The sequence below is a fragment of the Macaca mulatta genome, chromosome 1, assembly GCF_049350105.2.
Source record: "Macaca mulatta isolate MMU2019108-1 chromosome 1, T2T-MMU8v2.0, whole genome shotgun sequence".
In the NCBI taxonomy this organism is placed as follows: Eukaryota; Metazoa; Chordata; class Mammalia; order Primates; family Cercopithecidae; genus Macaca; species Macaca mulatta.
Window position 1 is genome coordinate 67,505,700 of NC_133406.1, and position 70,591 is coordinate 67,576,290.

The 70,591-nt window shown below is 45.1% G+C and overlaps 3 protein-coding genes across 24 annotated transcripts; 1 reads left to right on the plus strand and 2 right to left on the minus strand.

Moving 5' to 3' along the window:
- The first annotated feature begins 4,758 nt into the window (after nt 1-4,758).
- On the plus strand, nt 4,759-31,474 carry TRAF3IP3 (TRAF3 interacting protein 3). Of its 21 annotated transcripts, none has more exons than XR_003727679.2 (17): nt 4,789-5,036; nt 5,353-5,548; nt 9,310-9,712; nt 11,853-12,000; nt 12,151-12,208; nt 12,401-12,425; nt 12,696-12,725; nt 12,825-12,920; nt 22,134-22,205; nt 24,528-24,668; nt 24,777-24,914; nt 26,529-26,664; nt 27,267-27,329; nt 28,463-28,522; nt 29,615-29,751; nt 30,487-30,838; nt 31,200-31,452. XR_003727679.2 is itself a non-coding variant. In XM_077992983.1 (17 exons), exons 2-17 carry the CDS (start codon nt 5,463-5,465, stop codon nt 31,290-31,292), a joined length of 1,800 nt encoding a protein of 599 aa, XP_077849109.1. In that variant the 5' UTR covers nt 4,789-5,036; nt 5,353-5,462; the 3' UTR covers nt 31,293-31,452.
- C1H1orf74 (chromosome 1 C1orf74 homolog) lies at nt 31,458-33,729 on the minus strand. Its single transcript, XM_001110409.4, has 2 exons — nt 33,548-33,729; nt 31,458-32,855 (listed from the first exon to the last, which is right to left on the minus strand). Exon 2 carries the CDS (start codon nt 32,778-32,780, stop codon nt 31,968-31,970), a length of 813 nt encoding a protein of 270 aa, XP_001110409.2. The 5' UTR covers nt 32,781-32,855; nt 33,548-33,729; the 3' UTR covers nt 31,458-31,967.
- A 1,135-nt stretch (nt 33,730-34,864) lies between these two features.
- Nucleotides 34,865-55,576, minus strand: IRF6 (interferon regulatory factor 6). 2 transcript variants are annotated; one of them, XM_077993173.1, is made up of 9 exons: nt 55,324-55,576; nt 51,344-51,415; nt 50,613-50,798; nt 45,765-45,969; nt 44,709-44,837; nt 41,401-41,559; nt 39,619-40,011; nt 38,791-38,909; nt 34,865-37,784 (listed from the first exon to the last, which is right to left on the minus strand). In XM_077993173.1, exons 3-9 carry the CDS (start codon nt 50,784-50,786, stop codon nt 37,560-37,562), a joined length of 1,404 nt encoding a protein of 467 aa, XP_077849299.1. In that variant the 5' UTR covers nt 50,787-50,798; nt 51,344-51,415; nt 55,324-55,576; the 3' UTR covers nt 34,865-37,559.
- Between the last annotated feature and the right edge of the window lie 15,015 nt (nt 55,577-70,591).

Sequence of the window (70,591 nt, forward strand, 5' to 3'; positions counted from 1 at the left end):
AGCCAGCATGGTGGCATGTGCCTGTAATCCCAGCTACTCAGGAGGCTGAGGTGGGAGAATCACTTGAACCTGGGAGGCGGAGGTTGCAGTGAGCCAAAATCGTGCCACTGCACTCTAGCCTGGGCAGCAGAGCAAGACTTCATCTCAAAAAAGAATGTGATTTTTTAGTCACGAACTAGGAGTCCTATTTATTGGAAAACTCACACATACACTGGGGAGAGGAGGTTTTTGCTTCGGCTGAGCTCTAAAAAGCAGTAATTTTTCATTTAGAAAAGGGCATTGTATGAGCAGAAGACAAGTCATTATGATATTGAACTCAGGAACAGCCTATTTCATGTTCTGGCAGGACTCAGGGGGACAGAAACTGAAATGAAGGATAAAGGAGAGGAATGAAAGCTCTCGGAAGATTAACTTGTGGTTTGTCCTTTCCATCCAAATAGAGATGGGTGCCTGGGAGGCCCCCCTTTTTCTGTTCTACATTACTCTCTCCTTTCCTGTTTCCTAATATACATACACTCCTACCTCTATACCTACCCCACCTTCACCCCCAAGCCTGAGGCTGCAGCCTGTCAAGGCTCTTCAGTGTCACAGCCAGTGAGACCACCTTTCTTATGAGCCCACGACAAAAAGTAACTCGTCCCTTGCTGAATGCTGGACCCACAAGAATGGATCAACAGTTATTTGTACCTTATGGTTAGGCTTTTCAGATTCTTAGAATCTAAACAACAGATAAATCTCTTGCTAATATTGAACGTCTCTTACAGCATAAATTTGAGGTTTCATTACGTGAAAAGGCTCTCCACCAACAATGACGATACAAAGCAAGCAAAGGTAAGAGGAGGACTTAGAACTGTGTCCTGCCACAAACGTACAGTCAGAACTCTACAACAGAGCAGCAACCTTGCAAACGTAGGAGTCAAGGAAATATTTATCTTCCTCCTGGTGAGTTTAGACTGTATCATCTCTGAGAATGAATATTTGTCCTTGGAATGTTTGTGTGGACATGAGTAAACATTTACCAGCTAGACACTTGGGAGACTAAGGAGGACAGTCTGCAAGTCACCTGATAAGGAGAACTTGAACTGAATGGGAACAGACTCAAGTATGCCTACCCTGAGCTGCTCTGCAAAACTTGGAGTGCCAAGGCCACTGTGGACTATCCTAGTAAGAGTGTCTGTGGCATTATTCTAGAATGAATAACCTAGACTTGAGGAATGTGGTGCTGAAGAAACATTGTCAAGAGTGTAGGAAAGGATTCTAAGGCAAGAACAACTCTTATGAGTGAGGTTAATGTTTCCCAGAAGATATGAGGAGTCACCCAGTACAGTGGAAAGAGAAGTGGGATTAGAACTGGTAACACCCATGAGGGGACCCCCATAAAGTGTTTAACTTTGTGGTGGCTCACGCCTGTAATCCCAGTACTTTGGGAGGCCAAGGCAGGTGGATCACTTAAGGTCAGAAGTTCGAGACCAATCAGGCCAACATTGCAAAACCCGGTCTCTACTAAAAATACAAAAAATTAGCCAGACATGGTGGCACATGCCTATAATCCCAGCTATTCAGGAGGCTGAGACACCGGGGAGGCAGAGGTTGCAGTGAGCTGAGATTATGCCACTGCACTCCAGCTTGGGCAACAGAGTGAGACTCCATCTCAAGAAAAAAAAAATTTTTAAACTCCTTAGTGCTGTCTCTTGGAGTATGGGAGAAGTCATATTAGCATGTAGTTTGGTTATTACCCCAACTGTATAATAAAATCTGATAATCTTACACATGCCTGTGTGGTCTTGTGAAGCAACCAGGCTATAAAGGAAAGGGGAGCTTACCCCATACTCATCGCCTCATGGGGGCCTACCCAGGGCCCAGCATCTATCAAGGAAACTGTTTCAGAATATGACCATCAAAAAAGGGAGCCGTTGTTCCCATTGAACCTGGAAATGATGAGGAGAAGCACAGGATACTGGCCACTAAAAGCTAGCTGCCCAGCTCAAGAGCAGCCTGAACTAAAACCTCCATTGGAGGCCAGCTGATGATCACACTACAAATCTCTACTTGAGCCTAATTTGGTAAATTCGTTTTCTTAAGTCCATTTTATCTATATTTTAAAAATCATTCACATAGTTACACAAATGACTCTCTACAATCATTTTAATTTCCACTGTATTGTGGCTACTTTCCATGTATCATTCCTAAACTTTTATAATGGCTTTTCTCTTTTTTAAATTGATTTGGCTCATTGATAGTTTATTTTATTGATTTGTTTTCTATTTGTATGTCTACCCTTCCTCCCCTTGCCAGATGCACACACAAAAACTGATTTTTTTAATCAATTTTAAACAGGATTCTAACTTATTACATATTCTCCTTTTATCATTTCAAAATTCTCACCTCCTTTTTTTCTGATCATTTTTTAGCAATTTGTTTGAAAATAAATGAATAGGAAATTTATTTTTAATCTTCTTCACTTAAGTAATGAAAATGTTTAAAGCTAAGGATTTTCCTTGAGTTCTGCTTGGCCATACCTCACAGATTTTGCTCATAAGGTTGCCACTACACCATTTTTCAATCCATTCTTAATTGCAGATTTGAAATTCCCTCTATATTTCAAAGTAAATGGGAAGAATTTTTTCCCAAGAAGTTAAAATATTTTTCTTCCATCTTTTGTTATTTATTTCAATTGTATTGTACTATGGTCAGAAAATTCTGCTATAATAGATCAACTTTTCAAAAGATGTACTGAGGCTTGCTTTTTTATCAATATGGTCAATTTTTTAAATATTTCATTGGCATTGAAAATAAGGTATATTTTCTATTCTCAAAGTTCTGTGTGTGTGTGTGTGTGTGTGTGTGTGTGTGTGTGTGTGTCAATATAGATAGATAGGTATGACAACCTTATTAATTGTTTTGTTCTCAGAACACAATGTTAAGAGCTCAAGCCTGCTGTCAAGTAAACCTGGGTCCAACACTTTCTGTAGCATATCATTGACTGCTCTAAATGCCAGTTATCATGGGGGTAGTATCCCAATGACTGCAGAGCTTTGTACACATTTCTTTCTGGTGTTTAATGGAGTCCAAATAGTAGGTCTCTATAGGAATTCCTATTAAAATCTCCTGTCTTCCTTTACACTCTAATCCCCTGAACTCCCAGAATCTTCTCACTCTTCTATGCCAATAAAAATTCTCTGGCCAGTCGCGGTGGCTCATGCCTGTAATCCCAGCACTTTGGGAGGCCAAGGCAGGTTGATCACTTCAGGTCAGGAGTTTGAGACCAGCCTGACTAACATGGTGAAACCCCATCTCTACTAAATACAAAAAATTATCCAGGCATGGTGGCATGTGCCTGTAATCCCAGCTACTCGGGAGGCTGAGGCAGGAGAATTGCTTGAACCTGGGAGGCGGAGGTTGCAGTGAGCCGAGTTCATGCAATTGCACTACAGCGTAAGCCACAAGAGCAAAACTCTGTCTCACTCTGTCGCCCAGGCTGGAGTGTAGTGGCACGTTCTTGGCTCATTGCAACCTCTGCCTCCTGGGTTCGAGCGATTCTCGTGCGTCAGCCTCCCGAGTAGCTGGGTTTACAGGCACATGCCACCACACCTGGCTAATTTTTTATATTTTTGGTAGCGATGGGGTTTCACCATGTTGGCCAGGCTAGTCTTGAACTCCTGACCTCAAGTGATCCACCCACCTGGGCCTCCCAAAGTGCTGGGATTACAGGCGTGAGCCACTGTGCCCAGCCAAAATTCTCTTATTCTGACATCTTGGACTCCCCAAACCCTCTGTCCTCTACTCATTCCCATCTGTATGTGTCAAGCTCCAGACATAGGGCCTTGAGCTGTTGTCTCTCATCCTGAGTAAATGCCATTTATCTTCAGCCCTACTGCTTGAGAATCCATCCTCTGCTTTTCCCTGCTGATTCCTCGTCCTTTTTCTCCTCAAAGAACAGAGAAAGAAGCAGTAGCAGAGAAAATGGTGACAAACTCTCCACATGTTAATAAACGTGATCACAGCTATGTTTAAGTCTCATTACCTGCCTCACGTGTGTCAAAACTTAGAATTCCAAAGAGCCACGTACATCATCCAACCACCACAGTGAGTAGCATCCAGACAAGGTGAATTTTACAAGGTTACAAAGCTGCTGGGTTAACTTGTCCCAATCCAGTTTCCCCTCCACTATTTTAGCTTGAACTTCTTGGGAATTTCCTGACTGCATCATTTGTGATGGCTTCATCTTAATGCACACAAATTCGTTCCCTTTAGTTTTTCCCTAAATTTCCTAGTCTGGTTGACTGGATAAAAAATGTGTAGAAGATTCTGCCTTCTATTCCTTCCTTCATCCCCCAGCTACCCACCTTTATACCCCCTCCTCATTGCTCTAGAAAGGAGCAAATGCAGAATTGGCCTCATTCCAGAATCTGAGAAAGACACCAGCTACTTCAGAAAAGCAGAAACTCTTTACAATACCAGGATTGGGAAGAGGTGGCTAAAGAAAAAGGAAAATCTTTGCACAAAGAACTACCTGATACACATGAAAGCCTACACTGAGAACATCTCATCTAGGTCTTACCATCAAAAAGGAATTTTCTTTCCCTTCATAGAAACCACAAAGGTCTGAATCTGACCCAGAGGACTATCCTTGTCTAATCGTGGAAAGGAATCTTGACTTGAAACTGTCCAAGAGCTTCGACCAATCCAGTAGCAAGAGAAAGGGTGGCCAGGGTGCCTACTGATGGGAGGAGCTCCTGAGCCCAGCCCTGGAGGCCTCAGAGTTCAGAGGCTCACTCAGATGATGCCAGAGAGTAAGAGAGAGGAACCGGGGTTTGCAAACCTTGTGGCTTTGTCTGTTTCCTGTTTCAGCAAGGCTGCTGTGCAAAAAGAAAGACAGTACCAAGAAGGGACGTGTTAATGGGGCCCAGACCTATGGATTGAAAGCGTGTGCTTTACCCATCTGCTGTCTTGCTCCATCTGAGACCAGAGCCAAGATCTGCCCAGGAGCTGGAATGCTTTCCTGAGTGCCTTGAGTCGGAGCCTGGGACTCGGAGGTAACTGAGAAGGAGGATGCTTTTGTGTCCTGGTTTGGGAACTCCAACTTTGGGGTGGGGCAGAAGATGCTCTACCATCCCAGCTCTCCTGGGTGAAGAAAGAGCAGGTGGCATAGTTTAAGGGTGTTGGGGGTTTGGGTAACCAAGAAAGTATCCTGTGTTGGTTTCCCGTGGCGCTAGCCTTGGCACAGGGTACAGCTTGCACCACTCCTCTGTTCCAGTAGATTAGATTAGATTACATTAGATTAGGAGTAAGTCAAATGACTTAGTTCAGGCTACCCAGTGATATGGGCATGAATTAAATGACCTTTTATAGTTTTCTTCAAAGCGGGGATCCCTGAACACAAGACTGCCTTCCCAGCAGCTCAAGCGTAGGCCCCTCTCCCCTCAGTTCCCACTGAGAGCTCTGGGCCAGGAAGGCCACCCATGCAGGAAGCCATTCATTGCGTCTGTTGCACACACGGCCAGGAAGTAAAAGTGAGACTCGGAAAGGCATGTCAAGCCACAGTCAGGTGAGGAGCCATGCCCTGTTCTCTCTCTGCAGCCTGAGAGACCAGACTGAGCCTTCCAAGCCAGTAACCCTTCCTCCAAGCTCTAAGTGAGCCCAGTCATGCTGCCAGGTGGGAATGTCAGAGATGCCAGAAAGCCTGGGCAGTGACCCAGTGATCTTTCTTTGAACTCTACAGGGACCAGTTCCCTTTTCTTTAGCAGCCTATCCCTGTCAGCCATCCTGCATACCTTCCTGTTTTTAAGCAAGTCAGTAGGGTCCAGATATCCCAGAAACCGGGGTAGGGTTCTATGCAGCATGCTGCACCACATCCTAGCAGTTGTGGTAGCCAAGGCATCTGGGAACACTCCCGTCTCTAAGAAGCCATTTCCACTGCAGCTCCTTTCTTGGGTAAGAAGACTCAATGTCTGCCCCGAGGAAGCAGTGAGCAGAGCAGCTGTGTGTTTCAGTGGATGAAGGTGGGTGGCCTAGGTGGAAAGCCCAGAGAGACCTCATCTCAGGCCCTGTGTTCTCCCCCATAGCCCTTTCCTCTTCATGGCAAGAAGGTAGGAGGATTCTCAATGTTCTGCCTCCACTACAAAACCTGGCGGGAAGCTGGAGCCAAACAGGGAGGGAACCTCACAACTTATGTGTGACACAGGCAGACCCCATCTCTTCCTTACCTTTCTGCTTGGTGTAATTGGGATGGTGATTATGTCCAGATCACAGAGAAGCCCTTTCTCCTTATAGCCCAAACCCGGGGTCAGAAGAAACAGAGAAGTAAATGTGACTCCAACCTTGGTCCAGCATCCCCTCAATCTGATAAACAATATACTCTGTCAAAGAGAGAGGGTTGAGAGGATGAGAGAAGGCATTCTTGGTCTTAAGAGTGCTCATTTAGCTTGGAGCCTTTGTCTTATAGCACCAAGTCCTCAATATCCAACATCAGCATAACAAGGATAATATTTGGTTTTTGCCATTACTTTTAATGGCAAAAATGTCATTTAATCCTTATAACCTACAAGGCAGGTTCTAGCCCTATTTTATTTTATTTATTTTATTTTATTTTATTTTATTTTTGAGACGGAGTCTTGCTTGTCGCCCAGGCCGGAGTGCTGCAGTGCAATGGCACGATCTCGGCTCACTGCAAGCTCCGCCTCCCGGGTTCACGCCATTCTCCTGCCTCAGCCTCCCGAGTAGCTGGGACTACAGGAGGCCGCCACTATGCCTGGCTAATTTTTTGTATTTTTTAGTATAGACCGGGTTTCACTGTGTTAGCCAGGATGGTCTCGATCTCCTGACCTCATGATCCACCCGCCTCAGCCTCGCAGAGTGCTGGGATTGCAGGCGTGAGCCACCGCGCCCAGCCAATCTAGCCCCATTTTATAAATGAAGAGACTGGGGCTTAGAGATGTTTAATAGCTTACCTAAAACCACACACAGGTAGTAGGTGACAGAGCCAGGATATGAGTCCACACAGTGTGACTCCAAGAGCCAGGGTTCTCCACTGCAATCCATGGCAGAATAGCCAGGGGCTGTGACTCAGGGATGCTGTGAGTGTAGGTTCCAGAGATGGAGTTCACATGCACATAATCCTGGGTCTCTTCCATTCAGTCATTTATAACAACAGACATGGGTCTGTCAGACCCTTTTTTTTTTTTTTTTTTTTTTGAGACGGAGTCTTGCTCTGTCACCCAGGCTGGAGTGCAGTGGCCGGATCTCAGCTCACTGCAAGCTCCTCCTCTCGGGTTCACGCCATTCTCCTGCCTCAGCCTCCCGACTAGCTGGGACTACAGGCACCCGCCACTTCGCCCGGCTAGTTTTTTTTCTGTATTTTTTAGTAGACATGGGGTTTCACCATGTTAGCCAGGATGGTCTCGATCTCCTGACCTCGTGATCCGCCCGTCTCGGCCTCCCAAAGTGCTGGGATTACAGGCTTGAGCCACCGCGCCTGGCCCAGACCCTTTTTTTTAAGTCTCTAAATAAAGAAAGTGGCAGGGAGAAAGTCAAGGGACCATCCCCTATGCCCACTCCCACCCTTATCCAAGAAGGAGTAAGTAGAAACACCTAAAGAAAGAAGAGAGCCATTCAGAATGGGTATGTAGGGGACAAACATTAACAACCTCACATTTCTGTTTGGAATCAATGCTGCCTGACACCAGAGTACGCTCCTCCAACCCTCAAGAGTCAGGCATTTGAGTGTTCAGGGCTTGACCACCCAAAACTCCTCTCAGGGAAGAAGACTGTACCACCCATGACCCTGGGGAATGAGTGGTAGGATCAGAGAGAAAACAAGAATCCTGCAGAGAATTCCAGACTGAGCCAGGATAGCGAAGTCCCAGTATAGGGGCAGAGACTCTGCTACCTGTTGAGTCTGTTTGGCCTATAAATAAACCCCGAGGGGTTACAGCTAGCAAACGCCTGCTGGTTGGTGAAGCTGAGATACCCTCCTCCCAGGGTGGTGGGTAATGAGGTCGTGGGAGGAAGAGAAGCAGCAGCAGCTGTGAGGGGGAGTCCCTCTTCCTTCATCAGTCCCTGGTCTGACTCCAGTGATCAGAGGAGGCAGGACACAGAATTTCCAACGCTCAGGATCCAGCTAATCCAAGTCCAGCCCAACTCAGCAAAGTGACCAGAGGGTTCTAGTAGGATAAACTGCAGAAGGTAGGTGGGGAAGAGTAGGAAAGAGAAAGGCACAGAGAAGGAAAAGGGGATTTGGGTCTGAGTGCTATGTGAATACCAGGTAAAGCCATGCAGAGGGACATCCTGTGGCCCCTACACCAAGCCTGGCTCCCTGGAAACTTCTGATTACTATTTTTGTTTTGTTTCTTTTCTGTTTGCAGCAGCCTTATTAAGGTCTAATTCATGTGCTTGTGGGTTTGGATGGCACAATCTGTGTCTTGGCAAAGGAAAGCAGACTTGGCACCAGAATTAGCCCTGACAAGAAGGTGATCCTAAAGAAATGGAACCCTCATCTCCAAGAGTATTGGAGCCAGATGCTCTGAAATGGGTTTAGGCCAGCACTAGGCATGTGGCAGATGCTCAGTCAATACTGATTGAACTTGATCTGCACCTGAGAGACACGGCCGAGTCCTGAGCTTGGAGTGGGGGGCCCATGGACCATTGTCAGCACAGCAGGTTGGAGGAATTAGGGTAGGGTTTCCTCCTAAACCATGCCAGGTCCAGACTCATAAGTTAGTTGCTAAAAGTCAAGAAGAGAGCAGCGGGTGCTGGTCACAGGACTGGTCACCACCTGAGTGGGGTGTGGTTAGCCCTCCAGATCTTGAGAAGTGTCACTCAACTATGTTAGTAACAGCTTGGACCAAGACAGCAGTAAAGATACTGACTTTCTTTTTCAGCTGGGGGATAAGAGGGCAGAGGGGCTCACTAGGCTGTTTCTCTAGAAGTCTGGAAAATGAACACACACCTGCCATCCAAGAGGCTATAAGCTCATTATTATTTTAATCAATTATTTATCATGTTCCCCTGACTTAGAGGCATGGTAAGATGTTCAGTCAAGGAGTAAGTGGCAGCCATAGAGACCGTTTTACTTTACAAAGGGGAAACATCAGCTAGAGAAGAGCAGGAAATCGCTGTTACAAGGTTGTATTCATTCATTAGAGACTGAGCCCAAGAGTCCTGACTCCCAGTTTGATACCACCATGTCCTCAGTTTTCAACCCACATGGATGGAACTCTGTGCTATTTCTGCCCCGTGGTCTAGGGAGATAGTCATTTTTCTGCCCATCTTCTGACCCCTCCCCTTCTCCTCCCTCTTGGCATTTGGCAGATCCAGGCATCTATTCCAGGAACGGGAAGCCAAGCGCAACAGGTGCTTGGAGGTCATCATGATCAGCCCAGACCCCAGGCCCTCCCCTGGCTTGGCCCGGTGGGCTGAGAGCTATGAGGCCAAGTGTGAGCGCAGGCAAGAGACCCGTGAAAGCCGCCGCTGCCGTCCCAATGTGACCACTTGCCGCCAGGTGGGGAAGACGCTGAGGATCCAGCAGAGAGAGCAGCTCCAGAGAGCTCGACTGCAGCAGTTCTTCAGGAGGAGGAACCTGGAGCTAGAGGAGAAAGGCAAGGCGCACCGTCCCCAGGCCAGGGAGCAAGGGCCCTCCAGGCGGCCAGGCCAGGTGACTGTCCTCAAGGAACCTTTGTCTTGTGCCAGCAGGATCTCTTCTCCCAGAGAGCAGGTGGGCCATGTCAAGGGACATACTGCTCTGTGCTCCGGGACCCTCTCTGGACAAGGAGGGTGGGTGGGCTCAAGGTCGCTAAAAGTGATCTAAATTAAGTCCTTCTTCCTCAGTCATATAGTAAAGTTGCTAAGAGCTTCTTATAGTAAAGTTGCCAACAGCTACTTATTCAGAGATTTTTGCTGTTGTGTTTTTGTTTGTTTAGCTCTTTTTGTTCTGCACTTGACTTGTAAGAGAGAGAAAAATAATTTTTAAAAACAATTCCAGGCTGGGCATGTTGGCTCATACCTGTAATCCCAGCACTTTGGAAGGCCAAGACAGGAGGATCACTTGAGGCCAGGAGTTCGAGACCAGTTTTTTGATAGAGACAAGTCCCTGTCTCTATCAAAAACTTTACAAACTAGCCAGGCATGGTGGTGCACACCTGTAGTCCTAACTAATCAGGAGGCAAAGATGGGAGGATTACTTGAACACAGGAGTTTAAAGCGGCAATAAGCTATGATCACACCATTGTACTCCAGCCTGGGCAACAAAGGGAGACCCTATCTCTAAAAAACTTAAAATAAAACAAATAAAAATAATTCCAAAGCTAACACCTATATCAGTTCAAACTTAGGCAATATACACATATCTTCTACAGCTATCTTATAGCATTCATTCATCCATCAGTCACCAAATATTTACTGAAAGTTTATTATATGCCAAGTACACAGGCCAATCCTTTTGACACACACACAGACATATCTGTCCTCTCTTCTTCTGCAAGGCTGTTGTGCCCACTCTTCTCTCTTTCTCTGGTGTTATTCCAATTCTATTAAATCACTCGGCTACAGCCTCATCTGGTCCAGGAAGCCTTCCCTGGCTTCTCCAGGCCACCTCTGCTGTCTACGGGCCTTGTGAGGTTAAAATCTTCCAAGATTGTGTAACCCTTAGAGGGCCCATTAGTCTGGCCTGGAAAGGAACAGTGTTGGCAAAAACCAGGGTATGCTGAGATGACGTTGGCCAGCAAACCATCTGTGTCTTCCTACTGAGGTTGTGAGCATGTTGACAGCAGGGATGTGTCCACTATGTTCCGTGGAAATGCTTGGCATTGTGTCCTACCCAGAGTGGGTACTCCATTAGGGCTTCTTAACTAGTGGATCTGTTATGCTCAATAGGAGATACTGCTCAGAGCAATGATCCCAGAGCCCAGTTGCAAAAGAAAACAAACTGTTTACTAAAGCAAAAAACCTCCCCACAACTCCCCACTTTACCTAGTCTTCACACAAAACCTCAATGATTTTCTAGCTGTTACTAAGAGAAAGGAAGTTTTCCTTCGAATATGGAAGGAATCTTATAGATTATTCCAAACTCCTCACTACACAGACAGAAGACTGAGACCTAGAAAAGATGGGATCTGAACCCAGATCCCCTTAGTGGCCACTCAGACCAGTTCTCTTTCCATATCACCATGCTGGCTATCTAAGTGGCCAAAACCAAACAAGGTAGAGAGAGAGAGGGGGAAAAAACAACAACCACAACTAGAGATTCTAGAGAGAAAAACTGGAGAAAAGTACAGCTCCACATATGCCTGGCCTGAGGAGGACCATGCCTGCCAGTCAGGACAAGGATGTCAGGAGCAGGAGAAGCCCGTGTGGCTCTGAAAGCTTGAGTGGGCTACTTTCATTTTGTGGACCTGAAACATTGTCCTTGTCCTGTAATGAATTACCACAGACTGGGTGGCTTAAATAACAGAAATTTATTTATTACAATTCTGGAGTCTGGAGGTCTAAGACCACGGATCCTGCAGATCTGGTGTCTGATGAGAGCACTCTTCCCACTGTGCAGATGGTCTTCTTCTCATTGTGTCCTCACAAGGCAGAGACCAGAGACAGAAAGCAAGCTCTCATGTCTCTTCTTATAACAGCACGAATCCCACTCATGAGGGCTCCCTGCTCTGAGTTAATTATTTCTCCAAGACTCCACTTCCCAATACTATCACATTGGGAGTTAGGATTTCAACACACAAATTTGGGTGGGGGGACAATAAACATTCAGTCCGTAACAGACATGATGGTTGGTTCTTCCTTCTGAAATCATCAAGAGAATCTTTCAAGAGGCTCCAGGCAGTGGTTTTCAGCATTCCCCACTTGCCTTCCAGGTGGCAGGCACCAGCTCTGAGGTCCTTCCAGCCCAGCATCCTCCTCCCTCAGGCATCTGCAGGGATCTGACTGACCACCTCTCCTCACAGGCTGGGGGCCTTCCTCCACAGGACCCTCCCATCAAGAAGCCACCCAAACACCACCGTGGTAAGAGCAGAGCCTCCCTCACTCCACAGGGCCTGCAGAGAATCCTGAGACAGCTGTCCCAGCTCACTGGCAATGGAGAGTCCCTGCCCCTTCCCACTTCCCTCATTTCCTTCCCATAAGTTCTAAATCAACTTATCCTCTATCTCTCAGGTACTCAGACAAAGGCAGAAGGACCAACAATTAAGAATGATGCCAGTCAGCAAACCAAGTGAGTTCCTGACCCTAACCCTCTCACATCCCATTCATTCCTCTCTAGAGAGAACACAATGAATTTTCATGTCCACCTTAATTAAGAAAGAGGAAGCCCTTCCCCACCCTACTGGCTCTTCAGAAGGGATTTCTGCCTCCTGACTTGATTCTTTGGTCCATTATCATTATTTTTAATTTCTTCTCTTTCCAGTTACGGAGTTGCAGTTCTGGATAAGGTAAGCACATATTCACTTTGAAGGGGTCGAATCAGAAAGTATTAAGCTCTGACATTCTGGAATTCCACGATAAACTTGGCTGGGATGGAGGGGCATCTTCTTCCTGGATGGCAAGGAGGTACTGAGCATAGACATGGGGACTAAATGGACCCTGTCAGAGCCAAAGCAGAAGAGGTTTGCTCTACACAAGCCAACCCAGGTGTAGGTTTTATGTCACAGGGTTTCAGGGGACTTAGAGACATTTTGAATACCCTTGTTCTTTCTCTCCAGGAAATCATCCAGCTTTCTGATTACCTCAAAGTAAGTGGCATGTGACCTCTCCCCTCAGTTCCTCCACCCACCTATCCCCGATCCTCCAGGCTAATCTTACCCTCTTGCACTTTGTTCCCGCACCCCCAGGAGGCCCTACAAAGAGAGCTGGTCCTAAAACAGAAAATGGTGATTCTCCAAGACCTACTGTCCACTCTGATTCAGGCCTCTGACAGCTCTTGGAAGGTAAGGGAATGAAATTTTTTTTGAACAAAACTCATGGGCTTCTATGTGTTCCCATCTCATTTTTCTTTCCATATCATCACAGTAAGAGAAAGGGTTTTGTCACTACTGAAAAGTGAGCTGGGAAGAGGCAGAAGATGAGGGTGATGGTGCTCAGACCTAGAAGTCAAACAGGTCACAATAAATATATGGGTCATCACCTGAGGGTCATGGTGCTACATATCCAAGGAAGACCCAGAACCAAAAGTGGCAAGAATTCCCATTTTTTAATTTGTTGGAAGGAATGAAGGAAGACCCCAACATAGTTTATATTACTGAATATGGTAAATGCCAAATATTTTTGTATGGGATTCACACCGATATTTATCCAAACTAGCATGCCATGTACACACTCAGTCCAAATGAAAATATCAGAGTGGGAAGGGACCTTAGAGACAGTCTGGTCTAATACTCTTATTTTGCCCAGGAGGACACTGAGTTTCATAGGGGTCAAGTAACTTGCCAAAAGTCACACAGCTAGTTAGTGGCAGATCTGGAGCTAAAATTCAGGCCTTTGATTTCGGTCCATTCAATGTACAATATTCATAGGTTATGTCCTCTATACGGAACACTGGACTAGCACTAGAAATAATGAGATTATTTAGATAGGGTTCTTGCTTTGAGAAGGCTCATGGTTTTGTAAGAAAGACACATGACTAAACAATACAAAAACATGAAAAATAAAAGAAATGTTTTCAAGATATAGGAAAATACAAGAAGGAATGAGTGACTCCAGAGAAGAAAAGAGCCAGGGGAATGCTTATATAAGCATTTGCCAGGAAAATATAGAAGCAGAAATAGTATTCTAGTTGGGGTACAGGCAAAGATCTAAAGGCAAGGCCGGGCATGGTGGCTCACACCTGTAATCCCAGCACTTTGGGAGGCCGAGGTGGGTGGATCACCTGAGGTCAGGAATTCAAGACCAGCCTGGTCAACAGGGCGAAAACCCGTCTCTACTAAAAATACAAAAGTATTAGCTGGGTGTGGTTGCACATGCCTGTAATCCCAGCTACTTAGGAGGCTGAGGCAGGAGAATCGCTTGAACCAAGAAGGCGGAGTTTGCAGTGAGCTGAGATCACCTCATTGCACTCCAGCCTGGGCAACAGAGCAACAATCCATCTCAAAAAAAAAAAAAAAAAATTAAAGGCATGACACAGTCTAATAAAATGGTTCTCCAATTTTTTTATTTCAGGATTCCTTTATACTTTTTCAATTATTGAAAATATATAAGAAATGTTTATATTTACCATATTAGAAATTAAAACAGTTGGCCAGGCGCAGTGCCTCACACCTGTAAGTCCCAGCACTTTGGAAGGCCAATGCAGGAAGATCACCTGAGGTCAGGAGTTAGAGACCAGCCCAGCCAACATGGCAAAACCCTGTCTCTACTAAAAATACAAAAATTAGCCAGGCGTGGTGGTGCACACCTGTAATCTCAGCTACTCCGGAGGCTGGGCCACGAGAATCACTTGAGCCCAAGAGATGGAGGTTGCAGTGAGCCAAGATCGTGACACTGCACTCCAGCCTGAGTGACAAGGCAAGACTCCCTCTCACAAAAAAAAAAAAAAAGAAAAGAAAAGAAAAAGAAAAAGAAAGAAGAAAGAAGAAAGAAGAAAGAATTTAAGACAGAAATTGAGAAAGAATTATTAATTTTAAAATGATAGTAAAATATTTCATGCTAATCTAAATTACATGTTTTAAGAAAAACAGTCTGGGCACAATGGCTCACACCTGTAATCCCAGCACTTTGGGAGGCCAAGGCAGGCAGATCACTTGAGCTCAAGAGTTCAAGACCAGCCTGGGCAACATGGCAAAACCTTGTCTCTACTAAAAATACAAAAAATTAGCCAGGTGCATTTGCATGCACCTATAGTCTCAGCAACTCGGGAGGCTGAGGCAGGAAAATCTCTTGAGCCCCAGGGGCAGAGGTTGCAGTGAGCCAAGATTGCACCACTGCATTCCAGCCTGGGCAACAGGAGTGAAACTCTATCTCAAAAAAGAAAAAGAAAAAGAACCATTTTCAAAAACAAAATTAGTGACAGGAGTGTCATTGCTTTACCCTTTTGCAAATATTTTTAATGTCTGGCTGAAAAAAAGACAACTAGATTCTCCTATTTACTTCTGTATTCATTCTATTGGTTTAAACATAAAGAAAAATTCAGTCTTACACAAATACGTCATTAGAAAAAGTAAGACTTTGCTCATCCCTTAAAAGGGTCTTGGGGATTCCCAAGGTTCCTCAGAATCCCCATGTTGAAACCTGTAAATTAGTATATATTATAAATTCATGTATTAGTATGAGCTACAAGCAGCTTGACACCACCAAAGCATAAAGCACCAGGTGGAAAGAGATGGAGCACACAACCTCACCGGCCTGTGTGACATCTCACCCTACCTCAAAGATGGCTTGAGCAGAGAAAGAAAGATGATGGGAGAGTATGGAACAAAACTGAGAAGTTGCAGCGATGTAAAAAAAGACTTCCTAAGCTCAGCTCTGCTCCTCATGTCAGACATTGTACCTGGATTTTTCAAACCACGGTCAGGGCTCCTGACTGTTAGGTCATTTTCATGGAGAGTAGGAACTTCTGGCAGACAGCTGTGCATGTGAGGTGGTTTCTGGTCCTGAACTAAATTGAGATCATCTTGCTCATTTGTTTGACAGTCATTTGATAAGTTCCAACTCTGTGCTGGGTCTTGTGCCACAGGGACAAAAAGCATTATGGTCCTAACTCTTGAGGAGCTCACAGTCCAGCCATGAAGACAGAGACATGTAATAAATAACACCAAAACAGTATAATAAGGCTATAGCAGCAGTGCATACAGCATGATGCAGGGAAAAGAGAAAGAAGGCAGCAATTATTCTGCCTGAGGTGGAATAGGGAAGGCTTTAAAGGAAGGAAACCTAGCCAGGCACGGCAGCTCATGCCTATAATCCCAGCACTTTGGGAGGCCAAGGTGGAGAGACCACTTGAGGCCAGGAGTTCGAGACCAGCCTGGCCAACATGGTGAAAACCCGTCTCTACTAAAAATACAAAAATTAGCTGAGCGTGATGGTACATGCCTGAAGTCCCAGCTACTCGGGAGGCTGAGACACAAGAATCGCTTGAACCCAGGAGCTAGAGGTTGCAGTGAGCTGAGATTGTGCCACTGCACTCCAGCCTGTGTGACAGAGCAAGATTCTGTCTCAAAAAATAAAAATAAAGGAAAGAAACGATTTTAGCTGAATCTTGAAAGATGAGTAGGAGCTCACCAGTAGAGAAGCAAGAGTGATGATGAGGAAAAAAAGCAGAAAGTAGAAGAGTGTTTAAGGTAAAGGAATTGGAATGATTACAGGCCTATGTATGGCAAAGAATTGGGTATGGAGAGTATGGCTGAAAAGAAGGTATGTCAAAGTAGTGCCAAAGAAAGGATCTCGGACAGGTCTTTAGAATTATAGGTCTTAAACTTTTTCTGTTGAACAAGGTATTTCAAACTTGAATAATGCATGGACCCATTTTTAAAGGAAACCCATATATGTAAATATATAAAATCACAGATCCATTAGAATGCATGCTACCCAGCTTGAGAAACACTGCTGTAGGTAATAAGCTGAGTAGGAACGGAACTATGCCTTATTGAGGTTTAGAGTTCTACACTTAGCAATGTCTGGCTCATCCTTAGAAAGTATGCAATTACTATCTGAGGAAATGACTTGTGAATGATCAGATCTGTGTCTTAAAAGGTTCTCTAACTTCCAAATGGATGCAGTGTCTCACACTTGTAATCCCAACACTTTGGGGAGCCAAGGCAGAAGGATCACTTGAGTGATCAAGACCAGCCTGGGCAACATAGTGAGACCTCATCTCTACTTTAAAAAAAAAAAAAAAAAATTAGCCGCGCACGGTAGTACACATCTATAGTCCCAGCTACTTGGGAGGCTGAGGCAGGAGGATCGCTTGAGCCCAGGAGGTCCAGGCTGCACCACTGTACTCCTGCATGCGGTAACAGAGCAAGATCCTGTCTCAAAAAAAAAGGGGCAGGGAGGTTTCAAGGATTCTCTAACTTCTAGCAATAAGAACCCTGGCTCCAAGCTGGGACTGGGGGAGTTGAGAGTCTTGTAATATCCCAGGTAAGACACAACCAGAGCTTGAATCAAAGCAAGTTTTATGGGAATGAGGGGGGATATATTAACAGACATTTCTGGGTTTGTCTCCAAGGAGGAGTTTCACCCCATGCACCAGCCCAAGAGCAGAAGTTTCCTTGGTTGTGGTTTTCTCCCTCCCTTCTTCTCACCCCTCCCAATCCTCACCCTTCTCTTCTTCATCCCTCCTCCCCACCAACCCCCTAGCTTCCAGTTTTAAAGAAAAACAGTCTCAGACTTTTTCAGTTAACAGCTATTGTTTCCCTTAAAATAAGGCAATTCAACTCTCTATCTCTTCCATGAAAGCCTCAACTTCAATAAAAGTATAGCCCCAAACTGTGGTATCTGGGGAAAATAATGGGAAGAAAGTGGCCAGAACTGGTTCAGACCTTTATTTTTGCCATTTGACCTTCATAAATTTGAATTTACAACTTCACATGCTGAGAACTCACCACAAACTCCCTATTAGAACCCCAAGGATCAGCTCCCTCCACTGTGTCTCTGGGCCTTTTGGATACCATAGGCCCTGGGGCCCTGAACAGGGTCCAACCTTCAGGGCAGAAACAGCTCTACTAGCAGAGAAAGCAAGCTTTCAATATTGTGCAATACAAAAACGAGAGCAGGGCAGACTTGGGTTTGAAGATCTGCATCGTGGAATTAAGATCTTGAGATGACAGCGCAGCGGGGATTGGTTGCAAGCCCTAAGCAACCTCTGCTAGAGCAGAGAGATGAGCTGTGGGCTGGTGCTTCCGTGGTGAGGTGGTGGTGTCTCTGGAGAGCAGATCAGAGGCAGGGGAAAACCACGCAGAAGCAGGAGCTGAAGACCTCGGATCGGCACCAGGTGTGTATGGCCTCCGCCTTGCTCCTCTCTTCACTGGGGGTTATATGCCCTCTGAGCCCTGGGGTCCCGGGGTCTAACTGCCTAGAACGTCAGCAGTAGGCCTGTAAAAAGTGCTTCTTCCCACATACTGTAACACTGGGCTTCAGTGTGGGGAGTCCTGGGGCTCAGACCAGCAAACTACATGCCCCATTTGCAACAACTTGGCTGCGACTTTTGTGACGTCTTGGGGAGTCCAGAAAAGCAGAGCTATGGAAAGAGGTTTCGTTCAAGCTCCAGACTTGGGTGGCCCTTCATCCCCACTGAAGGGGCTATCGTAAATTGTCTTCTGTTGCAACACGAATGGAAAAGTAATCTGGGGTTGGGCCAATACAAAAACAGTTGAAAGAGGTAAAATATTGGATTAAAGCCATACTATGGAATGGGGAGAGAGGAAATACCCCAAAAGGGTAGGAGACTGGGAAAAATTTAAGAATATTGCCTTAGGCCTGTTTTCTTCCCAAAATATAGCAAGATAAACCTTAAACTTGGTAGGTTTGACTGCATTCTGCATAGAAAGAGTTTGGGCAAAGGCAAATGTGCGGAGCGGAAGATGTGAACCAGAGGAGGTAGGTGTAGAGCCAGTTGATTTCAGGACCTGTGGATTGACAATGAACAGGTCACAGCAGAATGCAGCATTTTACCAGTTACTTCAAAGCTCAAACAGTAGAAGTCTTTCCCCACGTCTTCCATCGGTCACAAAGCCCTGTGCTTATTGTAGTTGCCAAATCCCTGACTCTCTGCTTTCCCTCACATGAGACGTTAGGAAAAACATTAATAGCAGGAGGCACTTTAAAAAATTATTTTTGGCAACACTTTTTGCTTTTGCAAGCCCCAGCTGAGTAACACAGGAAGCAGAAAGGGTGGGGGCACCCCCTGGCTCCCATGGTTAGAAGAATAAGCCAAACAAGATCAAAACAGGAGCTGCGAGATACCACTTCCTGCCTCCCCCAGGCACCCTGAAACTCACTGAGGGAGGCAGACCTCAAAGCCGAGCCCCCTCCTCTACCCCCAGACCGTTACAGACCAGAAATGTTACAAGAGATGGAAACGTCCAGGCCGTCTGGCTGAGAGGGCCCATGGCGTCTCGGGCCTAAAGAGAGGTGGAATTTCAAGACCTCACAAGTGTCCCACTTGGCCTGGTTGGAAAAAGCCAGAGAAAGGATAGGAAAACTGGTCACTGCCCTTTCTCTGGAAAACTGGCTCTCATTGATGGCTTCCCCGCCCCCTCCCCTACACATACACCCTACACAAAACTCTAGGCTAGAAGAACAAAACCCCTACCTGGGCAAAAGGGGCAAGTCTACAAAGGGAGGGGACAACAAAGTGGCAGGGAAGCTGTAGCTACTCAGCTGAAATACTGAAAAACTGAGAAACAGATATTGGCTCTTCGTGCCGACCTTGCTCCCCTCTCACCCTTGAGATTAGCATCTTTCTCGGAATGTCCAAAATACCATTAGACAGACCCAGCTTATGAATAAATAGAATGTGACTTTCTGGGAAGCTCCCTTACACCCCCTGCCGCCCTTACTCTGCTTTAATATCTCTCCATTTCTTGCTTTCTTAAAGAAGTTCTCATCTTGAGTCTAATATGTACGTGTGCATGTGGAAATGTATGTATGCAGGTGGAGGTGTGTGTGTGGAGATGGAAGTATGTGTGTCCAGGTGGAACTGTGCGTGTGCATGTGGAGGTGTGCGTGTGCATGTGAAGGTGTGTGTGTGCAGGGGGAAGTATGTGTGTGTATATGGAGGTGTGTGTGTGCATGTGAAAGTGTGTGTGTCCATATGGAGGTATGCGTGTACATGTGGAGGTGTGTGTGTGCATGTGAAGGTGTGTGTGTGCAGGTGGAGGTGTGTGTGTGCAGGTGGAGGTGTGCGTGTGCATGTGAAGATGTGTGTGTGCAGGTGGAAGTATGTGTGTGTATATGGAGGCGTGTATGTGCGTGTGAAAGTGTGTGTGTGCAGGTGGAGGTGTGCGTGTGCATGTGGAGCTGTGTGTGTGCATGTGAAGGTGTGTGTGTGCAGGTGGAGGTATATCTGTGCATGTGGAGGTGTGTGTGCATATGGAGGTGTGTGTGCACGTGGAGATGTGTGTGTGCCCATGTGAAGGTGTATCTGTGCATATGGAGGTGTATCTGTGCATATGGAGGTGTGTGTGTGCATGTGGAGGTGTGTGTGTACATGTGGAGGTGTGTGTGTGCATGTGGAGGTGTGTGTGTGCATGTGGAGGTGTATCTGTGCATGTAGAGGTGTGCATATGCATGTGAAGGTGTGTGTGCATGAGGTGTACCTGTGCATATGGAGGTTTGCGTGTGCAGCTGGAGGTGTGTGTGTGCAGGTGGAAGTGTGTGTGTGCAGGTGGAGGTGTGTGTGTGCAGGTGGAGGTGTATCTGTGCATGTGGAGGTGTGTATGTGCAGGTGGAGGGGTGTGTGTGTGCAGATGGAGGTGTATCTGTGCAGGTGGAGGTGTATATGTGCAGGTGGAGGTGTACCTGTGCAGGTGGAAGTGTGCGTGTGCCGGTGGAAGTGTGCGTGTGCCGGTGGAGGTGTGTGTGTGCCGGTGGAGGTGTGCGTGTGCACGTGGAAGCGTATCTGTGCATGTGGAGGTGTGTGTGTGCATGTGGAGGTGTACCTGTGCATGTGGAGGTGTGCGTGTGCAGGTGGAGGTGTATGTGGGCAGGTGGAAGCGTGCGTGTGCATGTGGAGGTGTGCGTGTGCAGGTGAAGGTGTATTTGTGCATGTGGAGGTGTGCGTGTGCATGTGGAGGTGTTTGTGTGCATGTGGAGGTGTGTGTGTGTGCAGGTAGAGGTGTATCTGTGCATGTGGATGTGTGCGTGTGCAGGTGGAGGTGTGTGTGCAGGTGGAGGTGTATGTGTGCAGGTGGAAGTGTGCATGTGCATGTGGAGGTGTGCATGTGCAGGTGGAGGTGTGCATGTGCAGGTGCAGGTATGTGTGCAGGTGGAGGTGTGTGTGTGCAGGTGGAGGTGTATCTGTGCATGTGGAGGTGTGTGTGCGTGGGTGGAGGTGTGTGTGTGCATGTGGAAGTGTGTGTGTGTCCAGGTGGAGGTGTATCTGTGCATGTGGAGGTGTGCGTGTGCATGTGGAGGTGTGTGTGTGCATGTGGTGTGTGTGTGCACAGGTGGAAGTGTGCAAGTGCATGTGAAGTGTGTGTGCAGGTGGAGGTGTGTGTGTATATGGAGGTGTGCATGTGCATGTGAAGGTGTGTGTGTGCATATGGAGGTGTGCATGTGTGTGCATATGGAGGTGTGCATGTCCATGTGGAGGTGTATGTGTGCATGTGGAAGCATACGTGTGCATGTGGAGGTGTGTGTAGCAGGGAGGGAAGTGTATTAATCTCCTAGGGCTGCTATGACAAAGTACCACAGTCAGGGGAACTTCAAAAACAGAAACTTATTTTCTCATAGTTCTGGAGGCTAAAAGTCTGAGATCGGGGTGTCAGCAGAGTTCTTTTCTCCTGTGGTCTCTCTCCCTGGCTTACAGGTTGCCATCTCTCTCTGTGTCTCCACGTGGCCTTCCCACAGTGCCCTGATCTCCTCTTTTAATAAGGACATCCATCATATTGGATTAGAGCCCAGCCTAATGGCCTCATTTTAACTTAACTACATCTTTAAAGACCCTGTCTCCAAATATGGTCACATTCTGGGGCACTCAGGGCTTAGGACCTCAACATAGGAATGTTGAGGAGATACAAATAAGCTCATAACAGAGGGTAAAGGAGGGAATAAACATTCTTCTGGGAGGGGAGACTGTGTTAGCCTTACTGGCCTACATTTTACAGGGAAAGGTCCATGTACAAGACTGAGAAGAGGTGAGGAGTGCAGAAGTGCCTAGAGAGGGGAGAGAGGTAGTGAGCGAAAGGGTAGCTTAGAAGCTTTCCTTCCAGGGCTCCCCTGCTATGCTACCCTGAGCCATTTGATAAAAATGGAGGTAAAAAGAGGACTTGAGGCCAGTCTGATTCTTTCTTGTCCTAGTCTAGAGAAAGAAGAGAAGATCCTCTTCTATTCAGCATCCTTTGTCATATTTGCTCCTGCCTGCCTCCTGAAAGAGTTCACTGTTTGAGCATCAACCATGTGCTGGGCAGTAGGATAGGAATATAGAGTCAAACTCTTTGCAGACTAGATTTTGGCCCACACTCATTAACTCATCCCATTTGCTCCAGGGACAACTTAATGAAGACAAACTGAAGGGGAAACTGAGATCCTTAGAAAACCAGCTGTACACCTGTACCCAGGTAAGCATTCTGAAGGATATTTCCGTCTCGGGAATCTAGAATTAAATGTGAAGAATGCTTGAACCTCAATCTTACTTTTGAGAAATGCCACCAGATAGAGAATAACACACCCATTCCTACTTACCCAGTTCTGGCTTGGCCATTTTCACTTTAGTCTCTAATTCACTAGATCACTGTCTCCATCCTTCTTCCTCTCCCTTTCTCCCAGTATCCTTCTCTTTGCACCCTGGAGGAATCCCAGCACTAACCACTTTGTCAGCTCCAGGGGAACCTTGAGAATACCTGAAACTGTAGGGAAAGGCCCTTGGTAAAGATTCACAACACCCAGACAGATCTTTACACATCCTAATCTTTGAACAGATGAGTTAGATGTTATAACGAAGTCTTAGAAAATGATTTTCATTCCATGGGCAACTTTTTTTGTTTTTTCTAGCAACCCCTAGAAGAATGTAAAAGCTCTTTTACTTGGCTCTTCTGTAACACCATTTTCCAGCATTAGTAATCTCCTGATTGGCCTAATCTTGGTTTACAAGAGATAGAAAGAAATCAGCTTTCACATTTGAGAAGTGATGGATACCTGACAGGTGGGAAGATGTCAAATAAGAGAATGGGGCGGAACAGGCAGACTTCTCCCATCTGGAGTTAGAGAGAGAAGACAGTTGGCCACATAGATGGCGTCTCACAGGGGAAGAGAGTTTATGGAGTCTATAAGTTTCTTGGTCCACAACTTTCATTTATTCAGTATGACTTGCTTTGACAGGACTAAATAATGCCAACCAAGTTCACAAGAGACCAATATATAATCCAGAACGCCAATCTATTCATTTTCAATAAGGAATAACACATAACCAGTGCCCAGCATGGATGGTCATTGGATGTCCAATAACTGGGACATCCCCTACATATGACCTCAACCAGGTTAATTCCTGAATCTAGTTTTTAATGAAAGTTCCAAAACTATAAGACCCACTCAAATTTAAATCCAAAATTTCAGACAATTCCAAAGCTAAATGGAAATGATTTCATATTGATCCCTAAATTTTTGTCATCTGGTCTACTGCTTACACAGTGGGTAATCCAGAATTGACAGTAAAATCTGCCTGCCTTCTCCGAAATCACAGGACACAAAGATGAAAGAAAGGGAGAAGGCAAGACCCCCAGTGAATGTGCAAAGCTGCACTTGTGTCTCCTTAATCCTGCAGCCAGGAGGAATTTTATAACGCGAATGTATTAATTTTAAACCATTAAGTTCATTAGGCATTGTAGAGAAGCTACAGTGATTTTTTTTTAAAGCAGCAGCAGTATGCTCCCTCCCTGAAGGAGTTTACAATCCAGTAGGAAAAACAGATGAGTCAACAGAGTAGAATAATAGAGGCATGCAGGGTACACTATGTGAACACTATGAACACTAAGAAAAGCTGCCTAATCTATAAGACATTGTGGGATGGGGGCAGTTGGTCAATTTATCAGAACTGATGATACTGGACTGAATCTTGAGTGTGAGTAGAAGTTAACCAGTTCTAGGCAGAAGAAGCTATATGGGTAAAGGCAGAAGCCAAAAAAACAGAGTGCTAGGGGATCTGCAAACATCTCAGCTTAGGTGGAAGTAGCATGGGATGAAAGTCTAGGCATGTAAGTGGAGCCATGACAAGGAGTTTGGATGTGATTCTTAGGATGCTGAGAATCCATGGAGAATTTATGCAGGAAGTGGCAAGATCAGATTTGCATTTTAGAAAGAACCTTCTAAATGCGGGACTGAAAAGGGACTGAAGGGAGGCAAGATTTGAAGAAAGGGAAGCTGTTGCATTAATCCACATAACACTACTACTAGAGCCTGAACTAAGGAAGCAGCAGTAGGGATAGAGAGGAGACAGATATGAACTATGAAGGAAACTGTCAAGGTTCAATGACCAACTGATTACTGGAAGGAAATGAGAGAGAAAATGAAGATTGACTCCCTGGTTTAGGGTTTGGAAAAGACTAGATGGATGATGATTCTGGTCACTGAGATAGGAACCCCAAGAAAAAAGAACTTGTTTAGAAACATGAGTCCTGTTTAGACATGTTGGATTTCAAGAGCTTGTGGAAGGCCTCAGATATAATGCCCAGCAAGCCTAGGGCACTGTTTATTATACCCCCCCACTCATCTCTCATTGCCTGAGGGACTCTCCCTGCTAGCTCTACCCTAAAAGAAAAGGCTCACTAGATTACTGGTATCTCTGCCTGGGGGAAGAACCAACTTCTTTTCATTTCTGTATCCCAGTTCAGGATTTGGCACACAGAAGTTCAATGTGTATTTGTTGAATTGCATCAAATTTACAGAAATACTCCCCTTGGGGAATGAAAAAAGTACTACTGGAGATGGAAGACCAGAAAAACAGCTATGAGCAGAAGGCCAAGGAGTCACTGCAGAAAGTGCTGGAGGAGAAAATGAACGCAGAGCAGCAACTACAGAGCACACAGGTATGGGGATGCCACACAGACCTTGGGGTTGGGGACTCCAGGCAGCTTGGGGAACAAGGGAGCCAGCTGCACAGCTCCCTGGAACCTCTCCTCTCTGACCCCCCTCAGCGATCCCTGGCCCTGGCAGAGCAGAAGTGTGAAGAGTGGAGGAGCCAGTACGAGGCTCTGAAGGAGGACTGGAGGACCCTTGGGTCCCAGCACAGAGAGCTGGAGAGCCAACTCAACGTGCTTCAGTCCAAACTGCAGGTACCAGGCACTGGGGGTGGGGAGGGAAGACAGGGTATGGGGAGGAGGGGTGGTGATGAAGAAGCTCTTCTGGATTAGGGACTCCAAAGGCAGCTGACAGCATCTGGCTTTCAGTTCCTCAGTCACCACCTACTTTGTACCAAATTCACTGTTTTGGCTCTGAAATTTAATTTCGAGTTTAGCAAGGATGTCTGCACTGCTCATGCAAATGAACTAAGCGTTCATTGGAATGACACCATCACCATCCAAATGAAAAGAACTGGCTGGAATATATATCAGCCTACTAATGTCATATCCCAACCCACTCTCCAAACTCCATCCCAAAAAAGCATCCAGTTCAGAATTGCCCACTGTTGGCACAGAAAAAATGTCACTAATTTATTTACAGGTGAGTACTAACTAACACTTTTTGCCAATGTGTTTTTTAAGCAATTACATTTAGCAATTACAATTAGACTCCTGGCATCCTCAAGGGTTCCATCATCTTCAATCTGTCCTAAGACTCGGTTTCCCCATCTGTAAAATGAGGATAATAGTACTTACATCATAAGGTTGTTCTGAGTATTAAGTAAGATGATCCATGTAAAGTACTTAGCACAATGCCTGGCACATAAAAGCACTCAGTAAATATTAGCTATCATTTTGCATAGATTTATTTACTTGGTTTGGAGTTTTGAGGATCCACCTCAAAAGCTGATCTTTATAATTTTCCTGAAACAGGGCTCAGAACAGCCCACTTGATAAGAGACAGAGTATGTGAGTCTTATCAAAGGAGTGAACCTAGCTGGTCACTCTGCGTGGTATCCACATCTCAACCTTTGCTGTTCTCTTCTTCCCATCACCTATAAGGCAACTCCTATGAAGATTTTGGGGGGAGGGGGTTTAACTTTGAATCTTTGTGGAAAAAAAAAAAGACCCTAACAAAAAAAATTGATACTGCCAGAGGAAGAATAAAAGAGAAAATGAAAACATCTAGAAAACTGATGACTTCGTATTCCTTAATTTGGTGATTTACCAAAGTGTCAAGACATGAGTCCCACGCCAATGACAACCACTTACATTTCCCCTAGAATGGCAGATTTTTTAAAGTACTGGGTTTCCTAAAGCAATTCTTATTTTATATATTCTAATTTATGTACATGAATGTGTCACTTAGACCTGTCACTAGAGATGGTTTAGAAAATAAACTTACACTACACATGCCTCAGTCCACTTCAAAACTACTGGCACATGCCTATAGTCCCAGTTACTCAGAAGGCTAAGGTGGGAGGATTGCTTGAGTCCAAGAGGTCAAGGCTGCAATGAGCTATGATGGCACCACTGCACTCCAGTCTGGGTGACAAAGTGAGACCCCATCTCTAAAAATAAAAATAAATAAATAAAAGACACGAGTTCCTTGTGAATATCAAGTCTTATTTGCTGTTATAAATGTAAGGAACAAAGCAAAGGGAAGAATAGGAAAAAAGAAAGACTTCTCTATTTTCTCATCTACCTAACATTCCTTCTATCTCTAAAACTCCAGAATTTTCTATATTTTCCTCTTCCATGGTATCTGCCCCCAACCTCCACCCCAACACTGACCTCCTTCTATATGGCCCCTCCTCCTCCTTACAGGGAGCAGATAGCAGGGACTTACAGATGAACCAGGCCCTGCGATTTTTGGAGAATGAGCACCAGGAACTGCAGGCCAAGATTGAATGCCTGCAAGGGGACAGAGACCTGTGCAGCTTGGATACCCAGGACCTACAAGGTACTCTTCTCCTTGGAGGCTTTGGGCGTATGGGAGCCATGGCCAAGTGAGCTAAGAAAAAAGAAACTGAGTTAAGAGAAAGGCTTCAGCCTTTTATTTGTTTGCTTGATTGGTTGATTGGCTTTGTAATCTCATTTCACCTTGAGGGAGAGGCAGGGCTGTTTTAATCATCCAAAATTGAAAATTAATTTCACTGTACCAGATAGAGTATCCTTTTGTCTAGCTCTCTTTTTTAGCGCATCCCTCTGGGCCAGATCACAGCTGCTCTCACATCAGTCACATATGTCAAGGCCACATTCCTAATTTGAAAGGGAAAGGCCAGTTGAAACACAAGGCATAGAGAAAGTCTCTCAGTCACAGCCTCTGCGTCCGAGGACTAGATAGTGTGTAAATACAAGCCTCAATGCAACCCAACATTGTTGATGCACAAAACCTGAGGTACTTGGCTTCTGGTTTACCTCTTCAGAACTGGGACACAACTTCCAAAAGACACATGTTAGAGGCCACGACAAGACAGCATCTATTACTAATTTCCATCCTTAAGTACTGAGTTCATTAAGTCTTGGGTTCCTTTATTTTGGCTTGCATTATTGCATTTTCAGATCAACTAAAAAGGTCAGAGTCGGAGAAGCTCACCCTGGTGACCAGAGTACAGCAGTTGCAGAGTAAGTTTGCTTTCCAGATTCTGAAAGTCCACAGGGTTTTCCTGGGGGTCCTGGCCCATAAAAGGCACCCAGAGTAGGGACTAAGGGCCCAGTCTTTGGCATATGCTCTAACTCTGTGCATTTTCAGACCCTCTTCTTGTGAAGTGAGGTCATTTACATAGCTCTCCATAAATTATGTATTAGCCTCTGTTCTTTTTTTTCTACTTTTCTCCTTCCATGCCAATGACACCACTTACATTTCCCCCAGAATTGCAGATTTTGTTTTAAGTACTGGGTTTCCTAAAGCAGCTCTTATTTTATATATTGTAATTTATAAGTACATGAATGTGTCACATAGACCTGTCACTAGAGATGGTTTAGAAAATAAGCTTACACACTATACGTGCCTCAGTCCACTTCAAAACTACATATTGGGCCCAAAGAGGAAAAGGGACTTTTCAGAAGAAAAGCAGTTTCTGAAAAGCTGGAGAACCTGACTCAATTAATACCGCTGCTGGTTGCCCACCACTTTAACCTCTGACACCTGATAGAGAAGCTTCATGCAAACAGCAATGATTATTAAGAGAGCAAAGCAACCGCAGGGGAAAGGGAAAGTCTTCAAGCAAAGACTTGAAGATAGAGACATGGTAGGGGGAGAAATAAGGATGCTATATTCATAGCAAAGTACCACAGACTGGGTGCCTTGAAGAACAGAAATGTATTGTCTCACAGTTCTGGAGACTAGAAATCCAAGATGTCAGCAGGGGTGTTTCCTTCTGAGGGCATTTACGGAAAGATCTATTCCAGGGCTCTTTCCTTGGCTTTGCAGATGGCCGTCTTCTCTCTGTGTCTTTCCCATGAACGTATCTGTGTCCATATTTCTCCTTCTTATAACGACACCAGTGATATTAGATTAGGGCCCACCTGAATGACCCCATTTTAATTTGATTATCTTTTAAAGAACCTATCTCCAAATAAGGTCATAATTTAAGGTACTGAGGGTTAGGACTTCAACATATAGATTCTGGGGGACAAAATTCAACACATAGCAGATGGGAACATATTTAATAACTAAGGTTCTAGGCAAAGGTCTGAAAAGAAACTCTTTGTAGTAAACATGCTAGCATAGACAAGTTCCTTGTGTTTTCCAACAGGTCTGCTTCAGAATCAATCCTTACAGCTTCAAGAACAGGAGAAACTCTTAACAAAGAAAGGTCAGCAAATTTATTAACCACAAATTCTAAGATACTGCTCTTCCCTTACCTGCCTAGAGGCAGCGGGATGGACTACATGACCTCCTGGAGTCCCACCCAGTTCTGAGAGTCTGTTAAGTCCAGGATGTGTGGGAGCTTTTTAAGGACTGATCATTGGCTCTGAGGACACTTCAACTAGTTAGCCTTCTATCCTGAGGTATATAAACTGTGAAAAAGGATTTCTATTCTCTCTGAAAGCACATGTTTGTGTTGAACATTTCAATAAATTTATTTTGAACTCAGGATTTCATGTCAATTTTTACACACTTGATTTTCCAAATCACATCCAACTTCCCAGCCCCAAACCACATAGCATGCCAGAGTCAACTCACTCTTAGCCCTAGAGAGTCTACTGTCCATGTTTACTGAGAATTCACTGTGTATACAGAGGGGCAATAGCTCCTCACCTGTCCACTACACATGACCTTTTGTTTTCTCCTCACAATCACTGGGCATAATATAATAGATAATGCAGAAATGTTTATGCCCACATAGTATGGATAAGACCATGAAGGTCTATGGTGGCACAGACTAACAACACAGCTACAACAATCCAAAACTTCTGACTCCTAGTCCATGCTCTTTTCACCAAGACTAAGACTGCAGGGTGGCTGAAAAACCATCTTTAACCATATGAAGATAAATTTTAGGATATGACTGCCATCTTCACAACTTTCAAATGAGGACATCAGGGAAAAGGGGTTATATTAAAGCATCCACCAAACTTATCTGACAAACTAGGAAGAATGTGACATACAACCAATGAAATTCAATTAGTAAGTATTCACTAAAATTATCTAGCACTAGATAAGACTGGGGATACAAAGAAAAGATGCCAATCTTGTCCTCAAGGGGCTCAGATTCCAGCTGTCTGTCCAAGCTTAGCAGGGGCCTAGTGGAAGTTAACCTTTATGTCAAAGAATGCCATCAGTCTAGCCAAGAGCACGTCCTCCCAAGTTCCCTCCCCTCTCCCCACTCCTAGTGGCTCACCCTCAGGGCCCTTCCTCAAAGGTGTGGGCCTCACTATCACCAAGAATCTGGCTGCTTTTTTAGATCAGGCTTTGCCCGTGTGGAGTCCAAAGTCCTTCCCTAACGAAGTGGAGCCTGAGGGTACAGGGAAGGAGAAAGACTGGGATCTCAGAGACCAGCTGCAAAAGAAGACTTTGCAGCTCCAGGCCAAGGAAAAGGAGGTGAGAGGGTGACCTGAGACAGTGATGGCTCATCTGCAGAATAGCAGAGAAACCTGGGAAGCAGCCAAAGAGCAGGGATTTCAAAGTTTAGGCTGTGACTGGATACCCACAGATATTAATTTGCCTACATAAAGTGTCTGTGCTTCTGGGCTGACTTGTCAATCTTTTCCCTTCCTTATTTACACCAACTCCTATTCAAGGTTTTAACTGGTTACCTTTTAGAAAGTCGACCAAAACTCAAACACATTTAATAAAAATATTAACTTCTCAATATGTCATCCCACATTGAGTATCTTAAGTCTTTATATGTCTTTTAAAGAGTAAAACTCTTCCTTTGTACAACTCACAAACATACACATCCCCAGAAGTATTCATATGCAACTAGCTTCTGGGAAAGAAACTTGTACTAAGGTCACTTCTAGGTTGTTTGTGCTATAAGAACTTCATTTTTCAGTGTCTCTCATTTGCAAAGCACTTGCACGTAAAGTCACATAAAAGAACTTAAATGTATAAAATGTAATATTATAATATGCAGTATTGTCAATCATTTAAAATGAACACATTCCAGACAATGTGAGACAGTCAAAAGACAAACTCAAATCCCTGAGAATGGCTGGGAAGGGAGGATGGTGGTAAAAATTCCAAATGAGTGAAACTTACACAGGGCAGTCTCCCCTACCTGGGCTCTGTCCTAGACAGAAGTGACAGTGACAACTTTGGTGATGTTCTCCCCAGTGCACAGAACTGCATTCAGAATTAGACAACCTCAGTGACGAGTATCTCTCCTGCCTGCGTAAGCTGCAGCACTGTCGAGAAGAGCTGAACCAGAGCCAGCAGCTGCCTCCCAGAGTAAGAGGGTCTCTCCTTCCCATAAAGCCCTGGATGATGGGATGATTCCTTCCTTAACCAAGATTTGCAGATAAAATATATCAGCCCACGCCAACAACTGGCCATCCTGTCCCACTGTGCTTGGTTTATAACATACTGACGTTATGGCAACCATTGGAAAAAACACTGGACTCGTGCATCAAAGCCCAACTTTCATGGAACTCTCAATGCCAGAAGGAAAGACTCACTCTTAGCTAAAGTATGAAAGGGTGTTCTTTTAGCCTATGATAAGCATGGTGGCAAGAATAGAAGGACAACAAAAGTACTGGGGAATACAAACAAAGAATACAATTTTGCTGAGTTATTTTCCACCCTTCATTATTCATATCAGTATTTATATATCTGGTCCCTGATGGATATGGCTCCCTGGGCCAGAGAACACTGGTTAAGTGGTTTTACCCCAAGACAGGTGACAGAGTGGGAGACAGAGTAAAAAGCTTTTTCTCTACCACTAACCCAGGGTTTTCTACTGGGCTAGAGTAGGAAGAAGAAAGACTTTTGCCTATATCTTTTCCAGTCAACTCATAGCCACTTTCTTCTGTCTCCCTGTCCCTCTGCAGAGGCAATGTGGGCGATGGCTCCCAATGCTGATGGTGGTGATTGCTGCAGCACTGGCAGTGTTCCTGGCCAATAAAGACAACCTGATGATCTGAATAATTTGTGACAACTGTCTCAGGTGAAAATCAGAAGCAAGCAACTCAACAAAAAACTCAAAAGGTTTGGGTACATTACAGCTTGGGCTTTCCAACTGACTTAGGATTTCTGACTTTTTGTTATTTTCTTAACCTAGTGTAAATAAACTTCACCTGACCAGACTGTTCCTCAGAACTCTCAGTTTATTCCTGAAAGGTGTATTACATTAACAAGTATCACATATTTAAGCATACTGGTGGTCTACTCTCCTCAAATTCAGTTGCAGGCATATAAACACGCAGAGAAACCCCCAGCCCTACTTTCCTAGCAGACAGCACCCACATAGAGCAGGTATATTTAGACGGTTACCATGCAAGAGTGTTTGGCTTGTCTTCCACCACCCTGCTTTTCCTCTATCACCTCTTTCCTTCTACCTCTTATCCAGTGAAAATGAAAGCATATCCACTAAGAGGACTTCCTAGCATAGAAATGGCAAGTAGGTACTATCTACCAATTTGCTACTAGCACCACCACTACCTATTTACATGCCCTTTGCATTTGCAGCCAATGGATTAGAGCATTGTGCCTTAGTGTACTCAAGACCCTTGGAATTGGCAGTTGAGATGATTATTTGCCATCCCCAACCTAGAGATGATCATTTACTGAGTACCTTCTATGTGAGAGGAGAGTAAAAGTCAGAGGGCCACAGCCGGCAGTGTGACTATCTCAGAGGAGATGCTGAGATCAGTAAAGTCATTCTGAGTCCTAAAACGGGTTCTGAGGTCCTTCTCCCAGGTGTTTAGAATGTGTCTCAGGCCTGGGAACAAGCTCTCTGGGACACTAAAGGAATAGAGCAGGATTGGGGGTCGACCTAGCAACCATGAGATCCGGGCAGTGAATACTCGTAGTGGAGTCAGAGCTAAGCAGTTGTCATCTCCCTGGTTCAGGTGAAAGGTATAGGGGACAGGATAGCCCAGGAGGATCCCAAATACAGTACAGAGATTCCAGTCTGAGGAATGGAGCCTGCTGTGGGAGACTGCAGAGGGAGATAAGTCCCTCTGCAGCCCCTGCAAATGTGTGATGATCTCAGTCACGAGGGCCTTCAAGTCCTGAAGTTGGTCCAAGGAGCAGACAGAAGGGTGAGGCTGGCAACTGGAAACATCCACAAAGGCTATGGTACCAAGCAGCACCTGCTCCAAGTGCTGACATACATGCTCAGGACTGACAATCAGGCTGTTTTCTCCAATCTCAAGGATGTGAAGTCCAAAGGTCAGGAAGCCAAGCCCCTGCAGCTCCTCCAGATAGCTCTGGAGCTCTGATGCCCCTGCACAGTTGCAATCATAGAGCACAGCTGGCTTCAGTCCCCGGGCCACAGCCAGCACCTCTCCAGCTAAGTGAAGGCAGATGGCTTGGGGTGGACTCCATCTCTTTCCCATGCCAAGGGTCTGCTGAGCAGCTGCCACCAGCAGCTGAGGTCTCAGTGACGACATGAGATCTAGAAGCAACATCAAGAATGGCCTCCTTAGCTAGCCAGAGTTCCCTTCCCTGGGTGGCATCTTTAAGCCAGACACTTGAGGAGGGGCCTAGAAACAAAGCAATAGCAGGGAATTATTAACAGCCAATGACACACCATGAAACCTGACAACAGCCTTCCCGTTAAGTCGAAGTATCTTCCAAAGGTTATTCTGTCCCTCCCTCTGCTTTGAAATGGTGACCCAGCCCAGACAAGATAGGATCAATGCTACCTGATTTTTCTGGTTGACTTGGTCTCCCTCAATCTTAAATTCGTGTTTTTCTAGCCTTATAGCTAGATTTATATTCCCTCTGGCTTTTATTCTAAATTTTACCTGTTGCAAATTACGTTCTCTGGTTCAAACCTTAAGGAGCTTGGGTCAGAGGCGGAGGCGGGGCGGTGTTTGGCAAAATTCACAGCATTTCGCCCAAAAGCCCTTCTGGGACAGAGCTCCAAGTTCCAAATGTATCCTTTCCACTGACAACTCCCCTACTCTTTCCGCCAGAGAATAGTTATAAGAACAGCAATTTGATTAATATACACCAGAATGTGGACTAACAACCATCTCACCCTGACACATAAAAATGAATGAATGAAATCCGCTAGAACTGCATACGGTAGTATTTTAACTTCTGCTGGCCCCGCCTTCCCTTTCTGTCCGACCAAGGACCCTCGGAAGATGGGATTTCTCCGATCCACACGCCCCACACCAGAGCATATTACAGTGATTTGCTAAATGAGGCATAAGTCTCTCTCACATACGTTCTTTTTCCACGTCCGCTACAGGTTCGCAGGCTCAGAAACTTTTTGCGGCTTCCTGCCTGCTGCCAGAAAGGCAGCAAGTCCCCAACGCCCAGCCGCAAGTAACACTGGAAATCCCGCCTGCGCTGGGAAGACCCTCTCAGCCTGCTCTGCTCCTGTGGGGCAGGCACCTTCTTGCGCATGCGCACCCACTCGAGTGCCGCCCTCTTTTCCCCCCATTCCGTGACATCATCCAGCCGCTCGCGCGCCTCGCCTTAGAACCACTAGCGAGGCCGCCTTGCTGCGCGCCGGAAGTTTGGGGAACCCTGCGACCCGCCCTTTCCTGTCAGACAGAACGCGGCCCCACCTGTCTGCTCAGGAACTGGGAAGGGCGGAAGTGAACGAGAAAAGGCGGAACCTGGTGAAACTGGTTTGCCGCTGCTGCCCTCATTTTGCTTCGCAGAACTTCCTTCTTGTGTTATGACGTCTGGTGTCCCACTTGACTGGGAATCCAGAAACAGGGCACACAGCACTTCATAAACACCTTTGATTTGTGTCTGTGGAAATACGTTTTGTCCAGACGAAACATACCTCAAGGCAATTAACATATTTTGCAGAATAGCCTCACCTGTGGGTGATGCTGAACCGTTTTAATTTTTTTTTAACTTGACTTCCCTAAATCCTACATTTGAGAGGCCTACAAGAACAGCTCTCTAGGGAGGGTGTGAAGGTGTGAGTATTCACTTTGAACAAATATGTGCCAGTCATGCTGCTAGGCCCTGGAGGTATTGCAGTGAGCAAAACAGACCAAACCCCCACTTTCATGAGGCTTAAGTTCATGTCTACTGAATCCAGTTTGCTGATTTCAAATAAGAAATGAGAAGTGACGACACAGAGGCTTTCCAGTTAGGTCATTACAAAGAAAAAGTGTTATTTCACGTAAGAGTTAACACCTTTTTAACTACCAGCAATTTGACCCATGCCACAAAGGGAAAGGATTTCTTGAGAAAACCCCAATATCTAAGGAAATGGCCCCAATTTATTTATACTTGGAGCAGGACAGAGATTAAGGGAACAGTGGACACCTACACTGTAGTTGTCACTCCTGGGTCTATCTTGGTGGTGCCTTCAGACCGTGAAAAGTGAACTGTAAAGATGGGGTCAGCATGGGAGGAAGACCAGCTTATAGGAGTTACCAGGCTAACACTGTCTGGTTCTTAGCTCAGAGGGAGTCAGAAGCTGAGTGTAGAAAGTAGTCTTCTAATTTTAGAATGTTTTCCTTTCCCGCATTTATTTAATTTTCCCATGGTGGTTAACAATAAATCCCTAAAAGACTGATTTAGTTCATTCATTTATTCCAGCAACAAATATTTGAGAACACACCGTGTCCCAGACACTGTTCTAAGGACTGGCAGCGAAGTCCAAGACAAACAATCCCTACCTTCAGCAAGTTTGCAGTCAAGCAGGATACAGATGCTGAGCATTACAAGGGAAATGATTATTCTGAAAGAGGAACTATGGGGTGCTATGGGAACATATAACCAGGGACCTAATTATATGGGAAAGGGACCAGCCCAGATCCAACACTTGCCCTCCCAGTTTACCTCCAGTAGGTTCTTTTTAACTTGAACTAATCTTGTTTGGTGGGGTAGACGGTGAGGAAAAAGAAGAGCTAGTGACAAAATCTAACTCCCTTCTCAGTCTTAAGCATAATGAAGGCAAGGGAGTAGAAGATATCAAGGGAGTGAGTGGTGGTGGCCACCAAAGGAGATAGCAGACTGAGGCCCTAAAAAAAGAAAGGAAACCTAAATCTATCCAGCACTCTCCCAGCATTCTGAAAAGGAGCCAAAACAAGGAAGAAACTGGGGTATCTAGTGAGGCCCTCACAAATCACTCATCCATTTCTCTGACATGTTCATAAACTTTTCGCAGTGGTTACAAACCAAAAGCTTGGTATTTCTTGGCACTTTTCCAATACCCTTTACCAGCTCACATTATCTGGGCTCCCACCCAGGCTACAGATAGCCTGGCTGTTAGCATTTCACAGAAGGGATACAGACTGGCCCAGATTCAAAAGCTACCCTTCTAATTTACCTACAGTGGGTTATTTTTAACTTTGAGCTCCCACATAGAGATGGGGCAGCCAAATATCAAGACCAAATCCCTCACTTCACCTGCTCAACAAAATGACCCAAAAAATGTAAAGTTTCTGTGCCATTAACACTTCCTGGTCCCTAAAAGCCCAACTTTTCCTCAAAGCTGGGCACCTGACCTTTAGCCAGATTTCTTAATCTTGTCATGCTTTTCGTAATAGCATGGGTAATGCTTTTCATAATAGTAAATTCCACCAGGTCTCTTAGAAACTCTAAAACCAAAGCTTAAGAACTTTAAATAAATAAGTCCTCGTGTCACCACTGATTATGAACTTTTAGTTTTTAAAATAAGGCTAGCACAACTTTTGAGTCATTTTGAAAAGTAGGAGATGGCCTGGTTTAAAGGTACCAGACTAGACATGGGCTTCCTTACTACGTCCCGACACAGACAGAAAGGCGTCACTATTCAAGAGGACTGGGGCTTGCAACCACAGATTACCATCTTATTTGCCATTTAGGTCCCAGATTGCTTGAGCCCAGGAGTTCAAGACCGGCATGGGCAACATAGCAAGACCTCATCTCTACAAAAAAAAAATTAGCCAAGCATCATAGTGCACGACTGTTGTCCCAACTACTCAGGAGGCTGGGGCAGGATGATTGCTTGAGCCCAGGAGCTTAAAGCTGCAGTAAGTGGTGATTTGCCACTGCACTGTAGCCTGGCAACAAAGCAAGACTCTGTCTCAAAAAAGAAGAGAAAGCCAAAATGGTTAGAGACTCAGCAGATGTTTCCAGATAAGATCAGTTTGTGACAGATAGACCTGCATTGTTCTATACCACTCTTTACCTTCACTGTTCACACTCAGATAACTCCACTAGTAAGGGAGACAAGCAGGTTCCTGCTATGTGAGCCTTTCCAGAAGAGTACTGCCCAGCCCTTCTTCATCCCTGCCTTAACACACCCAAAAACCAGTATCTTTCAACTGCAAAAAATCTAAATTATACTGTCCCTTTTGTAGTCAGAGAAGTATATCTTAGATCCCCAGCTCAGTCTAGCTCAGAGAAGAAAATAAGAAAAATAGAGCTCTTTCCTCTTAAAGCTACCACCTGAGTCACATACTATCATCTACCCCCCTCCCCCAACCCCTAAACACACACACTGGTATTTGAGTGGTAATATGGTAAATGCCTGACAACCTATTCTTCCACAGAATCCCTAGGCTTTCTGTGTCAACAGCTTCCCTTTAGAAGCCAAATTTGTGAGCTTTCACTCCACAGGCTGGGTGACTTTCAGACTTTGGCACCCATTTCTATTTAGATATCAAGCATGGTTTCTAAGCAACCAGCCAGCCAGCTCCTCTCCCTCTCACTTCCCCCATCAGGGAGCCAGCTTACTATACTAGCAGAACAGGTCAAACAGAGCTTGATCCTGGACAAATCAGTGCTTGAGGAAACTTTAACAAAACCAAGGAAAAATGTGGTACAAGAACAATGCAGAAGGATTCTGTTCCAGGCAGTTTAGCCTTGTACAAGTAGAAGAAGGTCATCGAGTCTGTTTTAAAGCTGTATACAATTTCAGGCATCATTCCAATCTCTTCACTTTATAAGCAATAAATCTGAAGCCCAGAGGTTAAAGGACTTGTTCAAGGTCACATTGGCAGCAAAGCTGCAGCTAGAACCTTGGTGTCCAAACTCCCAGGCCAAATCTCCTTCTACTGTGCTACATCATACTACCATTAGGAGATTTGAAAAAGAAAAGCAAAGTCTGAAGGGTGATTTTTCCATAAATTAAATCAGCTTTAAATCTAGGCATACTTGGAGAATCACAGACTTCTAACACTGTTAGAGAAAAGAGAGATTTAAAAGCTGGTTAAATCTAAACAATAAAAAAATCCATATATACAATATTATAAAAAAGGAAAGGAAGAAGATGGCATTCACGATTATTGAGGAGGCAGGGCAGCGGGGAGTTGCATGCTGGGGGTGGGCTGCATGGGCTGCCAGCTCTCCTGGGTTTGAAGGATGCGGTACAGCTGCTTCAGCTGAGCAACGATGTTATCTTTGATGTCTGGGGTTGAGATCTGCAGGCGGACACTGCCACTATCAAAGGATCGTGTGAAATCACCAGAAAACATCTCGTAGATCATCCGAGCTACTACTGGAATGACCTGTTCAAGACACAGAACATAGGTGTATCCTCTCAGGAAAAGGTATTTTTAAATAGCACAATGGACCCAAGATTGAAGGGCAGACCAAAGAGGCCCTGAGGAAGCCCCCCCATTCTAATGTCTAAATAAAGGATATGCCTTCATCTCTCTGGACCATCCTCCTGCCAAAGCTCACTCTGGAAGTTGGTTCAAATGAAGGTAAAGAACCTAGATGTAACATTAGGCTACATGCCTAAATAAATGACTGCTTACTTTGCAAGACTTTTAACAAAATATCATCTATTGCTTGCCTTGCTACACAACTCCAGGGGCAAAGCCCAACTGGCCTTGCTGCCACTTCCTAGAATAAATTTATATTCCTAAAAGTAACTCAAAAGGTTTTTCTAAGAAAAGCTGGAAAGGGCCAGGTGTGGTGGCTTATACCCATAATCCCAGAATTTGGGGAGGCTGAGGCAGGAGGATCACTTAAGCCCACGATTTCAAGACCAGCAGGGGCAACATAGTGAGACCTCATCTCTGCTAAAAATAAAATTATGCCAGGCATGGTGGCCTGTGCCTGTAGTCACAGCTACTTGGGAGGCTGAGGTGGGAGGATCACTTGAACCTGGGAGGTTGAGGCCACAGTGGGCTGAGATGATGCCACTGCACTCCAGCCTGGGTGACACAGCAAGACCGTGTCTCCAAAAAAAAAAAAAAGTGCAATTTACATTGTGTGTGTGTGTGTGTGTGAAGAAAAGCTGGAAAGGGTCATATCTGTGAGGTTTCAGCAAGACTCTAAGGTTAGTAAGAGAATGAAAGACAAGATCTCCTCTAAATCAGTCACCCATTTTAAGGACCCTGCCTTTTCCAGCATGGTCCTACTGCACAAACCTGAGTCTGTTACCCCATCTGATGAGACTGAAACCTACATGGGCTGATGGATGCTTGATGAAGGCTCAACCCAGACCTGGGGCCTAAAGCATTGGCAAAAAGGAGAAGAGTTGTTGACACAGCCTTATCTTCTCACCTGAACCAAGATGAGTTTCCTTTCCAAGGGTTTCCCATCTGGCCATTCTTCCCCAAAGCATAAGTAGATCTCAAACGGTGGCTGCTTTTCTATCTGTCCTTTCTGGTGGGCAATGAGATCTGCAGAAAGTGGAAGAGCAAGTTTGGTATACCGGGTCATTCCACATGCACTCAACAAATACCATCTTTTATGCTGTCCATTACAATAGTCACTAGCCACAAGCACTCACTAATTTTAAATTAATTAAATAGTTCCTGGGTCACATTAGTCATATTTACATGCTCAATAGCCACATATGGCTTGTGACAACCATACTGAATAGCACAAATATATTGAACAGTACAAATTACAGAGGGTTCTCTTGGACATCATTGATCACAACTTGCGGTCCAAACCACATTGTAAAAAATTCACATCTCAGTGCTTTCCCCAAAACTGCCTGCTTGAATTCACCACTCAGATAATTCCCAAAAGAACATGTGCTATTCTGAATATGACAAGCAGGATTACCTTCCAAAGTTAAAGACAAGCTGGTAACATTTGAGATGTAATGACAGGGCTGTCTCATTCTTCTGCCATTGAAAGAGCCACAACCAACTTAAAAATGACTTCCAAGTACGTATCTTTGGAGTGAAACTCCCTTCTTTGTTGCCGAGGTCACCTCCAATTTTTAGAGCCAAAGTTCTGTTCTCCCTTGACCTCCTCCAGAAGAAATTTTTAAAGATCTTTGCCATGCCAGGAAAGCAGGGAGGTGAAAGGCAGTCATGGTGGAAGGAATGTACTTCCAGAGAATGATTCCCACCATCAACCTTCTAAGAAATGACTTACCGCTAAGGAATGTTTCCAGACAAAATAGCTTGACCTTCTTTTGTCTCTCAATCAGGTTGGGAGCAACAAGTGATGGGGCACATGGCCCAGACCAGTACACCTTGCACTGGCACAGCCTGATGGCATAAATGGCGTGACCGCTGACCTCCAGGATCAGTCCTCTGTCCATGACGTCCAGCAGCTTGCTAGTGAAGAGCTTCTGCTTCTCATTGGTAATATGCTCAGGACCTGGGAATTTGACCTGCTCCAGGCTGACAGGACCAAAGAGCTCCTCCTGGTCAGGCATGGGACCCAGGTCCCCATAGAAGAGTCGGCAGCCCTGGGGGTTGCTCACGGTCATGGTCTGCCCGTACTCCTTCCCACGGTACTGAAACTTGATGTCCAGGTCAGTCACTGCAAGGTTAGAGATGACAGTGAGAGTCCTGCTTCACTGCTCTGCCTGTTCATCCCTGTGACTCATGCAAGTCCATTAAGATCAAGCCACCTTTCAACCAGCATTCAGGAAGGCCACTGCCATAGTTATCCTTCCTGCAATAAAGGGAGACATCAACATATCCCTGGAATATTCACTCAAAAGGCTGCCTGAAAGCAAACAGTTCAAGGTCCATCTCAACTATTTCTGTTCAATCACCACACCCCAAGGGCTACAATTTCATCAAGTAAAGTGGTCCTGGTATCCCCACGCTATACTGACTGAGTCTTCACACCAGTGGTCATTGGAAGGAACTAAAAACTAAGGTATCTGGTTTGTGTATCATTTTTAGCTTATTGTTTAAAGAAACTTGAGGAACAAGAAGCAATACCAAACAATTTTTCTGAAAATGACATGTGAGCACACACACTGGGGATCTGTTCTAATAATATACCATGAAAGGACACAGTTCACATCAAAGTTAATTTTTACTCAGCAAATCTCCATTGAACCCAATAGCCCTTATCAAAGCTAATTAGCCTCTTGGACAAAATTGTATTAATAGCACTCACATGCCTACCATGTATAGTGTGAAAGGGAGACCCAGGCAATGACATTGATTCTTCATTGAGATAAATTCGTACCAAATTCAGAAAGAGGTTTTTTCTGTAGGTCCTAAAGTCTCTCAAAATCCAAGAGCCTCCTCTACCAAATCCATGGCCATTAACCTCCCTGTTCCACAACTAACCTTGTCACTAAATCCCCCTGCCTGACTGATAAACCTGGGCCTCCTACCCACCTAAGACCTGAATAACCTGGAGCTGGAGCTGTAACCAATCAGAGCGTCCCTATGGGCAAGTAAGTATCAGCCAATGTTTCTTTTCTTTTTCTTTTCTTTTTTTTTTTTTTTTTTTTTTTTTTTTTTTTTTTTTTTGAGACCATGTCTCATTCTGTCACCCAGACTGGAGTGCAATGGCTTGATCAGCGCTCACTGCAGCCTCGACCTTCTGCCTTCAAGTGATCCTCCTACCTCATCCTCCCAAGTAACAGGGACCACAGGCATGCACTGCTATGCCCAGATAATTTTAGAGTCTCACTATGTTGCCCAGGCTAGTCTCAAACTCCTGGCCTCAAGCACTCCTCCCACCTCAGCCTAGGATTACAGGTGTAAGCCACCACACCCAGCTGGGCCAGTGTTTCTTTACTTCTTCCCTGGTGACTCATGGGCTAGCCAGGAAACAGAAATAGAAGGTGCCTCTGAGACAGGTAGTTTTTCAATGCATGGCAAAGAAATTAAGTCAGAAAGCAGGACAGGAAAGAGTCTGTAATAGGAGCAGAAGGCCCAGCAAGAAAGATAAGGTCTCACTTACTTGGGAGAGAGCTGATCCACAGTTCTGGAGAGCTATAGAAGGGCTGTATAGGTGCCTGGGGTACTTCCATCTCCAGGGGTTCAGTTTTGGGCCACACTGCCTCAGGGCTGCAGTTGCCCACACTGCAATTACCCACACTGGCTGGCGCCATGGGAGAACCTAGAACAAAAGCATATGGTGAGCAGACAATGCACATCACTTGCTGATGCTCTGAGAACTCACAAGGTCAGTAGACAAGAACTAAATACTGAACCCTGACCCACTGTGATCTTCCAGCCCATCAGTGATTCCCATAACTAACACAATAAGAAATAAGCTTCCCCTGCTCCTGCTTCCTAATCATATTATTTCTCCCACAAATTCATAGTTTTAAAAACCTTTGTTTGCTGAAAATTAACTTAGACAAGTGAGTTTTCTCTGGAGGTTAAATTATAAGGAGTAAGAGATTCCATACTGTAAAATTTGCCCCAAGCAATTAAATAGAGGTTCGTTGTCTTCCATAAAATGAACTCAACTGAATTAGCTGATTAGCTTCAAGGAAGTGTTAATGCATAGAAATTCCTTTAAAAACAAACAAATACTTTTACATGCATAAAATGTCTGGAAGGATACTCAAGAACCTAGAAGGATCTGACTCCTCCAGGGAAAGAAATGAAGGTTCAGGGACAGGATAGAAGGAGAACCTTTCCACGTATTTACCTTTTTGTACCATTATGAATGTCAACCATGTGAAAGTATTATTTATTCAAAAGGATCCAATTGAAGGTTTTTTTAAAAAAAAAAAAAAAAAAAAAAGAGTATTTCCCTGCTACTGTCAAAGGTGACTTGCTCCAAAGTCTACAGATTTCTCCTCCTAGCCTCACCTCTTAGGCATCTATTCTTCAACAATTCTTCATCCTCTGGCCCAACAGCTCTGAAATCACAAAGGTTAATGTTTCTTTGACCCTTTGTGTATAAGTCTGGTTAAATTTACATTCTCATTTTACTTTTTTGTTTTTCATATCTATTCTACAACTTTCCAAAAAAGGATTAAAGGCAGCTCAAAACATAAGGACACACAAATGCTAGCTTTAATAAAATAGCAACAGAAATAGGAAATCAGGATCCTGGAAATAAACTGCATCCTTTTAGGGGGTGAGAATAACAGAATGAGTCAGCCAGACATTTGGGAAAGGATCCCACATTTCTATTTTTTTTTGTTGTTTTGTTTTGTTTTTTGTTTTTTGTTTTTTTTTGAGACGGAGTCTCCCTCTGTCGCCCAGGCTGGAGTGCAGTGGCGCGATCTCGGCTCACTGCAAGCTCCGCCTCCTGGGTTTACGCCATTCTCCTGCCTCAGCCTCCTGAGTAGCTGGGACTACAGGCGCCCGCCACCGCGCCCGGCTAATTTTTTGTATTTTTAGTAGAGACGGGGTTTCACCGTGGTCTCGATCTCCTGACCTTGTGATCCGCCCGCCTCGGCCTCCCAAAGTGCTGGGATTACAGGCGTGAGCCACCGCGCCCGGCCTGATCCCACATATCTAGATGTTCAATTTCACTAAGTGAGAATATAACATGTGGCAATGCTTTGTTTGTTTTTACTTTTATTTTAGTTTCAGGAATGCGTGTGCAGGTTTGTTAAATAGGTGAATTACATGTCCCGGGGTTTGGTATAGAGATTATTTAGTCACCAGTTAATAAGTGTAGTACCCAATAGGTAGTTTTTTAATCCTCATCCTCCTCCCACCCTCCGTCCTCAAGGAGGCCCCAGTGTCTATTGTTCCCTTCTTTGTGTCCATGTGTACTCAATGTTTAGCTCCCCCTTATGAGGGGGAACAAGTAGTATTTGGTCTTCTGTTCCTGTGTTTTAGTTCACTTAAGATAATGCCCTCCAGCTACATCCATGTTGCGGCAAAAGACATGATCTTATTCTTTTTTATAGCTGCATAGTATTCCATGGTATATATGTACCACGTTTTCTTTATCCAGTCCACCATTGATGGGCATTTAATTTGATTCCATGCCTTTGCTATTGTGAATAAGTGCTGCAATGAACATACGTGTACATGTGTCCTTATGGAAGAACAATTTATATTCTTTTGGGCATATATCCAATAATGGGATTGCTGGGCCAAATGGTGATTCTGTTTCAAGTTCTTTGAGAAATCACTAAACTGCTTTCCACAGTGACTGGACTAATTTACATTCCCACCAGCAGGATATGTGTTCCCTTTTCTCCATAAACTCATCAGCATCTGTTATTTTTTGACTTTTCGGTAACAGCCATTCTGACTGGTGTGAGATGGTATTTCATTGTGGTTTTGATTTGCATTTCTCTAATGATTAGTGACGTTAAATATATGGCAATATTGACCTGGAAGATCTCTATGAAACTTCTCTTTACCCACACTTGGTTGCAAATATATAAGTGGAAGGATAAATGAAGGAGGGCCAGTGGATAGACAAGTGTCATTTCCTGATTCTGAAAGGTAGGGGCATCACCTAGAGTAGGGTACCTGAAAATCCTAAATAAATAATCTTGATATCCTGAGTTTTATAGGTGGCACAAGTTATCTCATTTTGACCCATTGCAGCCAGGTGGTACTAAAAAGACAATGAAAAACTGGTTGGCTGGATATCCGCAAGTCATTTGAGTAGGAGCATTTCAGTGGACAAATCAAGTAAAGATGCTGCAGAAGAGTAATTCAACATGTGTTCAAGTATCCTCAGAAAATGCAGTGGGAGATTCAGTACCTGCTCTGTCACACAGTGGATTCTCAAGCTCCCAACTCAATTTTCCTGGGAAGCTGGATTCAAAAGCCCACAAAAGGAAAGTCTGTTGCAGATAAATCCTATCAGAGCCTAGAATTATCAGCTACAAACATCACAAGTTTCCTGTGATACAGCCTAAGCAGAGTGGTCCTCTTAACATTTCTGTTAAGGAAATGACACAGAATTTATACCAAGAGAAATATTAGAAGAGTTTGCCCGTAACTCGTAAAACTGACACTGCACTTGGCCTGAAGGAAATTGGCAAAATGTATAACTGATGATATATTTGTATGTTGGGTTAAGAATGAATTCAAATTTTTTATTTCTTTGAATTAGCACATAAGCTTCCGAAGATGTTCTATTGCCTGGAACCCACCCAACTCTACTGGGATAACTGAGACAGCAGGGAGTTCCTCACCTCTGACTCCCACTTGCTAACAGTCCAGCAGCCTGGACTGATCCTGCTTTCAGGGCAGTGGTGGCCAATGTATTGACAGTTCCAAGGTCAAAACTACTTACATCCTCCGTATGTCTCTGTACCACCCATCATCCCCACTCACCATTGATGTTCAGGAAGGGGAAGGTGTCCTGGATGGGAACATGGTGCTGCGACTGATCCAGCTCATCTTCCTCATCTTCTTCATCCACATCATTATCCTTCTCATCCCAGGGAGCAGACCCTGTGGATCCTACCCAAGATACACAAGCTCATAAGTGAGCCATTCAGGTTGCACTGCCATCCCTGCAGCTGACCCACCATTCAAGCTAGGGACTGCTATCCCAGAGGCTCCTCAGGTTCAGTACACACCCTCAATGTCCTAGCTAAAAAGAGTGAGAATCAAAGGAACCAACACTTCTCTCATGGAAGGACCTCCCTGGATTCACTGGAGCATGTATCTAAATTATCTGGCTGTTAGTACTTGTTAAGTACGGAGTTAATTGGAGGGATTAGGAGATATTCTCTTATTCAAAGTATCCTATGAATTAAACGATCACTCACCCAACATGTATAAAGAACTTATTACCCTGATCTTGTCACTATTGTATGTACCAAAACATCACTATATACCCAATGAATATGTACAATTATTATTTGTCAATTAAAAAAATTTTTTTATAGATCATGTTAATTTTTTTTTTACAGGTCATGTTAATTGATTCTCACAATAGCTTTTGAAGTAAATAGGAAAGCTGAGATCCCATATTTTAGAGTTGAAGAAACTGAGGCTCACAAGAGGTAAAATGACTTGATTCAAGTCCTACAAGTAGTAAAGTGATAAGGGCCAGGTTTAGAATGCAAACCTAAGCTTTGATCCCTTCTCCTTCAAAACTACCTGGCCTCTTGAATCCCAAGAGAGGCTACTTTTACAGTAGAACTGTATACCCCTCCACTTTCTAATGTTTTAAGTAACTAGGCTAAAAAACATACCCCTAATTAAGCAAGATTTTGCTGAGTTTGAGTCTTTTGTTTTCTATGTCCTTCCCAGAGAAAGGCTTTCTTGCTTTATCCATCTTAAACTTTGTAAATCAGGCTTTTTTCAAGTTGACAATCTCTTAAGAGTCCAGCCGAGAATCTGGCATACTGCCCACCTTCTCCCCAGCACCTGGGGCCTCACCTGGGTTAATGATCGAGCCCTGGGGCTGAGGGATGTCACACACTTGATATATCTTCACTGGGTTCATGGGCACCTCCTTGGTGCCATCATACATTAGGTTGAATTCTCTGCTCTTATTGAGAGCACAGCGCAGCTGGGCCTTCCATTTAGCTGGATCAGGGTCATCCACCCCTTCCTGGTACTTCCCTGTCTCTACAGCCCAGGCCTGAGAACAAGAAACCACAGTGAGTCCTATCATTGCCCAGAGCCACTGCAAAGCGTGTGCTTGCCCTTTCTCATAGATACACACACACACACACACACACTCTTGCATGACTGCCCCACCATCCCAACCCCAATTTACAGAGACTGTAGCAGGAAACACTGCCCTTAGGACCAGGCAAGACAGGTGCCTAAGTGAAATAAAGCCATGTGCAAACACAATATATTAAAAGGAGGAGCCTTATCGCAAGCATTGGTACCAGCACTCATCAAGACGACAATGTTCTAATGAAGGGCTGAAGATAAAGTTTGGGGAAAATATGCACCAAAGTGCAGATGGTAACTCTGGATAGCAGAATTTCAAGTAACTTTTTTTCTTTGCTTATTCATTTTTGACATGAGTTGCTTATATGACAATAGATAAGACAAAGAGGCATGGCAGAGGATATGAAGAGTTTGGCCTCCTGGGTTCCTTCCCGTCAGTCTTCAATCTAATACATAAATAAAGAATTGTGGCTCACTCCTGTAATTGCAGCACTTTGGGAGGCCAAGCCGGGTGGATCACGAGGCCAGGAGTTCGAGACCAGCCTGACCAACATGGAGAAATCCCGTCTCCACTAAAAACATAAAATTAACCAGGTATGGTGGTGCATGCCTGTAATCCCAGCTACTTGGGAGGCTGAGGCAGGAGAATCACTTGAACCCGGGAGGGAGAGGTTGCCATGAGCCAAGATTGTGCCATTGCATTCCAGCCTGGGCAACAAGAGTAAAACTCCATCTCAAAAAAAAAAAAAAAAAAAAAAGAATTGTAGAAACCAAGTACCTTTAGGAGGGAAGGAAACACACTGGGGGTTCAGCTTGTCCCACTGCCTGAGGGCCTCAAGTCCTAAAAAATCCACACCCCTTACCTTTCCCTATCCTCTCAAACTTCTACTTCATTAGAAACATCATGCTGTCAACCACACCAGTGGCTGGCAGCATGGACTAAAACCACTTTGACTCCTTCTCTCTGGTTTTCAAATATGGAAACTCACAGCACTTTCCCCAGACAAGAAGAAGTTAGCCTTCCCAGTGAGGAAATGAAAAATCTAAGCCGCTCAAGTCATAGACCAAAGTGCTCAGGAGCAAAGCAGGGAGTAGACACCTAGCCCTACTTTCGGCTCTAACAGGCATTCTTGTTTCTGCTCATAGGATAGCCACTCTCCCCCATTGCTAACAAGTTCTCTGATCTCTTTGTGCAGGAGTACAACTTGTTCTGATGCCAAAAAAGTAGGTGCCATTAGCAGAGAACTCAAGACAGGAAGCACACACCAATGTTTTCAAGCTAACAGGTTATTTGACTTGTCCAAACCCAATCCCTTCCTGATTCTGATCATAGGCTTCTGCCTCAAGCTGAAATTGAATTTTTCTGCCCCATCCTTCAAGAGCTCTGATCTCTTTCAGTCACCCCCTGAAGAACCTCACAGTCATGAGGAAGTTCCCTCAAAAGCTAATCTAAATCCTCCTCCTCCAATTCGGATCACTTCCTCTTACCATCTTCTCAGATTCCGGTCCCTCCATTGGATTTGTGGTACGGAATGAAGAAGTTTGGCAACACTGTGCTGCCCCAGGTGGCTGAGCAGACACTAGGGGGCCTAACTGCTGCTCCATTCTATCCAACCCCCTACAGGAGATTTCAATTTCACTGGTCACTGGTATCTGGAAGGCCTATCTCCAGTTACCTGGCAATACCTGGCTGCTGCCTCCCCACATTTTCCTTTCCGTTTGTTTGATCCTCTGTGTGCCCACGCTAAGTCTGGCCCCACCCAGCTGACTTGGGCTATGAAGACTTTGGCAGAGGTCTGCACATTTCTGTGGTTCCCTAAAGCCCTGCTTCTCCGTAGAGAGCAGCCAGACCAACCCAGAACCACAGCCCCAGCCTTCCTGCTCACCACACAGCCATCCCCAGGACCCACCCAGATTGCACTGGGCACCCAAGGCTGATGCAGTGAAGAGCCGTATCCTTTAAGACTGGAACTTTATAATCAAGAAAGGAGGCCAGGCCCGTTGGCTCATGCCTGTAATCCCAGCACTTTGGGAGGATGAGGTGGGTAGATCATGAGGTCAAGAGATTGAGACCATCCTGGCCAACATGGTGAAACCCCATCTCTACTAAAAATACAAAAATTACCTGGGCATGGTGGTGCACACCTGTAATCCCAGCTACTTGGGAGGCTGAGGCAGGAGAATCACTCGAACCCAGGAGGTGGAGGTTGCAGTGAGCTGAGATCGTGCCACTGCACTCCAGTCTGGGTGACAGAGCAAGACTCTGTCTCAAAAAACAACAACAACAACAACAAAAACAAAGCAAAACAAGAAAGGAGAGCCTAGGTGGAACCATGTGGCAATCATTGTGATTTATAAACATCGCTTGTTCAAACCCATTCTGAGTCTTGCTAGCAAGAGATTCTGATCACTGTGCAGGTCCTTATTTCTCTTCCTAAAGAAGAAATAATCTCTGCATTTTTATAGCGCTTTACAAATCCGTTTCCATACTTTATTTCACTTGATTCTCACAGGCAAGACTACTTTCATCCCCATTTTACCAAAGAGGAGCTGAAGCCCAGAGAGGTTAACTTGCTCAGGGCTACACATGCAGCTGATGGTAGTAGAATTTGAGGCTAGTTCTTCCAATTCTTGATCAGAAAGGGCAGTATAATGGGGGTTGGAATGGAGACAGAAAGTCAAGGGTTCAAATCCTGCCCCCACTACTTACTGGGTGTGTGATTTTGGCAAGTTATTCAATCCCTCTAAGACTTAGCTTCTGCATCAACAGCATGAAGGTAATACCTCCCTTACAGGGTTGTCATGAGAATTAAAAGAGATAATGGACACAGACACTCATTTAATGTTAGTGCCCACCTGTATATTCTGCTAAAGGCCATCAGAGCTTGGTATCTGTGAAAGCACCCTCCCTCTGCACTCTGCAAACAGATGCACAGATATAACTAAAACAAAGTCACCTCCCCACAGCCCAATTTTCCTCAAGCCCCAAGCATGCAAGCCCAAAGCATCACTCTCATGAGTAGGGCTTTCAGGAAATAGCCTCTTCCCCAGGGCCAGCCACTGTCAGACATTTGAACAGCAAATCCAGTTTCAGACCATGGCCACAAGAGGCCAACTGGGCCAAGATGGGCCTGCGCCCTTCTCAATGCCAACTCCAATAATTGGTGCTGGTTTATAGGTACTAACCTTGTCAACTTTTATATTGTTATTTAAAATCTAAATTAACAGCAGTCATTTACCTTCTAAGTACCTTCAGGCCAATTTTCTCTCTGCCTGTCCTCTCTACACCTGACATAACTGAGTTGGGTGGGAAACATCCCAAGGATGGCTTTCTTTTGAACCCTGCGCTCACATTTTCTGCCCTTTCCAAACCCAATTTCAGTAAGGACCCAAGGCATGAATCTTGAGAGGCCCACAGTAGAGACTGTATTTCACTGGTGACTTCTAGCTTATACTCAAAGAAGAAAAGGGCAAACAAACTAACTTCTCAATGTCTTGGGATGCAGGAACTAAAGCTACTCATGAGATGGAAGTGACCAAGAAAGAAGCTGGTCTAGAGCAGAGGCACAGCCTCCAGTGTTTCAAACTATGTGACAACCTTTCCCACAACAAGCCTGTCCACCTACTTCTGTCTTAAGTCAAGCTTTGGTTTCACTTAAATTTTGTAAAATGTTATGTGATTAAATCTTGTTTTCAGTTAAATAAAATGACTGTCATATCAGTGCTATTTCTTATTTTTGAAAACATTCATAAAATTAAAACTTATAATTAAATCACCTTTAATTTTTAAGCAGCAGTTATAGATGGGGCAAAATATTTTAACTCAAAAGAAAAGCTTGCCAGGTGCAGTGGCTCATGCCTGTAATCTGAACACTCTGGGAGGCTAAGCAGGGAGGATCACTTGACCCCAAGAGTTCAAGACCAGCCTGGGCAACATGGTGAAACCCTGTCTTTGCAGAAAAAATACAAAAATTAGCCAGGCATGGCGGTGTGTGCTTATAGTTCCAGCTACGTGGGAGGTTGAGGTGGGAGAATCGCTTGAGCCTAGAAGGTCAGGGCTGCAGTGAGCTATGATCATGCCACTTGCACTCCAGCCTGGTTGACAGAGCAAGACCATATCCCACAAAAAAAGAAAAAGAAAGAAAAACTTGCTGAGAGTCCTCTATACCAACCACATAGGCTATACTGTGTGCCTGCTAACACCTGATAGTTCTGTCCTGGTCTGAGTATCCATTGCCAGGCCCAAGCACCTCTCTGCATAGCAAGAGCTCTGAGTGATTGAGGAGGAAGAGTCAACTGCTGACCCTTGCTAGCTTTTGAAACAAACACATCACTACAATCACTAATGAGAGTTTTGGCCAACCCCAGCTGGTATCCTTTGGGATGTGATTGAGTACCTTCAACCAGTGGGAAAGAACAAAGGGCTTCAACCATTGCAGATATGCCTCCAAAAGAGGAATTACCATGCCTGCAGAGTTTGGGCACCCCCATCATAAGCATTCTCTCTGTTTCACCAGAGTTTTAGATCTAGTATATTCCCCAGGCCAAAAAAAAAAAAAAAAAAAAATCCAGAAAGGTCTGATGGTAGAAGAAGTCCTTTACCTTAAAAATGGTATTTTCCTCTTCTTGTTGAGGGCTATGCCGGGTGGCATGTTTCCAGGGAATCTGGAAGCGTTTAGAGTCCCTGTGTAGCCAGATGAGCCCAGGGTAGAGGCCACTATCCACCTGGGCCACCAGCCAGGGCTTCAGTCGGACTCTGCGGGGGTGGAGGGCCATGATCTGGGGGATCAGAGGGAGAAATGGGAAGAGCAGAAGAATTAGGCCAGCCACTGGGAACCCTTCCCAGCCACCGTTCCCATCTACTAGAGCTACAGTTTCACTAGATTACAGCAAAGAAACTAAATATGGGAATAAACTGTGCCAGGTGGGAAAGAAAAGAGGTTAAAAGGTCCTTTTTATTCTGATTCCAAAGCCATTTATACTTCATGCTTTAGCCAAATCAGACTTATCATGCAAGTAGATCACATTTCTTCTATTTAAATCCTGAAGCAGAAAAATAAAAAGATGATGTCATCCTGCTGGAACACAGTCCTTCCTGAAGCACCAAGGACTTTGGAAGAGAAGGGAAATTGTTCTTTTCAATCTCAACTCAGGAGAGGGAAGAAAAAAGTTATGGAAACAGCAACAACTATATAAGTGAGAAGCTGAAGCATGTTCTCTTTTTAAACAAGACAACTAAAGGTGAATGGGAATATTTTAGAAAGAAATGACAGCACCATGATGAGGGAGAAGTAGGTGAGGGGTAGATCCTGGACTCCAGAGTCTTCACTTACATGGAAGAGCAGGCAGTGTGTTCGCAGGGATCTGAAGAGTTGGCTTGTCTTTCCCTTGACCGCTCAAAGGTTCTGTATGGAGAAAGGGGGGTCTCAGATGGTTATCCATACAACAATCTAGTGTCTGGGAGAAGGCTTGGGAACATTGGCGACAAAGGTTCTGAGAATATGTCTCTGCAAATGAGTTCTGGTAAAGCTCAGAAGTCCTAGAATAACCAAATACTAAAGTACTAAGAGTACTTAGAGTACCAAAAACAGACATGAGACAAGCTTTGCATGGCTAGGACAGCCTCCTCCCTTGGGTCTGTTTATCTCCCAATGAAGCCTGGAGTGAACTGATTGGTTGCAGGAGCCAGCCTGGGTAAAGTCTGCAATTGATTCTCGTAAAAATACATGGGCATAGCAGATAACATTCAAGAGCAGCTGGCACTCACGGCAGAAAATAAAAGCCTTCCCAGATTAGGTGACTGATAAAAAAAAGAGTCACTGGAGAATTGTTTATCTGAGATGTTCTGTTGGACTTTTTGGTGTTCTTATTTTGTTTTTACTTAAGATGAGAATGAGATGCCTGGAAAAAGAACACTCATTCAACAAATATTTGTTCATCAGCTACTGTGTGCCAAGCACCGTGTTAGTTACTAAACACTAAAGCTCTATGTTCCTTCTTGAGAATCTCCACATTGGAACTTCTCAAGCCCCAAAATGGCCTGAGGAGGAGTGAAAGATAAATAGGTCACCTTCATACCCAGAAAGATCCCTACCTAGATCACAGTTCTGAAACCAAACAACCTTACAGCAAAGAAGCTAAATATGGGAATAAACTGTGCCAGGTGAGAAAGAAAAGAGGTTAAAAGGGTCAGCTGAAGGCTCCAACATAGAAGAGCTTAGCTGATGGGGTGGCCCATAACACCACTTCTCTCCCCAGCCAGACTCCCAACAAATGTGAAAAACCCAAACCTAACTCAGCATCTGGCACTTTAAGAGCAAGGCAAGACCTGCTCTCACCTGAGCTTTCTGACCCAATTACCAAGTCCTGCAACTGAAACCTTCCCCCTGGGAGCACAGTGGGTAGGTGAGGTTGGCATGCAGTGTTCAAGTGCCCCCACGTAGTTGGCCTTGAATTGGGTGTTTTGTAGGGCAGCATGTGAAACCATCAAACCATGGAGTGCATTTACACCTTATAAGGAGGAGGGAATGCATATTCTCTCAAGGGCTAGTTCTACCTTCTGCTCCCCAGTCCTATCACTACTAAAAGGGGGATGGAGCAAGAGAAGGAAAAAGAGGATAGAGAAATAGGCACCATCCAGTCAATCTAGTAAAGAGCTTTTGAGAATTTCCATTGCAATACTGGTAAGTGCTGTGTTTGGGCCTGTCAGACATTAAAATCCAACTCTTGACCAATAGTGGACTTGAAGAAAAGTCCAAAAGGGCTTATTGTAGTTGATCCAAAGCCCATCATGAAAAAATTAAGGCAATCAGGCCAAGACCAGGAGCTGCGCCTGATGATGGGAAAGGAGAAGCAGCCACCCATAGAGATCAGTGATTAAGATCTAGAGCCCTGGGTTCTCAGTGTTCTCCTAAGATGGAACTACACATGAGCAGCCTTGCCTCAGCCCCATGGAAGGAGCCCCAGCCTGCCCTCCTCCAAGCCCATGCCCTGCCTCTCTTACTGTAAACCCTCTCCACCTTCTGAAAGTCAGCCAAGATCTCCCCCACCCACCACCCAGTAACTATAACTCTAAAAACAGGCAGAGATGGAAAAATTGAAAACCCAAATGACCGAGACGGAAATGGTTCATTACGTCACAACCACAGGCTGCAATACCAAGTAGCCATTAACAACAGGCATCAGAATTTTTATTATACTCAAGGAAATATTTACAATATGAAGTTGTGGGGGCAGGCGGAAACACAGTATACTGTGTAGCACTATCTCCATCTTATAACATAGCACATACTTGCATACATGTGCACATACACACAGAACTGAAAAAAGGAAATACAACAATGCAACAAAATATTTGTAATGGTTATTGGAATTGTAATGGTGATGGAATTATGGATGCTTTTTACATTCTCCTATATACGTTATACATGATTCATATATTCCTACAATGATATGTTTCAACTTATAATTTTTAAAACTACAAGTAATATTTTTTTAACCTCAGGACAGTAAGACATTGCTTATGAAGGATGGTAACAACAATCCTTTGTATCTGTGTAGGCTTTACAATTTTTACATGAACCTTTACCTAACATGTCTGGTTTCATCCTCGTGAACCTGAACGTGGTATTACTATCCCCATTTTACATCTGGGCTAACTGAGATGCTTTATCTCCTAAGTCAAAGTGTTCTGTACCAAACCTTGTCACTGCACCCTGTCTTCTATGTCCCTCTCATCTTCTAGGCACCAAGAAAGTAAACTAAAAACATCAGCAAAGATTCTAGCAGCATAGAGGGCCAATAAAGTGACTGAGGTGGAGACTGCATAACATCCACTCTCAAACACACCTAAATCAGAGTTCTCTTTCTAAACACTCTTACCACCCAAATCCCAATGCCTGCAGAACCACCTTAGCCTAGTTGAACTCATCTTGGTATCTCTAGCTGCCATCACAGCAAAATACAAGGCCTATGTCTCTAACAGGTATTTAACCAGCCAAAGGACAATGATGCTAACCTATGTATTCCCCTCACGCTGAGCATAGAGGAGGGACACTTTCAGCCTCCTCAGGGCACTAACTGTCCTCTCCCATACGCCTATTCTAGGGAGCAGGTACTCCATAAACACCCTCACTGCCACCTCCATAGCCCCTCCCCAGACTAGTTTCCAGGGGCACTGCCACACCAAAGCCGAGATTTGGCCATCAGTGGTTTTGCTCAGGTTAAAACACAAGCCATTTCTTGCAGACAAGTCTTAGCAGTCCCAGTTCTTCCCTTTCTCCTGAAGGAAGTGAAATGCCATCCTCTAAGTTCCGTTCCTCAGGTTTCCCTGTTTAGTTTAGCCCTGCTTAGGGGTAAACTCCGGGCGTCTAGTCAAAATGTCTACACCCTTCCCCCCTGCTGGATGGAAGTTGGGGGATGACAAATGGGAGTTACAAGGTATTGAGTGCCACTGTCATACGTCATACACGTCTCATCCTAAACCACACTCCTGGGTCAACACCAGCTTTCACCAATCCCACCCAAGCACCTTCCTCACTCTATCCGTCTCCTTTCCCTCACTTCCACTCTTGACATCCACCAAGAGAACAGGTTGCGACAGGGTGACCCCTTTACCACAAAGCAGGCTGCCTGTGAAGAGTGGCACCTCAGGCCTCCTTTCCAAGTCAGGCCTGGGAGACTTTCCCCATTCTCCACACAACCCTCCAGCCCCTTCGGGCAAAGAGGGCCCACCCCCAGAGCAACCACACCCCAGCCCCACCCTCCCCAACACCTAGCTCCGCTCTTTGGAAATCCAAGGGTGTCTCCCAGGCCCAGGGCGAAGGGCCTAACTGTGCCAAACAGACTCAGGAGGGAAAACAAACCGCCAATGCTCCAAAGCTCCTGGCCACCCTCACACCAGTTTCTCAAAACGCCCACTAGGACCAAGGGCCTGCGGACCTGGGAAGTCCTCTCTCTGGGACACAGGGGCCAGCGGCAAGTTGGTAAGAATGAAGGGGGCGCGGTGCTTTAGATCTACCGGATAGTGGGGTTGTTGGGGACCGAGAGCAGTTCCCTCCGCTTCGGCGGTGGGGGTAGGGAGAGTAGGCACAAGTGTAGATTCGAGAGGGGCCTAGCGCTACAGAACTGAGGCTGCCCCAAAGCTATCTGGAAGAGGGCGACAGGCACCCAACCCCAGTGTGTACGCACCCAAACACACAGATGCCCCCGAGCAAGTTCTCTCACCCCCCACAAACTCCGGCGACGGGTCCTACCCCACCCACGGGGGAGCCTCCCCTCCCTCAAGCTGGTCCTCAGAAGTTGGCGTCCCCACCTTTGCTCAATCTGTCCACCAGAAGCTGACGTCCCTCCGAACCAAGTCCGCAGCGAAGATCACCCGTCGCTACCACGCTCCTCGACGTCTCAGCCAAGGGGCGCCTGGCTCTACCCAAGTAGGGACTGCGGGTTCCTCTCCCCGTCCCGCACCAGCCCTTACCTGCCCGGCCCAGGTGCGCCGAGCTCACGTCAGCGCCTCGCCCCAGGACGCCGCAGCCCTCGCCTCCGCCAGGCCACGCCTCCCAGGTGTGGCCACGCCCCCCGGCATTCGGGATTGGCGAGTTGCAAGAAATATGACACTCCGCGTTTCTGGACGGCCCGGCCCAGCGGCGCCCGCCCTCTGTCCCACCCTACTCCCCCGCTTCTAACTCCGGCTAAGAAAGTCCCACATTCAGCCTAGCCTTACGCCTCAGGGCTGGTGGTCCTGGGAACTGGAAGTGACTGGGAGTTCAGATCTAAGTCGAGAGGGTGCCTCCCTCCTTCACGCCGCATAATTGCCCTGCAGTATGCAGACAGTTAGGCACAAATTAAGGATTTTGAGATTCTGGGTTGGCCCTACCACTCGTGGGCCTGTGTAAGTGGAGTTGTACATGAAGAAGAGAACCAGAACTCTTGGTCCTGTCTGGGGGAAGCCATATGCTTCCAGGACTAGAATTCTACCTTTACTTTGCCTCTTACCCGTGTGACTCTGGGTAAGGTACTTAGCTTCTTGGTTTCAGTTTCCTCATCTCTTCAATGAGAATAATAATCCCTGCCTTCTTTTTTGTTGTTGTTGTTTGCTTTTTTCTCTTTCTTTTTCTTTTTTTTTTGAGATGGAGTCTTGCTATGTTACACAGGCTGGTCTCCAACACCTGGGCTCAAGGGATCCGCCTTAGCCTCCCAAAGTGCCGGGATTACAGGCACTGGCACCCAGTTCAGTTCCTTTTTTTTTTTTTTTTTTTTTTTTTTAAGGCAGGGTCTGGCTCTGCCACCCTGGCTAGAATGCAGTGGCACAATCATAGCTCAACCTCCTGGGCTCAACCGATTCTCCCACCTCACCCTCCCAAGTAACTGGAACTACAGGCATGGGCCACCATGCCCGACTGATTTCTTTTTTTTTTTTTTCTTGTAGAGACAGGGTCTCACTATGTTGCCCAGGCTGGAGTTCCTGCTTCCTCTGATCACTATCGTGTAATGATTAAAAACATAGCCTCTGGAGCCAACTTTTGGGGTTTAGACCCCAACTCCATCAGTTACTACAGACTTGGGAAAGTTTCTTAAGCTTTTTAGGCCCTGGTGTCTTATCTGTAGAAAGAGGTCAGTAATACTACCTACCTCAGGGTACTGTGGGGATTCAATAACTACATGTAAACTGCTTGCAACAGTATTTAGCACTTATCAAGTGCTTTTTATGTACTTGCAATTATTATTGGCGTAAAGATTAAAAGTACCATATAGACAGTGTGTCAGAGAACAAGAAGGCATTCCTTGTTATTACCTGAAATTCAAGTCCTGCATGTACCCTAACAGGTGCTTGATGAGATTTCCCTCACGTTCCTCATCTATCTAGAGGACAGGTTTGCAGGAAGCTGTGCAACAGTAAATAAGACTTTTAAAAATCCCCCACCCTCAACCACTGAGCTGTCATAGGTGAAATGGGGCATGAGCAGGTCACTGAGGTTTTGGTGTTTAAAGTAATGAGTGAGAAACTGTGGAGGAGTGGTGCAATTAGTTGAATTGTCACCCACATAGAAAAAAAAAATTTGTATTTTGAAGTCTTGACTACCCCCCAGCCCCAACCACCACCACCAGCCAGATGTCAGAATGTAACCTTATTGGGAGACAGGATCCTTATGGAGGTAATCAAGTTAAAATGTGGTTATAAGGGTGAGCCTGAATCCAATATGAATGGTGTCCTTATAAAAGGAAGAGATTTGGACACAGAGGCAGATACCCACAGAGGGAAGGTGGTATGAAGAGACACAAAGAGAAGACAGCTAGCTGCAAGCCAAGGAGAGATACCTGGAATAGAGCTTTTTTTCACATCCCTCAGACCTTGATTTTGGACTTTTAAACTCCAGAACTATGAAACAAAAAATTTCTGTTGTTTAAGCCACCCACTCTGAGGTACATTGTTATGGTAGCCCTAGCATACTCATACAAGTGTGTTGAAGAGCCCCAGATTGATAATAATGTAGGCATGATTCCAAGCCCCAATTTAGCTTTGGACTGTAGCCAGCAAAGGCCTGGGAAGGCAGCAAGGCCCCAAGGCCTGACTCAGCCAGCCTCTGTCTCAACCACTGCCCTGTGGCCACTCTTCCCTTCACTGGGGGAAGGGCAAGCTCATCAGCACAGCTAGCTGTTTACCGCTGATGAGCTCACTAGACAAACAGCATCTTCCATCTGGCCCAGGGCTGGGCTCTGGGGACCAAACAAGCTCCACTGCAGGTGTATGAGAGGGATGAGGGATAAGGCCATTGGGAGAGTGTCATTTGAGGGGAGTCAAAACCCCAATGGCATACAAGTATGAGCCCACACACAGGCACTCACTTTTGCACCAGCTGAAATTCCCATGACTAAGGGGATGTCTTAAGGACCTTCTTTAGAAGACATATATTTTGGAATCAGAAAACTCAAGCTGGGAGGGTGCTTCTGGATTATCTAGATCAAGACTAAAACTGACTTAGCCAGTTTTTACCCATACAGTATTTTAAATATCAGGAGATCTCACATAAACATCCAGATTCTCAGCATCTCTTAAAGAGTCAAGTGCTCTGGATGCTCTACCAGCAGTTCTACCTGGCAATAGTTGCCCATTTAGAGGGAGTCTACACATTACAGCCAGGACAAACTCACTCTATTGAGCTCACTCATTTAATTGCCTGACCCTGTAGGCATCTGATTGCAACGTCTAGTCTAAATTCTCCCTTTCCATAGGCGAGAAAACTGTGGCCCAGCGAGGTCAAGTGATTTGCTCAAGGTCACATAGCATATTAGCCACAAACCAAGACTAGAACACAAATCCAGGGCTCTACCCACTTGGACCCTACTCAGTTCCCCAGCCAGAGTCTATTCTGACCTGTTCTGCACTGGCTGTTAATTATTTAAAAAAAAAAAAATCGGCCGGGCGCGGTGGCTCAAGCCTGTAATCCCAGCACTTTGGGAGGCCGAGATGGGCGGATCACGAGGTCAGGAGATCGAGACCATCCTGGCTAACACGGTGAAAACCCGTCTCTACTAAGAAATACAAAAAATAGCCGGGCGAGGTGGCGGGTGCCTGTAGTCCCAGCTACTCGGGAGGCTGAGGCTGGAGAATGGCGTGAACCCGGGAGGCGGAGCTTGCAGTGAGCTGAGATCCGGCCACAGCACTCCAGCCTGGGCGACAGAGCGAGACTCCGTCTCAAAAAAAAAAAAAAAAAAAAAAAAATCGCCAGGTGCAGTGGCTCACACCTGTAGTCCCAGCACTTTGAGAGGCTGAGGCGGGCGGATCACCTGAGGTCAGGAGCTTGAGGCCAGCCTGACCAACATGGAGAAACCCCGACTCTACTAAAAATACAAAATTGGCCAGTCTTAGTGGCACATGCCTGTAATCCCAGCTACTCGGGAGGCTGAGGCAGGAGGATTGCCTGAACCCAGGAGGCAGAGGTTGCGGTGAGCCGAGATTGCACAATTGCACTCCAGCCTGAGCAACAAGAGCGAAACTTCATATCAAAAAAAAAAAAAAAATTAAAAAAAATCACCCATGGATCTAGGTACTGTTGATATTGCCATAAACAAAAGCAAGTCCCTACTCTCATGTCACTCAACTGAAGAATTAATGAAAGGGGGTAAAACAGGTGGAACTAAGGTAGAGATCAGGAGGAACCCCCTGGCTCTGCAGGCAACAAGCCCTGGCAATAGGCCACCCTGATGTCTTCTATTCTGATACACACCTCATCTGCTTGATCTGGGGAATAAGAACTTCTTGTGAGTCTTTCCACAGGCTCTTGAGGAATCAGTTCTTCTGTATTCTCAAAAGAGCCTCTTCAGGATTTAGTCATTCCCAACATGCCCTGGGCCGGCAATGCTCCCATCATTTTGCCCTCCGTTGATAATCAGGTGCGGAATTGCTGACTCACTAGTGAGTCTGAGTTTCAGGTAGTGGGACGTACATTTCAGCACAGGGGCCCTGATTCACAGCCACAGGGAATGAGGGAATTCCCCTCTCCTGTTCCCAGTCAGCTCTCATTTGGTAGGGAGGAGTTTCTTTTTTCACCCAGAGACTTTAAACTCTACAATATCAGACATGTGACAATAAAACCATGAACCCAAATCCCACTCTCTTCTTGGCAGAGCAGAGGGCGTGGCAACTGGGACTCCTCCCAAAGGCTCCGTATGGTGGAGTTTAGTGTGACTGGAGTCGGTGATAGCAAAGAAGCTGTGCACCTTTGGTGGGGTTGCTAAAGAGTGGGGTAGGGACATTGCACTAAACAATCCAATTCTGTGCTTTCAAAGCACAGAAGACTGCCTTCTGGAAGGCATTCTGCAGCCCATCACATCTACCTTCACTCTTCTCTTGGCCCTGGTTTATCTCTGTCTCCATCCAAGTATCTTAAAGTACCCGGGCTACAGATGATCCTAACACATTGCCTAAGTCACAGCCTAAACTGTAATGCACACTGGTTGTTGCTCTCTGTAATAGCCTCCAAATTCTAGAATCACCAAGATGGCAGGAAGCATAAAAGAATCTCACTTTCCATTCCAAGCAATGGCACAGACTTTGGCTTTGGACTCTAGAACAATTCTCCACCAAAGTATGCAGAACATCTTCTGAGTCCTTCCACAGTTAGAAGACTCTTTTTATCCTTCAAGCAAGCTGAGCACTGGAAAGTGTTCTCAAAGAAGCAGCTTTCTTTATTCCAAACTTGGATCTCTATGGGAGGCGAAGGAGGAAAAACAAAGCCCAGGAAATTATTTGGAAGTAAGCTCCCCATTGGGGCCCTCCCTTCATTCTTCTGCCCATTCATTCTGAATCTTGAGGGTCCACTTTCCATCTTCCCCAGCATTGAGAGCTTCCATTGGCTCTACAGACAAAAGAGCCAAAGAAACTACAACCACCATGAATGTGAGAGTTCAGAGTTCTGATTTCAAATCTGCTTCCCCATTGGGACAAAATAGTGGCCTGATTTTGGCTTCATGGTCAGCACCAACCAACCTATGCTGTGACTGTGCTGCTTTGAAATGAGATAGTGGATATGAACGCTCTCTGAAATAGGTGAAGTGCTGTGCAGATGGAGTGACCATCACTGCTGTTATCTGCTCTTTGTTTTCTTTGTGTAGATAATTCTCTCCAGGCTTCAGCCAAGTCCTAAGGGCAGCAAGGTGCAGGCCAGACAGGAACTAGCACAGTGTCAGGTTCAGTTTGAGCTACAGAGCACTGGACAATGTGTCGATTTCAGAAAATGAGGACTCCAGGAGTACAGAACCTTCGGGGAGCAGTGTGGCAAGAAGCTGGACTCCTGTTCAATATGAGTGATTAACCAAATGTGCTTTTCTCCTCTCCCACCCTCCACCACCCCAGATCACCTCAGGTGATCAATGACAGTGAAGGAATTTTTAAAAACATATTAATCTATAAGGTTAAGAGCTGACAAAAAGCATGGGAGTAGAGATAAGAATGGATGAGAGAGCTCAACAAAAATAATAGGAGACAAAACACTATCTCAACAAAAATAGGATGTGGGTGGTTGCTGACGCTTTGGTTATAAAGCTTTCAGTCCTATTTGATTAAATCTTAAAGCAGATTTATATACTATTTAACGAAAATATTATCATTACTTTTTTTTCAAGAAAGAAGAAAGAGCACTTGGGGAGTCAGGAGACCTGGGTGTCAGACCTTTCTCTGGCACTCCATGACAGCAGAGCCGCATCAGAAAAACTAACTGTGCTTTGGAATGAGTCAAAATTTGTCTCCAGTTTCCCATCTCTCATTTCCTAACTGTCCAGGCAGTCTGAGCCTCGATTTACTCACCTCCTAAATGAGAATGCTGCCTGTTTCATGGGATTGACAATAGGATTCAATGAAATAAATAAAACAATACCATGTCTTAGAAAATGTCATTCCTCTCTATTGCTGCATCCCCCTCCCCGTCTTTAGGCAAGGATGTGGCACAATTCAGGGCACCTGGTATTCACTTAACAAAAACCTGCAGAATTCAGTAATGTGTTACTGTGTATTTATTCTTGGGACAGTGAGGATACAAAGCATCTCTTCTCTGCTGACTGGATCAAGAGCAAGGCCCAAGTGTGACTCTCAGAGCCTAGTGAAGAATTCCCTTGAGGAGATATGGCTAAGGGATAGGAAAGACAGGGTAGAAATGGAAGTTTTTTGACCAAGTAGCAGCCCCACCCTTCACCCCTCCCCTGTCAGAATGTTCTTTTCATGTAGTCCACATGATTAGCCTCAACCTAGACTGGCCTCCTATCCAATTACCCTGGCCTTCTGTGGAAAAAGGTAAAGATGGTTTCCATGGGGAGTTCCACTCTCTTGAGTGGCTCTGGACTGGCCAAGGAAGGCCTAAGGACTACCTGCCACACTAATTTCTCCACATTGCCTAAAATTCCAGTTGCATAACATTCAAAAAGGTGATTCTATCTGGTCCCTGCCCCAGACACTGACAGCCTAAACCCCACCTCAATTTCTACAGCTTGAATCTCAGCTTTGTCCAAGCTAAGCTTGGGCCTAAGAAGTGGCTAGATGCCACGGAGGGTTAGCCCAGTCAAAGAAGAAAGGGGAAATGTATATACATATAAGGGATTTTCAGTACCAACCTCATGTAACCCCTGACTGGGAGAGCCCCAAAGTCAGGAGTAAATAGGGTTTTGGTTTTTCTAAGACAGACCAAGACCAGGGCCCTGGGTCTACCCGACATGAGACACAAATATCATTCCTTCATTCACCCTTCAGTAAATCTCTATTGAGCACTATATACCAGAAAAATCCCCACCCTTTTGAAACATATTGTCTCCTGTTCCTATGAAAGCCTTCTGTTTAAACTTTCACATATGTGCCCTTCTGCTATAGTGACTACCTCCCAACTCCCAGCTTTCAGCCCCACCCCAATCTATTCTACAGCCCTCTGTGAGCTCCAGTCCCATCACTGTCCTGCTCAAAAACATTCTGTGATTTCCTAATTCTTACTGAATCAGGAAATCTTATTCCCTCATCCAACAAATGCTTACTGTTTATCTACTGTGTGCCAAAGTTCTGTTCTAGGTGCTGGGGACATAGCAGTGAGCAAGAAAGACAAAATTTTCTGCCCTCATGGTGCTTATATTCTAGCTGGGGAGACAGGCAATAAACAAGATAAATAAGTAAAGTATGTAAGTTCATGGCAAGTTCTAAGAAGGACAACAGGGCAACCGAAAAAGATTAGGAGGGGGTGGAGTGGATCCAAATTTTAGATGGACTAACCAGGGGGAAGATTTGACATTTGAGTGGACATCTGAGTAGAGTGCTAAGAATGTGATGGAATCAAGTGGGTATCAGAGGGAAGATTATTCCAGAAAGAGGGCCCGGCAAGTAAAAGGCCCCAGGGCAGGAGTATACTTGCCCCACTAAAGGACCAGCAGGGAGGTCAGTGTGGCCAGGGCAAGGGGAGAGTTGAAGAGTTGAAGTTTGAGAGGTAACAACTTTTACTCAGAGTGAGGGGGAGCCACTGGAGGCTTTTGAGCAGAGGAGTGACAGAGGTAACTTGTTTTGCACAATTACTCTGGCTGCTGTGCTTAAGCTAGAAGGGAGAAAAAGATCAGGCAGAGAGAGACCAGTTAGAAGGCCCCTCTCTGGCCCTAGCCTACTTTTCCAACCATATCTTCTACCATTTCGCTACCCTTCAACCATAATAAATTTGTCTTCCTTGATATACTTTGCACCTGCTGATCTACCATCTTTAATGAAGTTGCCTCCATTTGGAATATTAATAACAACAGCTGGAATAAGAGCTACTGTGTAATAAGCATTAACGACCATTCAAACACTTTTCATGATTAGCTAAGTTCATTTACAGACTCTTTTTAGTGTTCATATTTTGTCCCCATTCATTGAGAAAGCTGAGCGTTTTTACAAATTGTGACCAGCTGAAGGGCCCCGTGCCCAATCAAACATAGGATGTAGAGCCATTGATGGCCTTTTGGTCTCAGGTGGACCATTTCCATCTTTGAAGGTCTTCAGGCCACAAGACCCTCTGGGTATTTTCTCAACAAAGGGAGAGAGGAATGTTTAAGATGATCCTTAAAGTTCAGTAACCATTTTCTAGATAGAAGAGGAGAAGCAAAAAAACATTTCAGGCAAAGAGAATAACATTAGAATAGTTCAGCAGTACCTCATGGGATAGTCAGGAAACTGCAATTTGCTGAAGTGTAGCATTTACAGGGATGAATTAGGCAGGAAACAGAACTGGAAGGAAGGCCTTGAATGTGACATGAAAGAGTTGGACTTTCTCCTGTTTACAGTGAGGGGCATTGAAAGGTTTTGGGTAAAAAACAACACACAAAAATATTGTTTAGGTTGGGCAAGGTAAGAGTGTCTAGAAATGGTGAGAACCATGGCTACCTGGAAAGTGTGATTTCTTCCTAAAAGCAGCAGCCACTAAGCTCTGGTTGATGGCTGCCAGACAGAAATACAGGCCCAATGTTACCACTGGGAAATCTAGATTTTCATGTAAAATCTACTAATTTTTTATACACTTACAATTTTTTTTAAACTTTTAATTACATGAGCCATATAAAACACCTCACAGGAGCTGCTATTTGGGGGCTTCTTTCCTGGAGTATGAATAAGCTCCAAGAGGACAGAGGCTTTGTCTATCTTGTGTGCTACTGTGTTCTCAGGGCCTCTCACACAGTAGGTGTTCAACACATCTTTGCTAAATGCATGTGTGTGGGTTAGTGAATAGCATTTCTATTTTATTCTTGAGGAAACTAAGGCCCATAAAGGATAATCCCCAGGATCACATGAGAAGTGGCCAAGCTCAAGTTCAAGTCCAAATCCCTGAACTTTGAAACAGGCAAGTGGACTTGCAAGAGACATAGAATAAGAGTAGAAAGAGCACTTCATCAGACCCTTCTATCCCCCCCTATCCCAGGGCTGTTCTCACATGTTACCAATGTCCTGTGCATGACTCCACCCGGTTTTAAATCCCCTGGGAAGCTTTCGATCCCCCTGAGACTGTTTTATCCCTCTTATTTTGTTCAGGCCCAAGAATCAGAGACAAGGCTGCCTACACACCACCTGTCCCTCCCCAGCACAATGACATCTGCATACTGTTGAGCTGCTGCTAGCAGTAGCAGTTTCTCCTGGGCCTTTCGAATCCAAAGAAGGACCCACCAAGCCTACGCTGGCCAGGTGCCTTGCCAGCTTAATCCCCTGGGGTAGCCAGGAAGTTTCAAAGCTCTGTCTGCTCTAGTTCACTATTTACAAAACACTATGAGAAGAGCTGGGCACAGTTGCTGCAGAACAGAAATGGAAGGTGGTAGGGAAATAGTAGACCTAGCAAAGGGGTATTTGAGGAAATATAATACCAGCACTGGAGGCTTCTAAAATAAGAGTCAATCCTTTGAATGAAAATGGTCAAAGTAAATAAATACATAAATATTTTTAAAAGTAAAATAAGAGTCATAATTTCTACTAAGTCCTACTCAGTTGAAATAAAATAGATTCTTCCTTTCTTCCCCCTTTCCTTTCTCTCTTCCTCTAGTTAGCCAGTTATTCAATATACATTTAATAAAGAACTTCAGTGTTCCACATTCTTTATTACTGCTAGGTAATGATTTAAATGGTGCCCATGAGCTGAGTGTATTATACTTAATTCATGCACTTCTGATTTATCAAGAAAGGATAAGGAGGGAAGGAAACAGTAGCATGTTTTACCAACTATGGCTATTCACAGGGGGAATGTCGTTATTGTTCTTGTTCCCCAGTACAAATCTAAGAGTAATTTACCTATGTTAGCTTTTCTGGAATTGTTCCAGAATCTTGAATTTGAAGGAAAAGTTGTGGCTGCATATTCTGCCCCTCTCTGTTTGGAAATCCCCTGCACAGCTCTGCCAGCTACTCAGCTTGGTTCATCAGGGGATTTTTTTTAAATTTAATTTTTAAGAGTTTTATCCAAGGTCTCAAAGCTGCTAAATGGTGAGTAGGAAGTTGATTCTGCCTAATCTGTCTGACTCCATGCCCTTTCCATTAGGTCATGAAGGGGAACCTGAGGATTGGAGCTTTGGAATGTTAATCTTACCCAGAGGCCTGAAGTAATATCCCAGGATATGAACATGTGTGACCATCTGCCTATCCTGGGGGTGGGAAGAAGGCAGCATGCTCTATCCTTGACCCTGATTGAGCCCAGGGGCTGAATCTGGAGCTTTGGGGCCTGGGAACCTCTCTACTGTGTCAATGTCTGGAGGCCCTGAGAGTTTCGCTCAGGCTCAGAGCAGGCATCACAATCTCCCAGTTACTATTCTGTGCTGTGGCAAGTGCCAGCTTGTCCTCTCTTCCCCACCCAGCCCGGGAAACCGGCGGCATTTCTAGTTCAGGCCCAGACCCGTCCTGGCAGCCTGGATTCCACTGCCTAGGCAGGAAGCTCATCTCAGCCCAGTGACCCTTTCTCTCTGTTTTTTGTCACAGAGGAATTTCCATGCCAGCAGTGTGGGGCAATGGGGGTGGGTGGCCACAGGTTTCCCCCTGAAGCCACAAGAGCTATGGAGTGTAGGTAAGATAAGCATATGGAGGAGGAAGGATGGGAGGGAAGGATCAGGAAGCTTTAGAGAGTCCATTCCTGAGGCTGCTTCACCCTTAAATTCCGAGGTAAATAAAGGTGTTGGGAAGGATGTACTATATGTCCAGCTGCCCAGCCCTTGAGATCCTCCCCCTAGAGAGCTGAGAGGAGTTTTCTCACATTCCCACATGCAGGAGGGAAAGAGGCTGGGCCTGGGCAGGTCTAGAGAGTTCTGTTCCCCTGCCCCAGGGGGAACACGCCTAGGCTTGCTGACCTCTCAGGCAGGAGTCTGTCAGGTAGGAAGCTGGGCCTCTCACTGTGTGTGTGTGTGTGTGTATGTGTGTGTGTGTGTGTGTGTGTGTGAGAGAGAGAGAGAGAGAGAGTGTGTGTGTGTGTGTGTGTGTGTGTGTGTGTGTGTGTGTATGTGTATACTGGTGGAGAGAAACATATAGGATAGGGTGGCCAGATTTAGCAAATAAAAATACAAGATGCCCAGTTAAATGTGAATCTCAGATAAACAATTAATACATGAATACACTAAACAATTATTTGTTGTTTATCTGAAATTCACATTTAACTGGGGATCCTTGATTTTACTGGCAATCCCAATAAAGGGAGTCGGGGCTTGAGGGAACTGGATTGAGGCTGGCACTCCATTCCTTTGCCTCTCTGATTTCAGAGAGGTAGAGCTAATTCCCAGACATATACCCCTACCCTGACCTGCTCCTAACCTTGAAGCCAGAGAATCCCTTAGACATTGGCTTTTCAGGGCATACATGGGCCCCAACCCACACAGCTAGGGATCTTTTGACTTTAGTTCTCAAACTCCAGAGACTTTCATGACAATTGTGAATGCTCCATCCTGGAGCCCCTTTGAAGATGAAAAGCTCTCCTGAGAAGTGGAGTGCTCTGTTGTTGTAATTAACATAATTAAAAGCAATTTGTCTCATAGTCCCATAGGAAACTGGGGGACTTCCCTTCTTGTATGAAATCCTGACAACACTCTCCCAGGAGATGGACACCACTTCTAACCCAACCCTAGCCCCGGTCCCTGCTCCCACCCCATTCTGACTTAGATATAGAGGTTGTTTCATATTTTTTGTTTGTTTTACCTTTTCAGATGATTCCTCATCCACACAGGGCACCCAGATCTCCAGACACAGGACCCCATCTATCCTGGGACATGTTTGTGTCTGCTTTCCTGGGTTGAAAACACCTGGTGAATGGTAAATCCTGAGGCTTTACCATTTCAACCCTAGTTCTGCACCCAGACAAAAAGGATACCCACTGCTGTGGTCTCACCTCTCAACCCACATGCCCTGACCACTAGAAGCAAATGCTTCCTTGATTCCAAGAGTCAGGTTGTGGCTGTGCAGAGTGACCAGGCAAAGAACAAGTAAGCATTAGTCTGCTAAAGCAGCTTGGTCATGCAATGGTAACCACGGTAGGAAAGTTAATGTCCAGAAGCCCTGCACAGAGTCTGTTGTCTTAATTATTTCTAGGAGTGCATCCTTCTGCATTCCCCAAGGAGATGATAAGCTTCCACAGGAAAAGCCGTAGCATTTCATTCCCCAGTTGCCCAACATAGAGAAGATGCTGTGTTACTAATTGGGCTGGGCCAAATTAATCTATTCCTGATAGGCCAAAGAAGCATCTCTGCCTCTTTCTGAGTTTTCAGGGTTCTTACCAGACAGCTCTGGGGTTTCCTGGCATACCTACGATGTGATTAGAATTTGGCCTGTTGTGATTGTCAAAATGCGCCAGACATGGTGGCTCATGCCTGTAATCCCAGCACTTTGGGAGGCTGAGGCAGGTGGATCGCTTGAGGTCGGAGTTCAAGACCAGCCTGGCCAACATGGTGAAATCCCGTCTCTACTAAAAATATAACAATTAACTAGACACAGTGTCAGGCACCTGTAATCCCAGCTACTCAGGAGGCTGAGGCAGGAGAATTGCTGGAACTCAGGAGGCAGAAGTTGCAGTGAGCTGAGATTGCGTCACTGCACTGCAGCCTGAGCAACACAGCGAGACTCTCTCTCTCTCAAAAAGAAAAAAAAATTCTAGACTATGATCATAGCAAGTTAGCAAAAGGCTATAAAATTTCTGTCACTTAGAATCTATTTTTTAATATCTTTATGTTGGTTGTGCTTTAGATTCTCTTGAAAAATCATGAAAGGGAAGAGTCCTAGAGTGCAGAGGAAAGCACTCTGAGGGCTTGGTCTTTAAAGTTTGTTCCTCTCCCCACAGCGTGCGCGCACACACACACACCCATGCATCCGCACGCACACACACCTTCATCTGGGAACAGCAGAGCTAGCTCTTCCCCACCCATCTTCTGTTTCATTCAGTTTAACTTAATAGGAACTAAGGCTTAGACAGCAAATAGTGCTCAATGACAATAATCATAGCCCTAATTGAGCATAAATGACCTGGCCTCTTTGAGATTCAGAGTTACCAGCACATGTCAGATGAACTAGGGATTCTCTGACAGAGGCTCAATGACAGACAGTGATGAAAAGCCCTCTGAAATAGCTTCATCATGAGAGAGGAGACTCTGGACTGGTGACGGAGGGCCTAGAACCCATCAGAGGGGGAGCTGGTTCCAGAAACAGCATGCAGCTGACACTGACACCTCCTCCCAAGCCATTCACCTGACCCTATGGGACTGCTAGGGAAATGGCTAGCACTTGTGAACTGAGGAGTTTGGACCCTAAAGAGGTGTGCCATTGACAGCTAGTCCTGGCCTGGCAGACATGAAGCAGAGTATCACAAGTTGCAGGGAGCTGGGAAAGAAGAAAGGGGAGAATGGAGGAGAATGTCTGCTTTTGCCCCTAGAACACAATCAGATTTTAACAGCAACTACTCAAGATGAGGGTAATCAGGACTGACCCTTTGGACTGGGTTAGCATTTTTGAGAGACTTGGCCAAACCAGGGGAAGAATGGACTTCCTGCTAATCTAACCCTGTAGAAGCTCAGCCTCACTGAGAATCCCATATCAAAAGAAACTCAGTCCTTTTCATTAAAGACTGAAGCACAGGGACAAATTTTAAGAATGATTATTCTTCAATGGCATACCCTATTTAGGAAATAAACCTTAACTATCTTTTCTTGGGAAAAAAAGTCTAGTGTCTTCATTTTTTAAATCAGGAATACAGAATTCTCAGGGTTTCTTTTCCTTTAATGATTTTTAAAGTGTTTTTATTTCTTGAAGAGCCAACATGGGTTCAAGGGTATATTCCTGTGTGGTTGAGAAAACAGTTTATCTTTGTATTCCAGCAGACAATGTCCAGACCTGGCCCATGCTGCCCTCATCTCACTTTGCACTAGAACCTGTCCTGTCCCAAATACATTCACCGTCATCTACCTTAGCCATCAAAGGAACTACAGTTACAGTTACTTTAGGGCTGGAGAACAAAATTATCCAAACATTTATCTGGCTCCCAAATTCCTAGTTGTGGAATTTGGGACAAAGCTAGAGGAGCTATTAGTTAGCAGAATATGGGTAGTACTATTCCACTGCACTCAACACTAAATTACAACCAGTTTTGCAATCTGTCTTTGTGGAATTTCCAGTGCAAGAATTTATAATAAACTCATGAAAGGACTTTTTTTTTTTCTTTTTTTTTTGAGGTAGAGTCTCACTCTGTTGCCCAGGCTACAGTGCAGTGGCACGACTGTGGCTCACTGCAACTTCTGCCTCCTGGGTTCAAGTGATTCTCCTGCCTCAGCCTCCTGGGTAGCTGGGATTGGGATTACAGGCACACACCACCACACCCGGCTAATTTTTGTATTTTTAGTAGAGACAGGGTTTTGCCGTGTTGGCCAGGTTGGTCTTGAACTCCTGACCTTAAGTGATCTGACTGCCTCGGCATCCCAAAGTGCTCGGATTATAGGCGTGAGCCACTGCACCCAGCTGAAAGGACATTTTTAGTTATGAATTTTATTTCTGAAACTTTTAGTTCTAGCCAGAATGAATGCATAACGAAGAAAGTAAGAAGAAACAAAAATGTACAAGAAATTGGTAGAAAATCTTGTTCATGAGAAGTGGATATGGTTGTTAAAGTAAATATGAGAAAAGCTGGTGTTTTAGGGTCTTCACTATCTAAAGAAGAAAAGCTGCCCCCAAAATGGAAGGTAACTGCAGTTGCAGTTACTTTAGGGCTGACCCTAGTTCCAAATAAAACATTAAAATCGCTGACGCCTAGCACACCAGATGTAATAGTCTCAGGGGTTAAGGCTGGGATGTCAAAGTTACACCAGGGAGTGATTTGGTAACAGTCAAAAGGGAGAGAACATTGATTTGGGCTAATAGGCAATTATAGACTCAGTTTCGTTCAAGATTGTAATTCCTAACTTAATGTTTTAAAAAGCAGGACCACAATCTGTACCCTGGGGATTTTTTTATCCTTATTTCTCCCCCTCCAAAAAAAAAAAAAAAAAAAAAGAAAAGAAAAATTTCTTGTATCACATAAATTAATCCATGGTGCTCAGAAGAGTCATGATTTTCTTGGGCAAAATGGCACATAACAGGCGAAAAA

Excerpts from the sequence above, each read along its gene's own strand:
- TRAF3IP3 (XM_077992983.1), top strand. The coding sequence starts at position 5,463 with ATGCAGGAAGCCATTCATTGCGTCTGTTGCACACACGGCCAGGAAGTA. Across the intron at positions 12,001-12,150 it reads GCCACCCAAACACCACCGTG|GTACTCAGACAAAGGCAGAA; the intron begins GTAAGAGCAGAG and ends TCTATCTCTCAG. Across the intron at positions 12,726-12,824 it reads AGCTTTCTGATTACCTCAAA|GAGGCCCTACAAAGAGAGCT; the intron begins GTAAGTGGCATG and ends CCGCACCCCCAG.
- C1H1orf74 (XM_001110409.4), bottom strand. The coding sequence starts at position 32,780 with ATGTTGCTTCTAGATCTCATGTCGTCACTGAGACCTCAGCTGCTGGTG.
- IRF6 (XM_077993173.1), bottom strand. The coding sequence starts at position 50,786 with ATGGCCCTCCACCCCCGCAGAGTCCGACTGAAGCCCTGGCTGGTGGCC. Across the intron at positions 41,560-44,708 it reads CCCCTTCCTGAACATCAATG|GTTCTCCCATGGCGCCAGCC; the intron begins GTGAGTGGGGAT and ends CTTTTGTTCTAG. Across the intron at positions 40,012-41,400 it reads GTGGATCAGCTCTCTCCCAA|TGACTGACCTGGACATCAAG; the intron begins GTAAGTGAGACC and ends CTAACCTTGCAG.